Raw genomic sequence first — 72,089 nt, 5'->3', positions numbered from 1 at the left:
CGTCGCGATCTAAGCAAAATAAGATGCATAAAAGGATTAACATCACATGCAGTTCATATGTGATATGATATGGCCCTTTTGTCTTTGCGCCTTCGATCTTCATCTCCAAAGCACGGACATGATCTCCATCATCAACGAGCATGATCTCCATCATCGTCGGCGTAGCGTCAAGGTTCATGGCGCCGTCTTCATGGTTGTTCACCTCATGTATCAACTATTACAACTACTTTGAAATACTACTCAACATGAAAATTAAAGACAACCATAAGGCTCCTGCCGGTTGCCACAATACAATAATGATCATCTCATACATATTCATCATCATATTATGGCCATATCACATCACCAAACCCTGCAAAAACAAGTTAGACGTCTCTAATTTGGTTTGCATATTTTACGTGGTTAAGGGTTTTCGAGAGAGATCTAATCTACCTACGAACATGAACCACAACGTTGATACTAATGTTTTCAATAGAAGAGTAAATTGAATCTTCACTATAGTAGGAGAGACAGACACCCGCAAAGCCTCTTATGCAATACAAGTTGCATGTCGAACGAGGAACAAGTCTCATGAACGCGGTCATGTAAAGTTAGTCCGAGCCGCTTCATCCCACTATGCCACAAAGATGCAAAGTACTCAAACTAAAGATAACAAGAGCATCAACGCCCACAAAAACATTGTGTTCTACTCGTGCAACCATCTATGCATAGACACGGCTCTGATACCACTGTAGGATAACGTTGCATAGAAAACAAAAAATTTCCTACCGCGAACACGCAATCCAAGCCAAGATGCAATCTAGAAGACGGTAGCAACGAGGGGGTATCGAGTCTCACCCTTGAAAAGATTCCAAAGCCTACAAGATGAGGCTCTTGTTGCTGCGGTAGACGATCACTTGCCGCTTGCAAAAGCGCGTAGAAGATCTTGATCACGATCGGTTCCGGCGCCACAAACGGGCAGCACCTCCGTACTCGGTCACACGTTCGGTTGTTGATGAAGACGACGTCCACCTCCCCGTTCCAGCGGGCAGCGGAAGTAGTAGCTCCTCTTGAATCCGACAGCACGACGGCGTGGTGTCGGTGGTGGTGGAGAAATCCGGCGGAGCTTCGCTTAAGCGTGCGGGATGTGGTGGAGGAGAGGGGGGCGGCTAGGGTTTGGGAGGGGGTAGCCGGCCACTCAAGGGGGGCGGCCAGCTTGTGGTCTTGGGGTGGCCGGCCCCCTCCCTTGGCCCCTCATTATATAGGTGGATCCCAAGTGTTGGTGTCCAAGTCTTCGAATAAGACCCGAAACCAAAACCTTCCATAGGAGGGGGGAAACCTAGCCCAACTAGGACTCCCACCCAAAGGTGGGATTCCCACCTCCCATGTGGGGGGTGGCCGGCCCCCTATGGTGGAGTCCACTTGGGACTCCACCCCATCTAGGGCTGGCCGGCCATGGTGGTGGAGTCCCATGTGGACTCCACCTTCCTTGGTGGTTTCTTCCGGACTTTTCTAGAACCTTCTAGAACCTTCCATAGAACCTTCCGCGACATTTTATTTCACATAAAATGACATCCTATATATGAATCTTATTCTCCGGACCATTCCGGAACTCCTCGTGATGTCCGGGATCTCATCCGGGACTCCGAACAAATATTCGAACTCCATTCCATAATTCAAGTGCTACCATTTCAACATCCAACTTTAAGTGTGTCACCCTACGGTTCGAGAACTATGCGGACATGGTTGAGTACTCACTCCGACCAATAACCAATAGTGGGATCTGGAGATCCATAATGGCTCCCACATATTCAACGATGACTTTAGTGATCGAATGAACCATTCACATACATTACCAATTCCCTTTGTCTCGCGATATTTTACTTGTCCGAGGTTTGATCTTCGGTATCACTCTATACCTTGTTCAACCTCGTCTCCTGACAAGTACTCTTTACTCGTACCGTGGTATGTGGTCTCTTATGAACTCTTTCATATGCTTGCAAGACATTAGACGACATTCCACCGAGAGGGCCCAGAGTATATCTATCCGTCATCGGGATGGACAAATCCCACTGTTGATCCATATGCCTCAACTCATACTTTCCGGATACTTAATCCCACCTTTATAGCCACCCATTTACGCAGTGGTGTTTGGTGTAATCAAAGTACCTTTCCGGTATAAGTGATTTACATGATCTCATGGTCATAAGGACTAGGTAACTATGTATCAAAAGCTTATAGCAAATAACTTAATGACGAGATCTTATGCTACGCTTAATTGGGTGTGTCCATTATATCATTCACACAATGACATAACCTTGTTATTAATAACATCCAATGTTCATGATTATGAAACTAATCATCTATTAATCAACAAGCTAGTTTAAGAGGCATACTAGGGACTTCTTGTTTGTCTACATATCACACATGTACTAATGTTTCGGTTAATACAATTCTAGCATGATATATAAACATTTATCATAAACATAAAGATATAAATAATAACCACTTTATTATTGCCTCTAGGGCATATCTCCTTCAGTTGCCAACCAGACCTCAGATATAGGAGCTCGGCCACCTTGTGGAGCTTGTTTAGGAGCTCGAGGCCACCTTCTTTGGGGTACCTGGTTGAGGTGCAAGAGGAGACATGTCGTGCAAAGGTGGTTAGAGAACATAAACTTAAGGGATCAGAGGAGGAGAAGCGGAAGGAGGGAATCTGGTGACAGCTGGTGGATCCTCAGTCGCTCGTGACCTTGAAGATTAAGTTAGGAAGGAGAAGCGAACATGTTTTAATGGGTTTTTGGGTTGAAGAAAATATGGAGGTACATATGGAAGACCATGTACTATTTCTTTTTTATATACATGTGTTTTAACTTTTAAGTGCTAATTTTTGTAGGTTTGAACTGTAGGATAACGTTGCATAGAAAACAAAAATTTTCCTACCGCGAACACGCAATCCAAGCCAAGATGCAATCTAGAAGACGGTAGCAACGAGGGGGTATCGAGTCTCACCCTTGAAGAGATTCCAAAGCCTACAAGATGAGGCTCTTGTTGCTGCGGTAGACGATCACTTGCCGCTTGCAAAAGCGCGTAGAAGATCTTGATCACGATCGGTTCCGGCGCCACGAACGGGCAGCACCTCCGTACTCGGTCACACGTTCGGTTGTTGATGAAGACGACGTCCACCTCCCCGTTCCAGCGGGCAGCGGAAGTAGTAGCTCCTCTTGAATCCGACAGCACGACGGCGTGGTGTCGGTGGCGGTGTAGAAGTCCGGCGGAGCTTCGCTAAGCAAACCGGACAATATGAAGTGGAGGAGCAAAGCTAGGGTTTTGGGAGGGGGTGGCCGGCCACTCAAGGGGGGCGGCCAAGCTATGGTCTTGGGGTGGCCGGCCCCCTCCCTTGGCCCCTCATTATATAGGTGGATCCCAAGTGTTGGTGTCCAAGTCTTCGAATAAGACCCGAAACCAAAACCTTCCATAGGAGGGGGCAAACTTAGCCCAACTAGGACTCCCACCCAAAGGTGGGATTCCCACCTCCCATGTGGGGGGGTGGCCGGCCCCCTATGGTGGAGTCCACTTGGGACTCCACCCCCACTAGGGCTGGCCGGCCATGGAGGTGGAGTCCCTTGTGGACTCCACCTTCCTTGGTGGTTTCTTCCGGACTTTTCTAGAACCTTCTAGAACCTTCCATAGAACCTTCCGCGACATTTTATTTCACATAAAATGACATCCTATATATGAATCTTATTCTCCGGACCATTCCGGAACTCCTCGTGATGTCCGGGATCTCATCCGGGACTCCGAACAAATATTCGAACTTCATTCCATAATTCAAGAACTACCATTTCAACATCCAACTTTAAGTGTGTCACCCTACGGTTCGAGAACTATGCGGACATGGTTGAGTACTCACTCCGACCAATAACCAATAGCGGGATCTGGAGATCCATAATGGCTCCCACATATTCAACGATGACTTTAGTGATCGAATGAACCATACACATATATTACCAATTCCCTTTGTCTCGCGATATTTTACTTGTCCGAGGTTTGATCTTCGGTATCACTCTATACCTTGTTCAACCTCGTCTCTGACAAGTACTCTTTACTCGTACCGTGGTATGTGGTCTCGTATGACCCCATTCATATGCTTGCAAGACATTTGTCGCCATTCCACCGAGAGGGCCCGTAGTATATCTATCCGTCATCGGGATGGACAAATCCCACCGTTGATCCATATGCCTCAACTCATACTTTCCGGATACTTAATCCCACCTTTATAGCCACCCATTTACGCAGTGGTGTTTGGTGTAATCAAAGTACCTTTCCGGTATAAGTGATTTACATGATCTCATGGTCATAAGGACTAGGTAACTATGTATCGAAAGCTTATAGCAAATAACTTAATGACGAGATCTTATGCTACGCTTAATTGGGTGTGTCCATTACATCATTCACACAATGACATAACCTTGTTATTAATAACATCCAATGTTCATGATTATGAAACTAATCATCCATTAATCAACAAGCTAGTTTAAGAGGCATACTAGGGACTTCTTGTTTGTCTACATATCACACATGTACTAATGTTTCGGTTAATACAATTCTAGCATGATATATAAACATTTATCATAAACATAAAGATATAAATAATAACCACTTTATTATTGCCTCTAGGGCATATCTCCTTCAGTCTCCCACTTGCACTAGAGTCAATAATCTAGATTACATTGTAATATACCTAACACCCATGGCATTCTCGTGTTGGTCATCCTTTGCCGTAGGCAGAGCTTTAGTCAACGGATCTGGTACATTCAGATCGGTGTGTACTTTGCAAATCTTTACTTCTCCATCTTCGATGTACTCGCGAATCGAGTGGTAACGCAGCTTGATATGCTTCAGCCTCTTGTGTGACCTTGGCTCTTGTGCATTGGCGATGGCACCCATGTTATCACGATAAATGATTAATGGGTCCAATGCACTCGGAACCACACCGAAGCTCTACAATGAACCTCTTCATCCATACCGCTTCGATGAAGCCTCTGGCCGCTATGTACTCTGATTCTGTTGAAGACTTCGCCACCGTGCACCGCTTCGAGCTTGCCCGACTCATCGCAGCACCATTCAATATAAACACGTACCCAGATTGTGACTTAGAGTCATCAGGATCGGTGTTCCAACTTGCATCGGTGTAACCGTTTACAACGAGCTCTTGGTCACCTCCATAACAAAGAAACATATCCTTAGTTCTTTTCAAGTACTTCAGATATTCTTGACCGCTGTCCCGAGTGTTCCATTCCTGGATCACTTTGATATCTGCTAGTCAAACTAACGGCATGTGCTATATCCGGTCTAGTACATAGCATGGCATACATGATAGATCCTCTGCCGAGGCATAGGGGATGTTACACATCCTTTCTCTTTCTTCTGCCGTAGCCGGTCCTTGAGTTTTACTCAATACCTTGCACAGTAACATAGGTAAGAACCCTTTCTTACTTTCGTCCATTCTAAACTTCTTTAGAATCTTGTCCAGATATGTACTCTGTGATAGCCCTATTAGACGTCTTGATCTATCTCTATAAATCTTGATGCCTAATATATACGATGCTTCACCAAGGTCTTTCATTGAAAAACTATTATTCAAATAACCCTTAACACTGCTTAATAGTTCTATATCATTCCCGATCAATAATATGTCATCTACATATAATATCGGGAATGCTACGGAGCTCCCACTCACTTTCTTGTAAATACAGGCCTCTCCATGACACCGTATAAACCCGAAGTCTTTGATCACCTTATCAAAGCGTCGGTTCCAACTTCTCGATGCTTGCTTCAGTCCATAGATTGAACGCTGAAGTTTGCATACTTTGTCGGCATTTTTAGGATCGACAAAACCTTTGGGTTGTACCATATACAACTCTTCCTCAATGTCTCCATTAAGGAACGCCGTTTTGACATCCATCTGCCAAATCTCATAATCGAAAAATGCAGCTATTGCTAACAAAATCCTCACAGATTTCAGCTTCGCTACAGTGAGAAAGTCTCATCGTAGTCAACTCCTTGAATTTGTCGGAAACCCTTTGCGACAAGTCGAGCTTTATAGACAGTAATATTACCATCAGACATCTGTTTTTCTCTTGAAGATCCATTTATTTTCGACAGCCTTTCGGCTATCGTGTAAGTCTACCAAAGTCCATACTTTGTTATCATACATGGATCCTATTTCGGATTTCATGGCTTCTTGCCATTTGTTGGAATCTGGGCTCATCATCGCTTCTTCATACGTCAGGGGTCCTCATCATTGTTATCCACAATCATGACATTTAGACAAGGATCATACCAATCAGGAGTGGCACGTTCCCTTGTCGATCTGCGAGGTTCGGATAGTTTCCTCGTTCGAAGTTTCATGATCATTATCATTAGCTTCCTCTCGTTGCCGGTGTAGGCGGTACAGTACAACTTCCGATCTTGCGCTACTCGATCAACGAGTATAGATTCATCAATCTCATCGAAGTTCTACTTTTCTTCCAGTCACTTCTTTAGTGAGAAATTCTTTCTCAAGAAAGGTTCCGTTCTTAGCAACAAAGATTTTGCCTTCGGATCTGTGATAGAAAGTGTATCCTATAGTTTCCTTAGGATAACCTATGAAGACGCATTTCTCCGCTTTGGGTTCTAGCTTGTCCGGTTGTAACTTCTTTACATAGGCTTCGCAACCCCAAACTTTCAGGAACGACAGCTTAGGTTTCTTATTAAACCATAATTCATACGGTGTCGTTTCTACGGATTTTGATGGTGCTCTATTTAAAGTGAATGCGGCTGTCTCTAATGCATAACTCCAAAATGATAACGGCAAATCAGTAAGAGACATCATACTACGAACCATATCTAAGAGAGTTCGATTACGACGTTCGGACACACCGTTTCGTTGAGGTGTTCCCGGCGGTGTCAATTGTGAAAGTATTCCGCATTTCTTTAAATGCATGCCAAACTCATAACTCAGATATTCACCTCCACGATCAGATCGTAGAAATTTGATCTTCTTGTTACGTTGATTTTCTACTTCACTTTGAAATTCCTTAAACTTCTCGAAAGTTTCGGATTTATGTTTCATGAAATAGATATACCCATATCTACTCAGATCATCTGTGAAGGTTAGAACATAACGATAACCACCGCGCGATGCTACGCTCATTGGTCCACATACATCGGTATGTATGATTTCCAATAAGTCAGTAGCTCGCTCCATCATACCAGAAAATGGAGTCTTTGTCATTTTTCCCATTAGACATGCTTCGCATCTATCAAGTGACTCAAAGTCAAGTGATTCTAGTAATCCATCGGTATGGAGTTTCTTCATGCGTTTCACTCCAATATGACCAAGACGACAGTGCCACATATAAGTAGAATTATCATTTAGTTTAATTCGCTTAGCATCAATGTTATGTATATGTGTATCACTACTATCGAGATCTAACAGAAATAAGCCATTCTTTTGTGGTGCTCGACCATAAAAGATATTATTCATAAAAATAGAACAACCATTATTCTCAGACTTGAATGAATAACCGTCTTGCATTAAACAAGATCCAGATATAATGTTCATGCTCAACGCAGTACATAATAACAATTATTTAGGCTTAAAACTAATCCCGAAGGTAGATGTAGAGGAAGTGTCCCATCATGCGATCACATTGACCTTGGATCCGTTTCCAACGCGCATCGTCACTTCATCTTTCAAGCTTGTCGTTTATTCTTTAGTTCCTGTTTCGAGTTACAAATATGAGCAACCGAACCAAGATCAAATACCCGTGTACTAGAACGAGAACTAGTGAGATAAACATCTATAACATGTATATCAGATATACCTTCTTTCTTCTTCTTGACAAGGCCGCTCTTTAGATCAGCCGAGATACTTGGAGCAATTACGCTTCCAGTGTCCCTTCTCCTTGCGTAATAGCACTCAAGATCGTGCTTAGGGCCGTTCTTAGGTTTCATAGGAGGCGTGGCAGCTTTCTTGCCACCCTTCTTGAATTTTCCCTTAGACTTGCCCTGTTTCTTGAAACTGGTGGTCTTGTTGACCATCAACACTTGGTGCTCTTTCTTGATCTCAATCTCAGCAGCTTTTAGCATGCCAAAGAGTTCAGGTAACTCCTTGTTCATGTTCTGCATATTGTAGTTCATCACAAAGTTCTTGTAACTTGGTGGCAGTGATTGAAGGACACGATTAATCCCCAGTCTGTTAGGAATCACTATTCCCAAGTCATCGAAGTTTCTTCGCATGCCCGGTCATGGCGAGCATGTGCTCACTAACGGAGCTGCCTTCTTCCATCATACACCAAGAAATGTTTCGATGCTTCATAGCATTCCACTGCCGCATGAGTCTCGAATATAGCTTTCAGCTCATTCATCAACTCATGAGGATCATGGTGCTCAAAACGTTTTTGAAGATCGGATTCCGCATCGCACAGATGGCACACCGAACTTGAGAGTACCGAGTTTTCCGAGTTGCGTAAACAGCTTTTACTTCATCGGATTCATCTTCTGCAGGAGGGTCACCTAGCGGTGCATCAAGCACAAATTGCAGATTTCCGCCAGAGAGGAAGATCCTCACATGACGGAACCAGTCGGTGAAGTTGCTACCGTTTCTCTTAAGTTTCTCTTTCTCTAGGAACTGATTAAAATTGATTGAGGACGCCATCTCTACAACATATATTTGCAATAGTTTAGACTAAGTTTATGACAAATTGAGTTCAAATTTTAATTCAACATAATTAAAACCCTAGGTGAACTCCCACTCAAAACAATATCCCTCGCATTGTCTTAGTGATCACACGAACCAAATCCACCGCACCTAAACCCGATCATCACGAGAAAAGGTGTGATTTCAATGGCGAACACTCATAGTGTTCATCATATCAACCATATGATTCATGCTCTACCTTTCGGTATCACGTGTTCCGAGACCATGTCTGTACATGCTAGGCTCGTCAAGGCCACCTTAGTATCCGCATGTGCAAAACTGTCTTGCACCCGTTGTATGTACTTATCGAATCTATCACACCCGATCATCACAAGATGCTTCGAAACGATAAGACTTAATAACGGTGCTACTAAGGATGAACACTTTATTATCTTGAGATTTTAGTGAGGGATCATCTTATAATGCTACCGTCGCGATCTAAGCAAAATAAGATGCATAAAAAGGATTAACATCACATGCAGTTCATATGTGATATGATATGGCCCTTTTGTTCTTGTGCCTTTGATCTTCATCTCCAAAGCACGGATATGATCTCCATCATCTTCGGGCATGATCTCCATCATCGTCGGCGTAGCACCAAGGTCAATGGCACCGTCTTCATGTTTGTCCTCCATGTAGCAACTATTACAACTACTTTGAAATACTACTCAACATGAAATTTAAAGACAACCATAAGGCTCCTGCCGGTTGCCACAATACAATAATGATCATCTCATACATATTCATCATCATATCATGGCCATATCACATCACCAAACCCTGCAAAAACAAGTTAGACGTCTCTAATTTGGTTTGCATATTTTACGTGGTTTAGGGTTTTCGAGAGAGATCTAATCTACCTACGAACATGAACCACAACGTTGATACTAATGTTTTCAATAGAAGAGTAAATTGAATCTTTACTATAGTAGGAGAGACAGACACCCGCAAAGCCTCTTATGCAATACAAGTTGCATGTCGAACGAGGAACAAGTCTCATGAACGCGGTCATGTAAAGTTAGTCCGAGCCGCTTCATCCCACTATGCCATAAAGATGCAAAGTACTCAAACTAAAGATAACAAGAGCATCAACGCCCACAAACCATTGTGTTCTACTCGTGCAACCATCTATGCATAGACACGGCTCGATACCACTGTAGGATAACGTTGCATAGAAAACAAAAATTTTCCTACCGCGAACACGCAATCCAAGCCAAGATGCAATCTAGAAGACGGTAGCAACGAGGGGGTATCGAGTCTCACCCTTGAAGAGATTCCAAAGCCTACAAGATGAGGCTCTTGTTGCTGCGGTAGACGATCACTTGCCGCTTGCAAAAGCGCGTAGAAGATCTTGATCACGATCGGTTCCGCGCCACGAACGGGCGGCACCTCCGTACTCGGTCACACGTTCGGTTGTTGATGAAGACGATGTCCACCTCCCGTTCCAGCGGGCAGCGGAAGTAGTAGCTCCTCTTGAATCCGACAGCACGACGGCGTGGTGTCGGTGGCGGTGTAGAAGTCCGGCGGAGCTTCGCTAAGCAAACCGGACAATATGAAGTGGAGGAGCAAAGCTAGGGTTTTGGGAGGGGGTGGCCGGCCACTCAAGGGGGCGGCCAAGCTATGGTCTTGGGGTGGCCGGCCCCCTCCCTTGGCCCCTCATTATATAGGTGGATCCCAAGTGTTGGTGTCCAAGTCTTCGAATAAGACCAAACCAAAACCTTCCATAGGAGGGGCAAACTTAGCCCAACTAGGACTCCCACCCAAAGGTGGGATTCCCACCTCCCATGTGGGGGGTGGCCCCCTATGGTGGAGTCCACTTGGGACTCCACCCCCACTAGGGCTGGCCGGCCATGGAGGTGGAGTCCCTTGTGGACTCCACCTTCCTTGGTGGTTTCTTCCGGACTTTTCTAGAACCTTCTAGAACCTTCCATAGAACCTTCCGCGACATTTTATTTCACATAAAATGACATCCTATATATGAATCTTATTCTCCGGACCATTCCGGAACTCCTCGTGATGTCCGGGATCTCATCCGGGACTCCGAACAAATATTCGAACTTCATTCCATAATTCAAGAACTACCATTTCAACATCCAACTTTAAGTGTGTCACCCTACGGTTCGAGAACTATGCGGACATGGTTGAGTACTCACTCCGACCAATAACCAATAGCGGGATCTGGAGATCCATAATGGCTCCCACATATTCAACGATGACTTTAGTGATCGAATGAACCATACACATATATTACCAATTCCCTTTGTCTCGCGATATTTTACTTGTCCGAGGTTTGATCTTCGGTATCACTCTATACCTTGTTCAACCTCGTCTCCTGACAAGTACTCTTTACTCGTACCGTGGTATGTGGTCTCTTATGAACTCATTCATATGCTTGCAAGACATTAGACGACATTCCACCGAGAGGGCCCAGAGTATATCTATCCGTCATCGGGATGGACAAATCCCACTGTTGATCCATATGCCTCAACTCATACTTTCCGGATACTTAATCCCACCTTTATAGCCACCCATTTACGCAGTGGTGTTTGGTGTAATCAAAGTACCTTTCCGGTATAAGTGATTTACATGATCTCATGGTCATAAGGACTAGGTAACTATGTATCGAAAGCTTATAGCAAATAACTTAATGACGAGATCTTATGCTACGCTTAATTGGGTGTGTCCATTACATCATTCACACAATGACATAACCTTGTTATTAATAACATCCAATGTTCATGATTATGAAACTAATCATCCATTAATCAACAAGCTAGTTTAAGAGGCATACTAGGGACTTCTTGTTTGTCTACATATCACACATGTACTAATGTTTCGGTTAATACAATTCTAGCATGATATATAAACATTTATCATAAACATAAAGATATAAATAATAACCACTTTATTATTGCCTCTAGGGCATATCTCCTTCATGAACGATTAATAGCCGATCGATTAAAATAGTTAATCGCTCTGATTGATCGCTATTTCCAAGCGAATCGAGTAGTTAATAATTACCGATTTCTTTAACATTAATAAATATGTATTTAGGCTTACGTTTCTGGTGCATTTGTGCTTGCTCATGAGCAATATTCAGACATCTCCAATAACAACCCCAATTTCGGTTTGTTTGAGGGTGGCGTAAAGACATAAACAGAAAGTTGTCTTACCTATCGAAAAAAATAGGAAAAAAAAGTTCAGAAAAATATATTTGCATCTAGCCGACGGTGTGCACTAGAAAATTAACCTAAATACCTCTGTTCTTGTTTGATCAACCCGGAGTACAAGCTAGCTAGTAAAGCATGTCTGCATGCCGGGCATCAATTAAACCCAGCCGGAGGGAGTACTACCTCATCAGCTTCGTCTTTAGAGCATCCCCACTCGTTGGCGCTCCCCACGCCCAAATCCGGCGAAATTTTCGTCCGGATTGGAGGAAGATTTGGCGTGGGGAGCGCCGAAGTTCCTGCCGTCCCCCCGGCAGGAAACCCCCAACCTCGACCATTTGACATATTTCAAACAAATTTAACATAAAATTTAACAAGTTCGGCGACCAAAAGTACGAAAATTGCTGAAACAAATTCGGCGATAATCAGTACAATGTTTAACAAGTGCTGAAACAAATGAAGCACACAATTTCATAATTTTTCAAACAAATTAAGACAGACTAGTTGGCGTCGGCGTTGGCGTTGCCTCGGAGCCTCCATATGTGCTCCACCAGATCATCTTGCAGCAGCTGATGCATTGTAGAGTCTCGAATCTCCTGGCGTATAGCAAAGAAGGCGGCCCATGATGGAGGCACCTGGTGATTAGGCTGTGCAAGAGGACCCTCTCTCTCATATGGTGCTTCTTGCTCAGCCAGAGGAACCGGATGCTTTCGCTCATTTTCAATAATCATATTGTGTAGGCACACACAGCAGTTCATCACCTCCCACATCTGATCTTTCGACCAAGTCATAGCGGGGAACCGGACGACAGCAAATCTCTGCTGGAGGACACCAAATGCACGCTCGACGTCTTTTTGGCAAGCTTCTTGTTTCTTGACAAACTCGCAAAGTTTGGGGGTGCTAGGGTTGGAGATAGTCTTCACAAATGTTGCCCACTTTGGATAGATACCGTCTGCAAGGTAGTATCCTTTGTTATAGTGCCGACCATTGATCACATAGTCCACCGGGGGAGCATGACCCTCAACAAGCTTGAAAAAGACCGGGGAGCAGTTTAGGACGTTGATGTCATTGTTGGATCCAGGCATACCAAAGAAAGAGTGCCAAATCCAGAGATCATGGGTAGCCACTGCTTCAAGTATCACAGTGCAGCCTTTTTTGTGACCCTTGTAATTTCCCTGCCACGCAAACGGACAGTTCTTCCATTACCAATGCATGCGATCAATGCTACCAACCATACCTGGAAAACCCCTAGCTACATTGGTTGCAAGGATCCTCCGAGTGTCTTCGACGGTGGGTGATCTCAAGTAGTAGTCCCCGAACACTGCTATGATGGCCCCTGAGAACCGGTAGAAACAATCAAGGGCGGTGGACTCCGCCATCCGAAGATAGTCATCTCGCAGTATCACCGGGAGCTCCATACGCCGGCATCCTCATAGCCACTGTGCACTTCTGCAGTGACGAAAATCCAACCAAACCAGTGCAATCCGCCTTGCATCTGAAGTAGGGATCAAAGTCTCGGATGGCATACACAATTTGCAGAAATAGCTTTCTGCTCATCCTGAAACGACGCCGGAAAACACTCTCACCGTGCAATGGATTGTCGGCGAAGTAGTCGGCTTACAACATGCAGTAGCCCTCCATTCGCTGTCTCGGCTTGCACTTCCGGCGACCTGGTGCCGACCCACCACGTCGACCAGTTGCCAGTCCGGCATACATGCTTGCCAAGCAACCGAGGATCATCATGTGCTCGTCGTCTTGGGCGGCTGCTGCCATCTCTTCTTGCATAAGCTCGACGAACATCTGCTCCTCCTCTTCGTCCGAGTCCATGCCCGGCGAGGCAAATGGACGAACACCTGACGGGCGTGGTCGAGGCAACCCGAGCCGCGAGCGACGAGGAGCCGGCCAAAGTCGGAGAACAGGCCGGCGGAAGAGCAGCCAGATAGGCCGTCGTCGAAAGGCGGCGGAATCTGGGCAACAAGCCGGCGGGGTGGTGCCGGCGGCGAGAGAGATACGAGGGGTGGGGGAGATTTTGAGCGACGTGGCGGTGGGGTTCGTGCGTCGAGTCACTGACAGATCGGGCCCTTCCCCGCTTTTCACTCATCCGGAGTCCCCGAGCGCGCCCCGGAGGGCCGGGGATGGCGTGGGCTCGCCGGATGGATGAAGGGGCAAATCCGGACGAAAACGAGGAACCGGGGGCGCGACTGGGCCGAATTTCGCCGTCCGGATGGAAAAAACGTCGCTCGGGGGCCTCGTCGGGGGACGAGTGGAGATGCTCTTAAGCAGCCATGTTAGAAACATGATCCACCTCGCGCGCGCTCTGAAAGGAGAACATCCGTCCCATATCCCCGTATGTACCAAACGACAATAACAGCATCGGACAAGCATGTGATATTGACACACTAGCAACCATGTTGCCAGGACAGCAGGCCAATTAACATGCGGAGAGACGGTTCCTGAAAATAGCGCCTGCAACAATGGTTAAAATCTAATGTCAAGTATCACTGATTGCTGTTGTCTCTGGTTATAATAGCAGACCTTACTTCTCTACACATATCGTATCCACAAGCCAAGAATGGCCATCAGATCAGATGAAAACTTGCTGCCTGTACTATTCGTTCGTTTTCATCTCGCGTGCTCATCATCTTCAGTCATCATCCGTTCATGCGTGCCTGGTTCGCGGTTGGTGCCTGAAAAGACTTGCAAAGATTCTCTGAATGACTGGAAATCAAAGCAAGAAGGAGAGCTAAGAATAGTAGATTGGCCACCGCAGAAATGATGCGTACCAGGAGCCTTCAGTCCTTCACAATCATATAAGGGGAAGAGAGCTGTGACAAGGCCATGAGAGCATGCACTGGTATCCCAACGACGGGAAGACGGTGCCGTGCAAGAACAGTGATGTGTACTGAGTTAGTGGTTTTGTTACTAAGAGTGTCACCACTAAAAGCCACTCTATTTTGCTACAATTTGTAATCATGGATGCATTGATCAATGGTTGCCAGGGGTGTCCCTGCTGTGTGTTAAATTAGTGAATGATCACTCACATAGGCTAGCAATCGGGACCGGTGAAAGATAGATTTTTTTTTTTTGCTTAAAATGAAGAATCTTCAACCAAAGCTTAAAATGAAGAATCTTGGACCAACTCTTTTATGAAGATCTATGCGGAAATTCAATTCGGTTCCTGGGTGCGTATGCTCCCTCTACTAAAAAAATCATATTTTGAAATGTCAAAAAATTTGGACAAAAAATTCTACATATACATCTCCATAATATACGTACGTTCGTCAAGTTTCACGAAAATTTTGTGTGGTCTATATAAAAAAGAGAAAGTTTATCTTGTGAAAAACGTTATTTTTAGCACTGAATTTTGTCTTTTTTACACACGTCACATGATAAGTTGATTTTTTATGAAACGATTTTGTGAGCATGTAGCACGTAAAGATGTACGTGCGAACTTTTAGTTTAATTTTTTTAAATCTTAAAATATATGTAAGATGTATTTCGAAATATAGGGAGCATATGCACCCATATTCCAAAACACCGCTACCCTATCTATGTGCATTGTTATAATCGAGATGTACAATAAAAGAAGAACGAAAAGAAAAACACTGCAGAGGACACGAGATTTTAACGTGGAAAACCCTTGCAACACACAAGGGAAAAACCACGGGCGCTAGCCAGCAAAACTTCACTATTTCGGTGGTGTTTACAAACGCCGTGGGTGTACAATGATGCGATAAAACCCTAGCGGCGGCTTACAAGGAATATATATAGACGGTGGCAACGATCCGTACCGCGACGGGCCTCGCTCCGCTCGTCAGAAGTTAGCCTGCCTTTAGTATATGAATTTGGATCACAATATAACATGCATACTGAAAAATCTGATGGATCTTCGTACGGCCATGCTTACAAAGATCTATGAATCTTCCACCTTTATTTAGGAGAGAGCGAGTGGAATTTCTTATTCTTGGTGGTAGAGTATTTAATTTGTTTTTGGAGCATCGAGTGACTAGTGAGTACATTGTTTTGAAGCCCAAATGATGCATCGGGCTAGGTTGAATTAAAGGGCCCTGCAAGATGGGCCAAATTTATCTTTAGAAGTAATGAATGTTAGAGCCCATTATATTGCCCAGACAGACAGCGGCCAAGATAAGGGTGGTGGAGGTAATTCTCAAAACAAAACAAAAAAGGTGGTGGAGGTTTTCAGTTAAAACAAAGCTGAAGCCCATTTTAATCACGCAATTCCCCAATCATGTATAGTCTTCAGTCCCCCATGTCCGTCGGCTCCTCCCCCGGCGATGAGTTGTCCGGGGCTGCTATGGGTATGTCTGTCTCAATCTCTGCTCAGCTGACCTAACGTAGAAAAATACACCCTGTTTCAATTTCAACCCGGCGGGAGGGAGCTGTTGTTGTACAAGGATGCAGCGAATTAGCTCGGTTTATTGATTTGTAGGGAGATGCATGTTTTTTTTTCCCTCAGTTACTTTTCTTAATGCTTCGATTTTCCTTTCAAAATCCGTGTATGAGTGCAACCCGACTATGAGCATTTCCGTGTTCTATTCAGCTTTCCACTTGGTTTTCCGGATCCCTTTGGGATACGGATATAATCTTGGTAGAGTCATAGATATGTATAAATTGGATAGTTTGTTTGCTACTGTTATAAAACAAAGTTGACTGCAAGCACATATCCTAAAGTATTCAGTTACTATGGCAGCACCATACGGTTGGTCGGACCTCCCAATGGATCTCCTTCTCAGCATCCTGCAACGAGTTGAGCTCCCACAAGCCCTGGCGTTTGCAGCCGTCTGCGCGTCATGGCGCTCGGCGGCAACGGCAGCTGGCATCCCACGTTCTCGCACGCCATGGCTCGTGTCTTGGGCCGACTTCCTCGAGCAAAGGGAATTACAGCTGAAATCCAAGATGAAATGGGTCCCAGCAGCAGCAACCTGCAAGTTCCGCCATCTCCTTGACGCGGACAAGGTTTACAATGTTAATTTTCCCAAGGGTTGCTTCGTTGCATGTTGTGGAGCGTCCCACGGATGGCTGTTTCTGGTAAACGACCTCTCCAATCTTGTTCTGTTCAACCCTTTCAGGTCGTGCATGATCCCTCTCCCGCCAATCACCGATTTCTCATGTGTGAGGGCAGTTTACGACAGCGGAGGAAACTTGGAACATTATCTTTTTATGGGTGACACAGTCTATCAGGCAAATTATCTAGGAGCATGATTTTATCAGAAGGCTGTGTTGTCCTGCAGCCCGTCTAATGGTGGTGACTATGTTGCCATGATCATCCACCGAGATAGTGATTGGCTCTCTTTCGTTAGGGCAGGAGAAAGCGAGTGGCGAACTGCTTCAATGTTAGATGTGAGCAAGCATGATCAGTACACTGACTGTGCATACCACAATGGGAGGTTCTACGCTGTGACATTGCACGGAAAAGTGGATAAGTGGGATCTTAATGCACCGGATGGACCAACAAAGGAGGTGGTTATTGAGCATAGGCACTATGCGCCTGTTATTACTAGAAAGCTGGTATCTACACCGTGGGGTGATCTCTTGCAAGTCCGTGTGATTTATACAAACGCGAAGAGTAGGTACCCAGATAATGTCAAGTTCCAGATTCGCAAGGTTGATCTCGAAGGATTAAGAAATGTATCGATGAAGGACTTGGGAGATCATGCTATTTTCATTGGACTGAACCACTCAGCATGTTTACCCACAGGGAGTCTCTCTGGTATCCCTAAAGAGCACTAAGGGCATCTCCAACCGGGCGACCCAAACGGACGCGCTGGGCCGTCCATTTTGGGTCGTTTGGGTCGCCGCCAGGACACGCGGACAGCGCCCCGCGTCCGCGTGTCCGTTTGGGTCGCGCGGTGCGCCCAACGCGGCGACCCAAAGAGACGCCACGTGGTTCGTCTTCCTTGCGCGGCGCTGCGCCATGGCAGGCCTCGACGGGACAGCCATGGTGGGCGGTGGAACGCGCGGGAAAGATTCCGCGCGCACCAAGGTTCCCGCGCGCGCGAAAACGACATTGGCGCGCGCTCGCGCCCGAGCGCGCCCTAGTTTCCCGCCAGACCGCCGGCTATAAAAGACGGCGGCGGTCTCACACAGACCGCCAGACCTTCCTCTCCCACTCCACCTTCTCCGGCGGCCACTCCACCTTCTCCGTCGCCATGCCGCGCACCCTGCAGGCCACATGGGCCAAGCTCTCCCTCGCCGCCCGGGCCAGGTTCCCGCGGACGGTGGAGGAGGAGCGCGCGGACTCGCGGTGGGTCGCCGACGACGAGGCGCTCCGCATCGCTGCCGAGGCGGCGGCAAAGAAGGCCGGTGACGCGGAGATGGTGGAGGCGGCCGCGGAGGGCTAGCACGAGACCGCGGACGGCTGGTACGAGGCCGCGGAGGAGGGGACGGCCGCCGCGGAGGAGCCCGTCAACGAGGAGGACCTCGCGCTGGCGAACATCAACGCCACCATCGAGGAGCGACTCGCCGACCTCACGCGCGTGACGAAGGAGCACGAGGGCATCTGGCGGGCCGGCCGCCGCTAGGCGACCTCCTCGGCCGTAAGAACGAGCTGCTCGCTATGCGAGCAGCCCGTCACCTCATCCAGATGCCGTCCCCCGAGCGGCGCGCCCGGGAGGATGCTGAGTCGGCGGAGCGCGGCCGGCAAGAGCGCATGCGCCGGCGGCAGGAGATCCACGAGGCCCAGGCCCCCGCCTGCGTCCGCATTGAGGCGTGCGCCGCTGTGGAATGCGCCGCTCTGCAGGAGGTGGAGCTATGCGGGAAGCGAATGATTCCGCCGCAGGAGGCGGAGCGCGAGCGCGCCCGAGGTGCGCGGACGGAAAGGAGGAGGATGACGGCCTCCTTCCAAGCTGCCCAGGCCCGCGCCGCCGCCCACGCCGACGCCGACGCCCGCGCCTTCGCCGACGCGCCACCCAGCCCGTAGTGTCGGGAGTGGAATCCTCACACGTACGAGCCGCCCGCGTCGAGTGAAATCCACGGCCCGACGGCGAGCCGGCGAGAGTCGCGCGAGGCCGCCGGCCCCGTACGTATTTAGGATAGAAGTAGTAGCTAAAAAAAATGTAATGAGTTCTTTTTAATGAAAAATATTATTTATGCCTATGACACGCGGGCCAGGGGCGGACAAGGGGCGGACGCGAGCGACCAGCCTTTCGCGTCCGCGGCCACGCAAACCCGGCCAAGATTTGAGCCGGGTTTGCATCGATCCGGACGCCGCGGGCATCCGTTTTAGGGATGGGTCCGCGCGCTGGGCCGGGTTTTTGTCCGGCTGGATCCATCTGGACGCGCGGACGCGGGATGGGTCGCCCGGTTGGAGATGCCCTGAGCTCCCAGGGTTCCGAGCCTTCGTGGTTAATCGAAGCATCGCTTTCGTTGGTCCTACTTGCATGAGCGTCGCTGCCACGAACGGGCGTACGTGTCAGGCTAGATTTTCCAGAGTCGGTTCATTTGGGGTCAAACCGTCAAAGGGTGCTCATCCTAATTTTCACAAAAAAAAGGGTGCTCATCCTAATAACCAAAGAAACGTGTTGGAGTCGCTGGTTGAGAGGAGCCGCCGCACCACCGAGACATCCATATGCACTGATTCGTCCCCCAGGTTCCGCCGTGGAGATTGACGGCCGGCGGAGAGCCACGAACGGCGATATGAGTAACAATCGCATGATGCACTTCGTCTCCTCCAAACCTGCTCCATTAATTGCGCGAGGTGAAGATCGAGCGTCACCGCTCCGTCTTCGGCGCTGCCGCCGATGTCGACTTTCCGTCAAAGGCGGCAAGGAGGAGCACACGGGAAGGGGTTCAGCGATGCGCCGATCTTGGGGACGCCAGATCTGGGGGGCAACCTCACTGTTGTTGTCCGCTCTCCTTTAAGCGAGCTCATCTCCATTGATGGCCCTCTCCTGCCCTTCTTTTCTTTCCTCAAATAAGACAAAGCAGCGAGGTGTGAAGCGCAGGTTGGAGGGTGAACTATTCGTCCTCCTCTGCAAGCCTCTTCGATGATCCGGTTTCCAGGTAGTCGTCAACCACTTGGCATTGATAGATCCGGCGATCCGCTGTAACAAGCCCACGCAATACCAGTCCACCCTCTGCCCCCTAACTATTTTTCTATGCTTTTCAGGCAGATAATATCAGGTTCACTGTTCGTGTGGCGCGTGCGTCCATGCTTGGGGTGCACGATGCACGTTTTAGGATCAAGCTCTTTGGATCTGGATGTAGGTCTGTCCTGGCAGCGCCCTGTAGGCTGAGTGCTCATGCGTGTGTAATGCCTGCATTGCTCTATGTTTGTTCGGAGGTTGCGCGATTTGGTTAGAGTTTTGCTCTTAGATCCTGCCGCCTGCAGTTGAGTCTAGATTTAGGTTGAGAAGTTTGGGGTTTCTGTGTGTTGGTTGGTTCCATGGATGCCGGCCAGCCACCACGAGGCCGTTTGGGTTGGAAGCGTTTATGTATTTTATTGGTGTGTAGCCACATATTTCTTTGATTACGGATGAAGAGGTGTGGATGCTACGGAGGGCTTCATTTTCATGAGTGTTCGGGCGTGGCGGCAGGTTCGAAGGAGGATGAAGACGAGCACGAGGCGCTGCTCCTATGAAGGGGATAAGGCGCGCCAGGGCGCTGGTGGGTATATTGACAAGATGATTCAGATTACTTCTATGCACATACTGTCGTCATTAACAATAGAGATTCAGGTTACATCGATTCACATGTTGGACTGTGTGAATTGTTACAAAAGAGCAATCTAGAACAACAATACCTTCAGTGAAAATTTTAGGAGAATCTATCAAAAATATGATATTTTGTAGATATATACCATATGAAAATATATTTGCATGTCAATGATTTTTGGTAAAACTTAAGTCAAACTTGACATAGTTTGACCTTCTAAAAATAATATAGGCCTTAAGCTTTGGGATGGAGGTAGTATTACATATAGCTAAAGATAATCTAGAGTGATGGTTCTTACGTGAAATCATTAGAAACATCGAAAACGCCTCCTTGCGAGCCATACAATTATTTCAACCGTTCTGCACTTGTGAGTACCGAAATACTATGTGATCTCTACATGTGAATCTTAATTAACTTACGACATTTTATTATTATTTTACTTGTTGCTCTTTGGTATTGGAGATGTAGAAGCATTAAACACATTGGGGAGGGAGCCTATTAGAACAATACTAGATTTTGATGCGCGCCTTGGCGCGCGACCCCGTTATTCCGCATTGATGATCGTTTTGTGATACACTTGATAATAAGCACTTGATAATAAGCTGAGAAAACCGTTATATATGTGTTAGCATGAAAAAGCCATTTCTTTGAAAAGTTCAGGGTGTAAACAAATTGTGGCGCAATTTTTGAGAAGGCAAGAGGCGTCAAGAACTAAACAAATTGCAACCCTGTCACCAACAAACGTTTTGTAAAACGCTATACTAAATATGTATAAAAATCTGACGCGATTTTGAAAAGGTGGCAGGCATCAAGAACAAAACAAATTGCAACCCCGGTCTATCGGACCAACAAACGTTTTGTAAAACGCTATACTAAATATGTATGGAAATCTATTAATATAAGAAAGCAGGAAGTCAAGTGTACGCATAGATCAATCCACTTTACCAGGGAGTGGGGGTGATAATACATGGAATGTCAAAGACTTAAATAACTGGACTAATAGTACTTCACATGTCAGCTAACCATTACAGAAATAGCGCCAGATGCACGTCACCAGATGAAAAAGTAGAGAAATGCAGTGCAATTAATTAAGTTCCGAAAGAAGAAAAATATATTCTAGTAGGTTCAAGTACATAGGTATGAATTTCATGTCCCCATTTCACATGATGTAATTCCAGAAGTATGCACCATCACGAGAACCTTCAATTCCCATTCTAGCATATATTGCCTTTTAATGGTGACCTGAACAAGAGGGGTCCTGACCTGAAAATAAAGGATAAATCAATAACTGTTCCGAGAGGATATGGTTAACAGAGGGTGAAACCATGGAATGAGACAACTGATCGATGTCAATGATTGACCCATAAGAATCACTTGGCAAAATAATACCAGAGTACACTGCTAAAACAGCGGTGGCCCACACATCTAAGCTCCTATAATATCAAAACCATTTTTAACAAAGCCCTCTGTTCTTGTACCTCACAGGTGATCGAGGAATTATATATTGGCCGCTTGTATTTCTCATACTTCTGAACTTTTCAAAAGACCTAAAACACATGCAAACAATATACACAACCAAAAAAAATCCGTGCGCTAAAATTTACCTACACATAGAAAATCAAATAATAGAAATAAAGATATGAATGGAGTCGAAGACTCTCAAAGCTGATGCTAACTGTACTCGTTTTTTCTCTAGCTGATGATTTTCCTGTCTTAGCCTCAGAAGTTTATATTGTTATTTCAACAGGACATTCAATATTTATGCCGACAGATAATAAGCAAAAAAATCCCATGAGAAGAGAACGCCACCATTATGCTAACCTAGCATGTGGTAGAGTTTGAAAGCATGGACCACATGATCTAACCTACCGCGGAAAATAAAGACCAGTATTAATCATTCTGCATAGAAACAACAATTTAGCTAGTGGAAATAAACCTACATGGTCTCCTATCTCTCTTCCATCATTGGAAGAACCAGATGGATGCCAGAACTCAGACATCGCCGTGTAAAGTATTCTTAAGATTTCTAATGAAACCGGACAAAATAAGGAATCAACCAACCCAATGCATAAGATGGACCGGTGGCCATGGACTCAAAGCACGATACTCTTGGCTGTTCAGTGGGTCAAGAAGATTTAATAAGGCCCACGATACAAACAAATGACAATTTCCTGAACCGATATTTTTTTGACAGCTCAACGGTGGGGCAAAAAAAACCACCTGAAGTTGACTTTTTTATTAAACCATCAACACGTTTACATCAGAGGGAGTACATGTGGTGCAGAGAGCTAGAACAAGAAACACAAGAAAAGAAGGATGATGTACCAAATTTGAATATACATTTTTATCCGAGTGCAAGTAGAATCATGCACCTACCTGTAAGGGGCTCTAAACATTTTTTGCTCCAGCTCCAGCTTACTCCAGCTCTCAGCAAGCCATGGCAAGTTTCTATTCAGTGAACATGTACATGATGTTGGAGTTGTTCCTTCACTGAACAAAACAATAATACAAAATGAGTTGGAGAAGAAACCTAAATGAGTGGCTTCACTATGGTGCTTTTCTGAGGTATCGATCAGTAAGTTGCTCTATCCTTGCGTTCGAAGATTTTACCAGAATTAACCTCAAGAACACGTGCCCTAACAGATATAAATAGAAGAAAACATCACAAAAGTGTAGGATAACGTTGCATAGAAAACAAAAAATTTCCTACCGCGAACACGCAATCCAAGCCAAGATGCAATCTAGAAGACGGTAGCAACGAGGGGGTATCGAGTCTCACCCTTGAAGAGATTCCAAAGCCTACAAGAGGAGGCTCTTGTTGCTGCGGTAGACGATCACTTGCCGCTTGCAAAAGCGCGTAGAAGATCTTGATCACGATCGGTTCCGGCGCCACGAACGGGCAGCACCTCCGTACTCGGTCACACGTTCGGTTGTTGATGAAGACGACGTCCACCTCCCCGTTCCAGCGGGCAGCGGAAGTAGTAGCTCCTCTTGAATCCGACAGCACGACGGCGTGGTGTCGGTGGTGGTGGAGAAGTCCGGCGGAGCTTCGCTAAAGCTACGCGGGAGTTATGGAGGAGAGGGGGCGGCTAGGGTTTGGGAGGGGGTGGCCGGCCACTCAAGGGGGGGCGGCCAGCTTGTGGTCTTGGGGGTGGCCGGCCCCCTCCCTTGGCCCCTCATTATATAGGTGGATCCCCAAGTGTTGGTGTCCAAGTCTTCGAATAAGACCCGAACCAAAAACCTTCCATAAGAGGGGGAAACCTAGCCCAACTAGGACTCCCACCAAAAGGTGGGATTTCCACCTCCCATGTGGGGGGTGGCCGGCCCCCTAAGGGGGAGTCCACTTGGGACTCCTCCCCACCTAGGGCTGGCCGGCCATGGAGGTGGAGTCCCATGTGGACTCCACCTTCCTTGGTGGTTTCTTCCGGACTTTTCTAGAACCTTCTAGAACCTTCCATAGAACCTTCCGTGACATTTTAATTCACATAAAATGACATCCTATATATGAATCTTATTCTCCGGACCATTCCGGAACTCCTCGTGATGTCCGGGATCTCATCCGGGACTCCGAACAAATATTCAAACTCCATTCCATATTCAAGTACTACCATTTCAACATCCAACTTTAAGTGTGCCACCCTACGGTTCGTGAACTATGCGGACATGGTTGAGTACTCACTCCGACCAATAACCAATAGCGGGATCTGGAGATCCATAATGGCTCCCACACATTCAACGATGACTTTAGTGATCGAATGAACCATTCACATACATTACCAATTCCCTTTGTCTCGCGATATTTTACTTGTCCGAGGTTTGATCTTCGGTATCACTCTATACCTTGTTCAACCTCGTTTCCTGACAAGTACTCTTTACTCGTACCGTGGTATGTGGTCTCTTATGAACTCATTCATATGCTTGCAAGACATTAGACGACATTCCACCGAGAGGGCCCAGAGTATATCTATCCATCATCGGGATGGACAAATCCCACTGTTGATCCATATGCCTCAACTCATACTTTCCGGATACTTAATCCCACCTTTATAGCCACCCATTTACGCAGTGGTGTTTGGTGTAATCAAAGTACCTTTCCGGTATAAGTGATTTACATGATCTCATGGTCATAAGGACTAGGTAACTATGTATCGAAAGCTTATAGCAAATAACTTAATGACGAGATCTTATGCTACGCTTAATTGGGTGTGTCCATTACATCATTCATACAATGACATAACCTTGTTATTAATAACATCCAATGTTCATGATTATGAAACTAATCATCCATTAATCAACAAGCTAGTTTAAGAGGCATACTAGGGACTTCTTGTTTATCTACATATCACACATGTACTAATGTTTCGGTTAATACAATTTTAGCATGATATATAAACATTTATCATAAACATAAAGATATAAATAATAACCACTTTATTATTGCCTCTAGGGCATATCTCCTTCAGTCTCCCACTTGCACTAGAGTCAATAATCTAGATTACATTGTAATATACCTAACACCCATGGCATTCTGGTGTTGGTCATGCTTTGCCCTAGGGAGAGCTTTAGTCAACGGATCTGCTACATTCAGATCAGTGTGTACTTTGCAAATCTTTACTTCTCCATCTTCGATGTACTCGCGAATCGAGTGGTAACGCAGCTTGATATGCTTCAGCCTCTTGTGTGACCTTGGCTCTTGTGCATTGGCGATGGCACCCATGTTATCACAGTAAATGATTAATGGGTCCAATGCACTAGGAACCACACCGAGCTCTACAATGAACCTCTTCATCCATACCGCTTCTGATGAAGCCTCTGAAGCCGCTATGTACTCTGATTCTGTTGAAGACTTCGCCACCGTGCACTGCTTCGAGCTTGCCCAGCTTACTGCAGCACCATTCAATATAAACACGTACCCAGATTGTGACTTAGAGTCATCGGGATCGGTGTTCCAACTTGCATCGGTGTAACCGTTTACAACGAGCTCTTGGTCACCTCCATAACAAAGAAACATATCCTTAGTTCTTTTCAAATACTTCAGGATATTCTTGATCACTGTCCAATGTTCCATTCCTGGATCACTTTGATATCTGCTAGTCAAACTAACAGCATGTGCTATATCCGGTCTAGTACATAGCATGGCATACATGATAGATCCTACTGCCGAGGCATAGGGGATATTACTCATCCTTTCTCTTTCTTCTGCCGTAGCCGGTCCTTGAGTCTTACTCAATACCTTGCCTGGTAACATAGGTAAGAACCCTTTCTTACTTTCGTCCATTCTAAACTTCTTTAGAATCTTGTCCAGATATGTACTGTGATAGCCCTATTAGGCGTCTTGATCTATCTCTATAAATCTTGATGCCTAATATATACGATGCTTCACCAAGGTCTTTCATTGAAAAACTATTATTCAAATAACCTTTAACACTGCTTAATAGTTCTATATCATTCCCGATCAATAATATGTCATCTACATATAATATCGGAATGCTACGTAGCTCCCACTCACTTTCTTGTAAATACGAGGCCTCTCCATGACACTGTATAAACCCGAAGTCTTTGATCACCTTATCAAACCGTCGGTTCCAACTTCTTGATGCTTGCTTCAGTCCATAGATTGAACGCTGAAGTTTGCATACTTTGTCAACATTTTTAGGATCGACAAAACCTTTGGGTTGTACCATATACAACTCTTCCTCAATGTCTCCATTAAGGAACGCTGTTTTGACATCCATCTGCCAAATCTCATAATCGAAAAATGCAGCTATTGCTAACAAAATCCTCACAGATTTTAGCTTCGCTACAGGTGAGAAAGTCTCATCGTAGTCAACTCCTTGAATTTGTCGGAAACCCTTTGCGACAAGTCGAGCTTTATAGACGATAATATTACCATCAGCATCTGTTTTTCTCTTGAAGATCCATTTATTCTCGACAGCCTTTCGGCTATCAGGTAAGTCTACCAAAGTCCATACTTTGTTATCATACATGGATCTCATTTCGGATTTCATGGCTTCTTGCCATTTGTTGGAATCTGGGCTCATCATCGCTTCTTCATACGTCATAGGTCCTCATCATTGTTATCCACAATCATGACATTTAGACAAGGATCATACCAATCAGGAGTGGCACGTTCCCTTGTCGATCTGCGAGGTTCAGTAGTTTCCTCGTTCGAAGTTTCATGATCATTATCATTAGCTTCCTCTGTTGCCGGTGTAGGCGGTACAGGTACAACTTCCCAGATCGCGCTACTCTCGATCAACGAGTATAGATTCATCAATCTCATCGAGTTCTACTTTTCTTCCAGTCACTTCTTTAGTGAGAAATTCTTTCTCAAGAAAGGTTCCGTTCTTAGCAACAAAGATTTTGCCTTCGGATCTGTGATAGAAAGTGTACCCTATAGTTTCCTTAGGGTATCCTATGAAGACGCATTTCTCCGCTTTGGGTTCTAGCTTGTCCGGTTGTAACTTCTTTACATAGGCTTCGCAACCCCAAACTTTCAGGAACGACAGCTTAGGTTTCTTATTAAACCATAATTCATACGGTGTCGTTTCCACGGATTTTGATGGTGCTCTATTTAAAGTGAATGCGGCTGTCTCTAATGCATAACTCCAAAATGATAACGGCAAATCAGTAAGAGACATCATAGAATGAACCATATCTAAGAGAGTTCGATTACGACGTTTGGACACACCGTTACGTTGAGGTGTTCCCGGCGGTGTCAATTGTGAAAGTATTCCGCATTTCTTTAAATGCATGCCAAACTCATAACTCAGATATTCACCTCCACGATCAGATCGTAGAAACTTAATCTTCTTGTTACGTTGATTTTCTACTTCACTTTGAAATTCCTTAAACTTCTCGAAAGTTTCGGATTTATGTTTCATGAAATAGATATACCTATATCTACTCAGATCATCTGTGAAGGTTAGAACATAACGATAACCACCGCGCGAAGCTACACTCATTGGTCCGCACACATCGGTATGTATGATTTCCAATAAGTCAGTAGCTCGCTCCATCATACCAGAAAATGGAGTCTTTGTCATTTTTCCCATTAGACATGCTTCGCATCTATCAAGTGACTCAAAGTCAAGTGATTCAAGTAATCCATCAGTATGGAGTTTCTTCATGCGTTTCACTCCAATATGACCAAGACGACAGTGCCACATATAAGTAGAATTATCATTTAATTTAATTCGCTTAGCATCAATGTTATGTATATGCGTATCACTACTATCGAGATCTAACAGAAATAAGCCATTCTTTTGTGGTGCTCGACCATAAAAGATATTATTCATAAAAATAGAACAACCATTATTCTCAGACTTGAATGAATAACCGTCTTGCATTAAACAAGATCCAGATATAATGTTCATGCTCAACGCAGGTACATAATAACAATTATTTAGGCTTAAAACTAATCCCGAAGGTAGATGTAGAGGAAGTGTGCCGACTGCGATCACATTGACCTTGGATCCGTTTCCAACGCGCATCGTCACTTCATCTTTCAGCAGTTGTCATTTATTCTTTAGTTCCTGTTTCGAGTTACAAATATGAGCAACCGAACCAGTATCAAACACCCAGGTACTAGAACGAGAACCAGTGAAATGAACATCTATAACATGTATATCAGATATACCTTCTTTCTTCTTCTTGACAAGGCCGCTCTTCAGATCAGCCAGATACTTGGAGCAATTACGCTTCCAGTGTCCCTTCTCCTTGCAGTAATAGCACTCAGCATCAGGCTTAGGGCCGTTCTTAGGTTTCATAGGAGGCGTGGCAGATTTCCTGCCACCCTTCTTGAATTTTCCCTTAGACTTGCCCTGTTTCTTGAAACTGGTGGTCTTGTTGACCATCAACACTTGGTGCTCTTTCTTGATCTCAATCTCAGTAGCTTTTAGCATGCCAAAGAGTTCAGGTAACTCCTTGTTCATGTTCTGCATATTGTAGTTCATCACAAAGTTCTTGTAACTTGGTGGCAGTGATTGAAGGACACGATTAATCCCCAGTCTGTTAGGAATCACTATTCCCAAGTCACTGAGTTTCTTCGCATGCCCGGTCATGGCGAGCATGTGCTCACTAACGGAGCTGCCTTCTTCCATCATACAGCTGAAGAAATGTTTCGATGCTTCATAGCATTCCACGGCCGCATGAGTCTCGAATATAGCTTTCAGCTCATTCATCAACTCATGAGGATCGTGGTGCTCAAAACGTTTTTGAAGATCGGATTCCAGACTGCACAGGATGGCACACTGAACTTGAGAGTACCGAGTTTTCCGAGTTGCGTAAACAGCTTTTACTTCATCGGTTTCATCTTCTGCAGGAGGGTCACCTAGCGGTGCATCAAGCACAAATTGCAGATTTCCGCCAGAGAGGAAGATCCTCACATGACGGAACCAGTCGGTGAAGTTGCTACCGTTGCTCTTAAGTTTCTCTTTCTCTAGGAACTGATTAAAATTGATTGGGGACGCCATCTCTACAACATATATTTGCAATAGTTTAGACTAAGTTTATGACAAATTGAGTTCAAATTTTAATTCAACATAATTAAAAACCTATGTGAACTCGCACTCAAAACAATATCCCTCGCATTGTCTTAGTGATCACACGAACCAAATCCACCGCACCTAAACCCGATCATCACGAGAAAAGGTGTGATTTCAATGGCGAACACTCAAAGTGTTCATCATATCAACCATATGATTCATGCTCTACCTTTCGGTATCACGTGTTCCGAGACCATGTCTGTACATGCTAGGCTCGTCAAGGCCACCTTAGTATCCGCATGTGCAAAACTGTCTTGCACCCGTTGTATGTACTTATTGAATCTATCACACCCGATCATCACGAGGTGCTTCGAGACGACAAGACTTGGTAACGGTGCTACTAAGGATGAACACTTTATTATCTTGAGATTTTAGTGAGGGATCATCTTATAATGCTACCATCACGATCTAAGCAAAATAAGATGCATAAAAGGATTAACATCACATGCAGTTCATATGTGATATGATATGGCCCTTTTGTCTTTGCGCCTTTGATCTTCATCTCCAAAGCACGGATATGATCTCCATCATCTTCGGGCATGATCTCCATCATCGTCGGCGTAGCGTCAAGGTCAATGGCGCCGTCTTCATGATTGTTCTCCATGTAGCAACTATTACAACTACTTTGAAATACTACTCAACATGAAAATTAAAGACAACCATAAGGCTCCTGCCGGTTGCCACAATACAATAATGATCATCATACATATTCATCATCATATTATGGCCATATCACATCACCAAACCCTGCAAAAACAAGTTAGACGTCTCTAATTTGGTTTGCATATTTTACGTGGTTTAGGGTTTTCGAGAGAGATCTAATCTACCTACGAACATGAACCACAACGTTGATACTAATGTTTTCAATAGAAGAGTAAATTGAATCTTTACTATAGTAGGAGAGACAGACACCCGCAAAGCCTCTTATGCAATACAAGTTGCATGTCGAACGAGGAACAAGTCTCATGAACGCGGTCATGTAAAGTTAGTCCGAGCCGCTTCATCCCACTATGCCATAAAGATGCAAAGTACTCAAACTAAAGATAACAAGAGCATCAACGCCCACAAACCATTGTGTTCTACTCGTGCAACCATCTATGCATAGACACGGCTCTGATACCACTGTAGGATAACGTTGCATAGAAAACAAAAATTTTCCTACCGCGAACACGCAATCCAAGCCAAGATGCAATCTAGAAGACGGTAGCAACGAGGGGGTATCGAGTCTCACCCTGAGATTCCAAAGCCTACAAGAGGAGGCTCTTGTTGCTGCGGTAGACGATCACTTGCCGCTTGCAAAAGCGCGTAGAAGATCTTGATCACGATCGGTTCCGGCGCCACGAACGGGCAGCACCTCCGTACTCGGTCACACGTTCGGTTGTTGATGAAGACGACGTCCACCTCCCCGTTCCAGCGGGCAGCGGAAGTAGTAGCTCCTCTTGAATCTGACAAAGACGACGGGGTGGTGTCGGTGGTGGTGGAGATGTCCGGGGGAGCTTCGCTAACGCTCCGCGGGTGTTTTGGTGGAGTGGGGGGGGCTTGGGTTTGGGCGGGGGTGGCCGGCCACTCAGGGGGGGCGGCCAGCTTGTGGTCTTGGGGGTGGCCGGCCCCCTCCCTTGGCCCCTCATTATATAGGTGGATCCCCAAGTGTTGGTGTCCAAGTCTTCGAATAAGACCCGAACCAAAAACCTTCCATAAGAGGGGGAAACCTAGCCCAACTAAGACTCCCACCAAAAGGTGGGATTTCCACCTCCCATGTGGGGGGTGGCCGGCCCCCTAAGGGGGAGTCCACTTGGGACTCCTCCCCACCTAGGGCTGGCCGGCCATGGAGGTGGAGTCCCATGTGGACTCCACCTTCCTTGGTGGTTTCTTCCGGACTTTTCTAGAACCTTCTAGAACCTTCCATAGAACCTTCCGTGACATTTTAATTCACATAAAATGACATCCTATATATGAATCTTATTCTCCTGACCATTCCTAACTCCTCGTGATGTCCAGATCTCATCCGGACTCCGAACAAATATTCAAACTCCATTCCATATTCAAGTACTACCATTTCAACATCCAACTTTAAGTGTGTCACCCTACGGTTCGTGAACTATGCGGACATGGTTGAGTACTCACTCCGACCAATAACCAATAGCGGGATCTGGAGATCCATAATGGCTCCCACACATTCAACGATGACTTTAGTGATCGAATGAACCATTCACATACATTACCAATTCCCTTTGTCTCGCGATATTTTACTTGTCCGAGGTTTGATCTTCGGTATCACTCTATACCTTGTTCAACCTCGTCTCCTGACAAGTACTCTTTACTCATACCGTGGTATGTGGTCTCTTATGAACTCATTCATATGCTTGCAAGACATTAGACGACATTCCACCGAGAGGGCCCAGAGTATATCTATCCATCATCGGGATGGACAAATCCCACTGTTGATCCATATGCCTCAACTCATACTTTCCGGATACTTAATCCCACCTTTATAGCCACCCATTTACGCAGTGGTGTTTGGTGTAATCAAAGTACCTTTCCGGTATAAGTGATTTACATGATCTCATGGTCATAAGGACTAGGTAACTATGTATCGAAAGCTTATAGCAAATAACTTAATGACGAGATCTTATGCTACGCTTAATTGGGTGTGTCCATTACATCATTCATACAATGACATAACCTTGTTATTAATAACATCCAATGTTCATGATTATGAAACTAATCATCCATTAATCAACAAGCTAGTTTAAGAGGCATACTAGGGACTTCTTGTTTATCTACATATCACACATGTACTAATGTTTCGGTTAATACAATTTTAGCATGATATATAAACATTTATCATAAACATAAAGATATAAATAATAACCACTTTATTATTGCCTCTAGGGCATATCTCCTTCAGTCTCCCACTTGCACTAGAGTCAATAATCTAGATTACATTGTAATATACCTAACACCCATGGCATTCTGGTGTTGGTCATGCTTTGCCCTAGGGAGAGCTTTAGTCAACGGATCTGCTACATTCAGATCAGTGTGTACTTTGCAAATCTTTACTTCTCCATCTTCGATGTACTCGCGAATCGAGTGGTAACGCAGCTTGATATGCTTCAGCCTCTTGTGTGACCTTGGCTCTTGTGCATTGGCGATGGCACCCATGTTATCACAGTAAATGATTAATGGGTCCAATGCACTAGGAACCACACCGAGCTCTACAATGAACCTCTTCATCCATACCGCTTCTGATGAAGCCTCTGAAGCCGCTATGTACTCTGATTCTGCTGAAGACTTCACCACCATGCACTGCTTCGAGCTTGCCCGGCTTACTGCAGCACCATTCAATATAAACACGTACCCAGACTGTGACTTAGAGTCATCAGGATCAGTGTTCCAACTTGCATCGGTGTAACCGTTTACAACGAGCTCTTGGTCACCTCCATAACAAAGAAACATATCCTTAGTTCTTTTCAAATACTTCAGGATATTCTTGACCGCTGTCCAGTGTTCCATTCCTGGATCACTTTGATATCTGCTAGTCAAACTAACAAAGATGTGCTATATCCGGTCTAGTACATAGCATGGCATACATGATAGATCCTCTTGCCGAGGCATAGGGGATATTACTCATCCTTTCTCTTTCTTCTGCCGTAGCCGGTCCTTGAGTCTTACTCAATACCTTGCTCGGTAACATAGGTAAGAACCCTTTCTTACTTTCGTCCATTCTAAACTTCTTTAGAATCTTGTCCAGATATGTACTCTGTGATAGCCCTATTAGGCGTCTTGATCTATCTCTATAAATCTTGATGCCTAATATATACGATGCTTCACCAAGGTCTTTCATTGAAAAACTATTATTCAAATAACCTTTAACACTGCTTAATAGTTCTATATCATTCCCGATCAATAATATGTCATCTACATATAATATCAGGAATGCTACGTAGCTCCCACTCACTTTCTTGTAAATACAGGCCTCTCCATGACCTTTGTATAAACCCGAAGTCTTTGATCACCTTATCAAAACGTCGGTTCCAACTTCTTGATGCTTGCTTCAGTCCATAGATTGAACGCTGAAGTTTGCATACTTTGTCGACATTTTTAGGATCGACAAAACCTTTGGGTTGTACCATATACAACTCTTCCTCAATGTCTCCATTAAGGAACGCTGTTTTGACATCCATCTGCCAAATCTCATAATCGAAAAATGCAGCTATTGCTAACAAAATCCTCACAGATTTTAGCTTCGCTACAGGTGAGAAAGTCTCATCGTAGTCAACTCCTTGAATTTGTCGGAAACCCTTTGCGACAAGTCGAGCTTTATAGACGATAATATTACCATCGGCATCTGTTTTTCTCTTGAAGATCCATTTATTCTCGACAGCCTTTCGGCTATCGGGTAAGTCTACCAAAGTCCATACTTTGTTATCATACATGGATCTCATTTCGGATTTCATGGCTTCTTGCCATTTGTTGGAATACGGGCTCATCATCGCTTCTTCATACGTCGCAGGTCCTCATCATTGTTATCCACAATCATGACATTTAGACAAGGATCATACCAATCAGGAGTGGCACGTTCCCTTGTCGATCTGCGAGGTTCAGTAGTTTCCTCGTTCGAAGTTTCATGATCATTATCATTAGCTTCCTCTGTTGCCGGTGTAGGCGGTACAGTACAACTTCCGATACTGCGCTACTCGATCAACGAGTATAGATTCATCAATCTCATCGAGTTCTACTTTTCTTCCAAGTCACTTCTTTAGTGAGAAATTCTTTCTCAAGAAAGGTTCCGTTCTTAGCAACAAAGATTTTGCCTTCGGATCTGTGATAGAAAGTGTACCCTATAGTTTCCTTAGGGTATCCTATGAAGACGCATTTCTCCGCTTTGGGTTCTAGCTTGTCCGGTTGTAACTTCTTTACATAGGCTTCGCAACCCCAAACTTTCAGAACGACAGCTTAGGTTTCTTATTAAACCATAATTCATACGGTGTCGTTTCCACGGATTTTGATGGTGCTCTATTTAAAGTGAATGCGGCTGTCTCTAATGCATAACTCCAAAATGATAACGGCAAATCAGTAAGAGACATCATAGAACGAACCATCTCGAAGCGAGTTCGATTACGACGTTTGGACACACCGTTACGTTGAGGTGTTCCCAAGCGGTGTCAATTGTGAAAGTATTCCGCATTTCTTTAAATGCATGCCAAACTCATAACTCAGATATTCACCTCCACGATCAGATCGTAGAAACTTAATCTTCTTGTTACGTTGATTTTCTACTTCACTTTGAAATTCCTTAAACTTCTCGAAAGTTTCGGATTTATGTTTCATGAAATAGATATACCTATATCTACTCAGATCATCTGTGAAGGTTAGAACATAACGATAACCATCACATGCGACGCTACACTCATTGGTCCGCACACATCGGTATGTATGATTTCCAATAAGTCAAGAGCTCGCTCCATCATACCGAAAATGGAGTCTTTGTCATTTTTCCCATTAGACATGCTTCGCATCTATCAAGTGACTCAAAGTCAAGTGATTCAAGTAATCCATCGGTATGGAGTTTCTTCATGCGTTTCACTCCAATATGACCAAAACGACGATTGCCACATATAAGTAGAATTATCATTTAATTTAATTCGCTTAGCATCAATGTTATGTATATGCGTATCACTACTATCGAGATCTAACAAATAAGCCATTCTTTTGTGGTGCTCGACCATAAAAGATATTATTCATAAAAATAGAACAACCATTATTCTCAGATTTGAATGAATAACCGTCTTGCATTAAACAAGATCCAGATATAATGTTCATGCTCAACGCAGGTACATAATAACAATTATTTAGGCTTAAAACTAATCCCGAAGGTAGATGTAGAGGAAGTGTGCCGATCGCGATCACATTGACCTTGGATCCGTTTCCAACGCGCATCGTCACTTCATCTTTCAACAGCTTGTCATTTATTCTTTAGTTCCTGCTTTCGAGTTACAAATATGAGCAACCGAACCAAGATCAAATACCCAGTGTACTAGAACGAGAACCAAAGTGAAATGAACATCTATAACATGTATATCAGATATACCTTCTTTCTTCTTCTTGACAAGGCCGCTCTTCAGATCAGCGGATACTTGGAGCAATTACGCTTCCAGTTGTCCCTTCTCCTTGCAAAAGAATAGCACTCAGCATCGTGCTTAGGGCCGTTCTTAGGTTTCATAGGAGGCGTGGCATTTCTTGCCACCCTTCTTGAATTTTCCCTTAGACTTGCCCTGTTTCTTGAAACCGGTGGTCTTGTTGACCATCAACACTTGGTGCTCTTTCTTGATCTCAATCTCAGCAGCTTTTAGCATGCCAAAGAGTTCGTGTAACTCCTTGTTCATGTTCTCGCATATTGTAGTTCATCACAAAGTTCTTGTAACTTGGTGGCAGTGATTGAAGGACACGATTAATCCCCAGTCTATTAGGAATCACTATTCCCAAGTCACTGAGTTTCTTCGCATGCCCGGTCATGGCGAGCATGTGCTCACTAACGGAGCTGCCTTCTTCCATCATACAGCTGAAGAAATGTTTCGATGCTTCATAGCATTCCACGGCCGCATGAGTCTCGAATATAGCTTTCAGCTCATTCATCAACTCATGAGGATCGTGGTGCTCAAAACGTTTTTGAAGATCGGATTCCAGATCGCACAGATGGCACACCGAACTTGAGAGTACCGAGTTTTCCGAGTTGCGTAAACAGCTTTTACTTCATCGGTTTCATCTTACGCAGGAGGGTCACCTAGCGGTGCATCAAGCACAAATTGCAGATTTCCGCCAGAGAGGAAGATCCTCACATGACGGAACCAGTCGGTGAAGTTGCTACCGTTGCTCTTAAGTTTCTCTTTCTCTAGGAACTGATTAAAATTGATTGGGGACGCCATCTCTACAACATATATTTGCAATAGTTTAGACTAAGTTTATGACAAATTGAGTTCAAATTTTAATTCAACATAATTAAAAACCTATGTGAACTCCCACTCAAAACAATATCCCTCGCATTGTCTTAGTGATCACACGAACCAAATCCACCGCACCTAAACCCGATCATCACGAGAAAAGGTGTGATTTCAATGGCGAACACTCAAAGTGTTCATCATATCAACCATATGATTCATGCTCTACCTTTCGGTATCACGTGTTCCGAGACCATGTCTGTACATGCTAGGCTCGTCAAGGCCACCTTAGTATCCGCATGTGCAAAACTGTCTTGCACCCGTTGTATGTACTTATTGAATCTATCACACCCGATCATCACGAGGTCCTTCGAGACGACAAGACTTGGTAACGGTGCTACTAAGGATGAACACTTTATTATCTTGAGATTTTAGTGAGGGATCATCTTATAATGCTACCGTCGCGATCTAAGCAAAATAAGATGCATAAAAGGATTAACATCACATGCAGTTCATATGTGATATGATATGGCCCTTTTGTCTTTGCGCCTTTGATCTTCATCTCCAAAGCACGGATATGATCTCCATCATCTTCGGGCATGATCTCCATCATCGTCGGCGTAGCGTCAAGGTCAATGGCACCGTCTTCATGATTGTTCTCCATGTAGCAACTATTACAACTACTTTGAAATACTACTCAACATGAAAATTAAAGACAACCATAAGGCTCCTGCCGGTTGCCACAATACAATAATGATCATCATACATATTCATCATCATATTATGGCCATATCACATCACCAAACCCTGCAAAAACAAGTTAGACGTCTCTAATTTGGTTTGCATATTTTACGTGGTTTAGGGTTTTCGAGAGAGATCTAATCTACCTACGAACATGAACCACAACGTTGATACTAATGTTTTCAATAGAAGAGTAAATTGAATCTTTACTATAGTAGGAGAGACAGACACCCGCAAAGCCTCTTATGCAATACAAGTTGCATGTCGAACGAGGAACAAGTCTCATGAACGCGGTCATGTAAAGTTAGTCCGAGCCGCTTCATCCCACTATGCCATAAAGATGCAAAGTACTCAAACTAAAGATAACAAGAGCATCAACGCCCACAAACCATTGTGTTCTACTCGTGCAACCATCTATGCATAGACACGGCTCTGATACCACTGTAGGATAACGTTGCATAGAAAACAAAAATTTTCCTACCGCGAACACGCAATCCAAGCCAAGATGCAATCTAGAAGACGGTAGCAACGAGGGGGTATCGAGTCTCACCCTGAGATTCCAAAGCCTACAAGAGGAGGCTCTTGTTGCTGCGGTAGACGATCACTTGCCGCTTGCAAAAGCGCGTAGAAGATCTTGATCACGATCGGTTCCGGCGCCACGAACGGGCAGCACCTCCGTACTCGGTCACACGTTCGGTTGTTGATGAAGACGACGTCCACCTCCCCGTTCCAGCGGGCAGCGGAAGTAGTAGCTCCTCTTGAATCCGACAGCACGACGGCGTGGTGTCGGTGGTGGTGGAGAAGTCCGGCGGAGCTTCGCTAAAGCTACGCGGGAGTTATGGAGGAGAGGGGGCGGCTAGGGTTTGGGAGGGGGTGGCCGGCCACTCAAGGGGGGGCGGCCAGCTTGTGGTCTTGGGGGTGGCCGGCCCCCTCCCTTGGCCCCTCATTATATAGGTGGATCCCCAAGTGTTGGTGTCCAAGTCTTCGAATAAGACCCGAACCAAAAACCTTCCATAAGAGGGGGAAACCTAGCCCAACTAGGACTCCCACCAAAAGGTGGGATTTCCACCTCCCATGTGGGGGGTGGCCGGCCCCCTAAGGGGGAGTCCACTTGGGACTCCTCCCCACCTAGGGCTGGCCGGCCATGGAGGTGGAGTCCCATGTGGACTCCACCTTCCTTGGTGGTTTCTTCCGGACTTTTCTAGAACCTTCTAGAACCTTCCATAGAACCTTCCGTGACATTTTAATTCACATAAAATGACATCCTATATATGAATCTTATTCTCCGGACCATTCCGGAACTCCTCGTGATGTCCGGGATCTCATCCGGGACTCCGAACAAATATTCAAACTCCATTCCATATTCAAGTACTACCATTTCAACATCCAACTTTAAGTGTGTCACCCTACGGTTCGTGAACTATGCGGACATGGTTGAGTACTCACTCCGACCAATAACCAATAGCGGGATCTGGAGATCCATAATGGCTCCCACACATTCAACGATGACTTTAGTGATCGAATGAACCATTCACATACATTACCAATTCCCTTTGTCTCGCGATATTTTACTTGTCCGAGGTTTGATCTTCGGTATCACTCTATACCTTGTTCAACCTCGTCTCCTGACAAGTACTCTTTACTCGTACCGTGGTATGTGGTCTCTTATGAACTCATTCATATGCTTGCAAGATATTAGACGACATTCCACCGAGAGGGCCCAGAGTATATCTATCCGTCATCGGGATGGACAAATCCCACTGTTGATCCATATGCTTCAACTCATACTTTCCGGATACTTAATCCCACCTTTATAGCCACCCATTTACGCAGTGGTGTTTGGTGTAATCAAATTACCTTTCCGGTATAAGTGATTTACATGATCTCATGGTCATAAGGACTAGGTAACTATGTATCGAAAGCTTATAGCAAATAACTTAATGACGAGATCTTATGCTACGCTTAATTGGGTGTGTCCATTACATCATTCATACAATGACATAACCTTGTTATTAATAACATCCAATGTTCATGATTATGAAACTAATCATCCATTAATCAACAAGCTAGTTTAAGAGGCATACTAGGGACTTCTTGTTTATCTACATATCACACATGTACTAATGTTTCGGTTAATACAATTTTAGCATGATATATAAACATTTATCATAAACATAAAGATATAAATAATAACCACTTTATTATTGCCTCTAGGGTATATCTCCTTCAAAAAGCAGAGTACATAAAAAGAGATCCATTTTGAAAGAAAAGGCAGCAAACCAATACCTTAACTGCATATCAAGATGGGGAGGAGAGGCATGGAAAGCATGATGCCCGTGAATGTGAAATACATAAATACAACTTCAGATATCGGTTCCAGTGTCCAGCTTATCACAAGTACCTCTCCTTCATATGATAACTAATAATAAGTATGTGAAACTAAAATTTCAGGAGAACATTTATATCTCCTAAAAGCATATCCTAACTATATGCCGAAGAAAATCTCGATTCCATGGCCCATGTCTGCTCCTACAGTGTGCCAGCTTAGTGCACCATTGACCGCGGATGAAGACTCTAGGGAGAACAACATAAGAAATGGCATACCTAGGGTTGCTGCATAGATGTATTCTCTATATATAATAAAAGAGGGCATGTAAAGAATCAAAAAACAAAGAGAAAGAGCTACTTAAATCTTGCTATCCAGGCCTCAAGGCCATTGTATACTCTTCTTCTCGCTCGGTGGAAGACCTTATGCATCAACTCAAGGATTATCTCGCGTCTAAAGACCTGGTTGAGTTCCTCTGAATAAACAGTTATTTCTGCAGAGCCAACAATCCATGTGCTGCAGCATGTCTCTTATAATAAGTCTATCCATAAGAAAAATCCGAAAAAGTGTGTTTGAGTTGACTGCATGATTTCCATAACTGCTAAGAGACAATCTTCGAGACGAGGCCACCAAAAAGGTGTTTTTCATTCTCAGGTCCTCACTACAGGATTTGTAACAGGAAGTTTTAAATGAAGAATCTTATGATTGAATTTATAAACTGGCCTCATAAACGTAGGAACTTACTTACCGTTTTTCTTACACAAAAGAAGCTACATCAACCTGCTGCACAAGGTATGAAAGAACACTAAGATGAACATTTTCTAATTATAGAGCAGTCAATGGTACAGTAAAAACAGAATGTGTAAGAGAAAGCAGAGAAGAAACATAAGAAGAAACATAAGACAGTTTAAATTAAAACACAAATTGATTCAAGGGCTAAGCTAGAAATGTTTGAAAGACAAGGAAAATGTCTAGCATCACAGAGAGCTTACCAAATGAGGCCTTGTTCTAGTCATACTGAAAGAGGCTCATGTATTTTTCCGCTCCTGCTCCAACAATTGCAGTAAGCTATTCATAGTGAAATAAGGTGTGAGGTCCAAGATTATCATGCCAAGGAATCATTGATGGACCAATTTAAAGAACCATGAGCTAAAAAGGGAAAATGAATAATTTCCCGAGGTCAGTAATAATCATCAACACAGCATAATTGCATTAGTTAGCTGCAGTGAAATCTCAAGCATATAATAAACTACATGAGCAATTTAAATGGACCTTTAGCATATTTCCTGAAGGCAGAAAATATGCCCCATAGCCAGAGGTTAATCACTTGAAGTCAATAGCTACTATCCTACAGCTGATTAGTGTACAACTCTATGGTTCATCTTGCTGTTTATCGAGCACCTACATGAGCATGTACGGATCACCAAGATCTATAGATCTTATATAGAACAGATCGAATAGACCCTCACATATTTTTCCTCCCAGCCACAATTAGCTGTACACCTTTGCTAACAATTAGAATGGCGACACCAGTTAGAATCCTCACCAAACAAAGAAAGCCTCATAGTTAGAACACCAAAATCTAAATGCCAATGTAATATGCATATAGTGTGGACATAGGTTTCAGCATTCTATTATATGCTCCTATAATTCCTAGCAGATAGAAGGCTTGCACTTGGGGTATTGAAGAACACCATATACGTTGTCTTACAACCAACTGTACTGCTAAGCTAAATATGAAATAAGCATGTGTTTTTGTTACTCATTGCCTTTGTATAGAAATCATAAGAATTATATATGACAGTTCTTATGCTTCATTAGGGAGAAATAAAAAACTTAGAAAAAGTTGCCGCTCACCTCACATGAGGTGGACAGCGGGGTCAGCAGTGGAGTCCATCACCAATCATGCACACAAGGTGAGAAGATAGCACCGCGTCTGAGCGGCATACGAGAAGACGTAGTCCTCGACAGAGCTAAGGAGAAAGACCCGCATTAGCTTGATGCCAAAATCGCGGCTGCCACTCTTGTATTTCCTGTAACAAAAAAAAGATCACGCTCCTGTCTCCCACAGTTTTTGCCACTGAACATTGAAGAAGAAAAAGAATAAGAGAGGATGAAAATGTACACCAGCCATAGGTTTGTCCTGTATGCTTGTCCATGACCCAAGGACTTCACTTGACCCAACGGAAGACAAGCATCACCATCCGGGTGCTAGGTTGACAATAAGGATGCTTGCATCTGAGACGGTCTCCAAAAAGAGAAAATTTCCTACCTCGTGCACTTGCAAAGTATACATCCTCCTAAAACACACAGATTTCTTCTAGTTGGCAGCAAGTCAACTAAAAAAACCTGAAACCATAAGTTCACTAATAAGCATCTAACGGACTATAATTATAGTATAGCCTATGAAAACGAGGAAGAAATGGCACATAAGTTCACTAACAAGCAGCCAAATCCCTGAATCATTACACCCTGTATAACACAAAAGCATAGGTGAAGCAAGTTGAATACGAAGCCTAACTGTAAATAAATGATGGATTAATAGGAGTGGAATGTCTGAACATTTAAGTGTGCCTCTTTAGCAGCATCTATTAGTCATCGAATGCATTTCCATATTTTGGTAACAAAGGGAGCATAAAACATATTATGTATATAACAAATATCAGAAGTGTGACCATCAATCTACAAGCTAGGACACCATGTTGACACATATTGCACATCCTTGATGTCCGGAGAAAAAACATGATCCAGCTTGACATGTTCTGATGAACCAAGAGAGTGAATATGACCCCAAACCACCAAGAGTTTCTACTCAATCAGCTCGGCATCGAGAAATTAGCAGGCACCAAAAGATCAATCAAATAAACAACTTAGATTCATATCATGTAGGAAAAATTGAAGACAAAATAACAAGAATCTTGAATAACCTGGAGACTATAAAATCCAATGGAGAAGATGTCTAGGTGGCTAGGCGATTTTGGATCTTTCCCAACATCTCAATGGCTGACTCCTTGTCACCATCATGGAGCAACAACTTAACTTTGGCATGTTACTCCGTGAGCTACTGCAGCAAGAAAGTGTTCGCAGTGAATCAGAGAGAGAAATAGAGAGATGGGAGGAAAGATAGAGAACCTATAGATATGGCCAAGTTGAGGTACAGGCAGTGCGACCGGCCGGCCACCAGCCGCTCCTCCCGCGAGGTCGTGTTCCTGCAACCGCGTCAAGGCGCTGCTGGCTCCCCGCGCAGTAGCACGCCGTTGGAGACGGCCAGCGAGCAGGAGGCGGGGTGCGGCGGCGCGAGGGAAGGGCCGGCGGCTCGGGAGGGGCGGCGGCTCGGGAGAGATGAGGAGCAGGAGAGGAGGAGGGGACGGCGGCGCTAGGGCAGAGCAGGAGGCGGGGTGCGGCGACGCTGGCGCGGCGGAGCTCGGGTGGCGGCGGGGCGGGCGAGGGGAGCGAGCAGAGAGGAGGAGGAAAAGAGGCGGCGCGACGGGAGGTCCAGGAGCGACGCGCGAGGACGAGGGTTGCGTGCTCTCTCCCCGACGCTGGGCCGGGCGGGCTTTCCCTGACCCGTGGATAAAATGCGGATCTGCGGGAGGGCCTCACTGCCCTGGACGAAATCGACCGCCGAGATCGCGCCACATCAGCTCGATCTGACGGCCCAAAATCCAAACGCCTGTGAGAGCCCCTATGGGGGGCATCATATACACCTTTAGACTAGATTTAAATGTGCGCCTTGGCGCACGATCCCGTGAAACTCGTGTCAATGTAAACTCTATATAACGGACAGAGTATAGAACCATGAAATATCTTATAGTAGCAAACACTCAATGACTATGTCAAAAGCAACAGAAATAAAAAAGGAACAACAAAAGCATTATCTACAAATGGTCTTCGGAGGCTACGTCGGAGGAAAACTCTGATTGTTTTAGTTGGGTTAATACATTATCTCTCTTCTTGTGTCACTTTAATCTCTTTCTGCAACTCAACCTTGGATTTTCCAAACTGTTCGGTCAGGCCTCAAATGCTCTTCTGTAAGTCATCATTAGATTGCTATAGAAATGAAATAGTCGTACTTTGCTTTTCTACCTCTGTCTCAAGGTTCCTGGTGGAAACGTGAGACTGTTGTAAGTCTGACAGAGCTGTGTCCTTCTCTTCACGTAGTGTTACAATTTTCTCAAGCAATCTGCTCCTTGATTCCTCCCATCTCTTATTCAAGCTAGCATTGCTATTCTTGTCTTCATCAGCAAGTTTCTCCTCAATTCTAAGATTCTCAATTGAAACCACATACTGCTGCAACTCTAAGAGAGTTTTATCTTGTCTTGAAATGCTACAATTTCAGCATGTAAACTAACCATGGCCTCTTCAGATCGTTTCTTCAGGTCAGAGTTACTCTTCTGCAGATCTTCATTGGCAGGCTGTAGAATATAGTTGTTTTCTCTTTGCTGCTCTAACTCACATTCAAGGCTCTTGACTGAAGCATTTGACTTTTTTAAATAATAAAGGGCGTGTTCCTTCTATTCTTGTAACAGAATGATCTCTTGCATATTAGTCTTAGCATCTTCCAGCTGCCTATCCAAGCTAGAATTTTTCTCCTGTAGAATACTCTTAGAATGAAAATGACAAATGAAAATTAGACATGAAAAGACAGAAATGATCAATTATGTTTTTATTTCCAGCGCACCATGATGATGCCATAAAAACCGGTGCCTCACATCTTCTCTTGTTTTAGATTTGCTTCTATTGAAGGGTCGTGATTTTGTACGGTAGTAAAAACAGTTGCAGGCTATTCTGAATGAAGTCAAGGAAAAAAGAAAATGCTACTAAATGATGATTGTGTGGTTAGTGTCAAGTACAGAGAATGCATCAAAACATTGCATGGATGATGTCCAACAGGACATGGGTGGGCTTTTAAAAGAAAAAGGTCAGCCAAGAACAATGCATATGCCCGTATAGTATTATAATGTGTTATCTTTTTAGACTTCAGATTTTATGCATAATCTAAAAAACATGCATCTGAATGAAAAAGTCGATGGCACAAATATTTAAATAAATATAAGCAAAGACTCAAACTTGGAAAAGAGCAACACAGTGTCCATATAGTTATGGGTTTTACTGATATACAAAAAAGTTTATATGATGGTATCTATGGAAGGTAACTTCATTTGAAATCTCACTTATTCCCACAAATCTGATATCCCTAGATGATGATGTAAGTTCCTTTTAACATTAACAATAACAGAACCAGAAAGTAAGAAAAGCTCGACGTATTCCCAAACATTAAATATTTGAGAAAAAAAGATGCTTCTTACACAAACTATTGTACCTTGGTCAGATCAACCAGCAGAAGACATTGATACCCTTTGATCCTCGTCATCTCAGTCTTTGATAGGATGTAAGAACAACTTGCAGAAAGATAAATCCTATGCTTATGATATCCTGACAGGCTATTTCAGTCTAATACTAAAATATGTACATCATAAACTGATCTACACTGTAAGTTTTTTAAACAGAAGGCTCGAAAGCCCAGCTTTGAATTAACAAAGCCATCAACCGGCCAGGAGTTACAACAGGACACCACACCACGCACACCATGGCAAGAAAGATACAAGGGTACACACAGAACGAATTACAACACTGCACTAAGCGCGAGCGCAGAAGTGCAGACCGCCGTTGTTCGACACCAAGGACACCAGCCGGAGGCACGGCGAGGCACTGCCCGGAGCAGAATTGTAGTCTTGAATCCGAGGAGAACAGCCAGGACTCCGAGCACCAGAAGCACCAACCTGTTCTCATGCCGAAGAGGGTCCCTGCCCTCTCGCCTGGCTCGAAGGCGTCGAACCATCGAACATGAGAGAAGCTCACCCGAGAGCTGCAGAGGTGTTGGGCTCCGGACCTGACGCCACCCTGGAGAAGACTACCTTGACGAAGATCACACCATACCGGCCACACTGCTGAGCACTTGGACATCCACCAGCGACGAGAAATCCGCCGGGAGCACCTGCAGAGGACGGGGCAGACTGCCGTCGACACACGCATACGGGCTAGAGATCACCGCAGCTGCTCAAGGACCGACATTGCCCAAAGCTGCAGCCTTCAGCTCCGCCACCCTACCCAAACCTCCCCAGGCGGCGCCTCCAAGAAGGTCACGGCGCAGCAGCGCGTCGCCGCCGCCCAATCAGCGAGATTTTGGACTTTCGTCCGGGAGGTTGGGAGAAGGTGAACAGGAGCCAAGACCAGCAGCTACTACCTCAGAACCGACGTGAACCGTATATCCACGCCGCAGACGCCGCCCGCCGCCGCCTCACATCCCGAGGAGTCGAGGACGCCGGACCGAGGCACCCACCACGATGCCCGCCGCAGGACATCGGGAGACGGCTGCCAGCGCCCTCGCCGCTCGCCGGCCGACGCATCGGGGCCGCCCACCCGAGGCAGCCCAGATGAGGCCCAGACCTAGGCCCGCTGGCCCAGATCTGGGCCCGCCGCCGCCACCCATGGCTACGGGCACGTCGTCGCAGGGCCGCGCCAGCCAGCCAGGAGCCGCGCCGCCACCCCGCCGGAGTTGTGTCTTCACCACGCCGTGGTCAGGCCACCGCGCCGCCGCGCCAGACGTCGAGCTGAAATCTACACTGTAAGTCTGATAGAGTGAGGCTTAGACTGTTCTGGGTCACCTGAATCTCGGATGCATAGAGAGTATGCATGAGTTCAAATCTTAATCCTTGGCGCACGATCCCGTGGCTCTCGCACCAGTTTCTATTGTGTGAATAATTCATTTGGATCGAGGAGATTCTTTCTCATCATAATCTGATTGTGTGAGTTGTATGAGACAACATAATACATATATAGATAAACACAAAAAGGAAGAGCAATTCAATGGCATTGTGCAATGGTAGTATGAAAAACTGCATGCTATATTTAGGTAATATTGCTGCAAAGCTCATCTGCAACATTATTATAGTGAATCAATTGTTGTCAATGGAGCAGGTCACCTATGCCTATTTGTAAGATATAATATATCATAATGACACATGTTACACCATAAAACAATTTAAAATGTATTAGGGAACTAATGATGCATGGTCCGTTCATTTCCCTGCTGCAAGATCTGCAAAATAAAAGCAATGAACAGATAAACTTCAGTTACAGCTTGCATGCACGTTATAGAAATTGTCCTAACTTGCTTATATCTTGTCCTAGAAGAAAGAACACTCCTTGCAACAGAAAAAGAATATGAAGATTTCTCTATTTAGACCATCTGTGAAAGTAAAACTAATTATATGACTTGATCATGAATCAGAATAGCTAGCAAAGACGTCACAGGCATAGCTAAGGGCTAACAAAGGACAAAAATGACAACGGTCAAGTTATACTCAACACTGTAGAACCAGAAACCTTACTCCATGACAGATAAAGGTTTCAATAAGTTTGGTCCAATGAAATTCTTCCTTTTTTGGCAATACATTTTTAGTGAGTAACCATTAAATTCAATAATTTTTTGCCAATACCTCATGGCACACCGTTCGAATATGGGTCTTATTTGTGTGAACAGAGAGTAAAATTTATCAATAGGATTAATTTAATTGCCTTGATTGACAGTTACCTGACACATGGAGGTAGAACATCTATTGGTGAACGCAGTACCGGTCCTCCTTAAAACAAAAAATTCACCAGCTGTTGGGCAGTAACGGAGGGGCATAGATCCAAATGAGGCATTTTCATACTCCAAGTGTGCCACTGAAGGTATCAATTATCTTCCTTAAAAAATTTAGTTTCTACCTCCTGTAAATAGACATGGACGAAATGTCATGAAGAGCAAGTATTTGCACTTGACAAAGAAAGCATTCAAAAAAAAACGACTTGATTATGTCTTAGTGCACACAATCTGAACCTCTTCTAACCTGCAGGTGGTAACAAAGTGCATAAAGCCATAAGCCTTTGCCTTGAGTTGTTGAGATGAAGTGCTCAACCCGGAATACAAACCTTCGGACTAACACATGCATCAACTAACTCATTTTCTAGCTGCAAGTACTGGGTCTAGTTTGTATAGAGTGGAGGTGCAGATAATTTCAACAAACTAATTTTCTAATTACATCTCATTGCATCGTAAATCCTAAAAACAACGGTAAATCACTATGGATCTGGGAACTTCAATCACCGTGCATATGCATAACAAAATGGAAATAAGCATTCAAAGTATAACTTAAATCCAATAGTTTCATCGAGCTTATGGTTCTGTCTTTGTATCTCCACATCTACAGCTAGCTTATCTCCTTATCTAAGGCAAAGAGAGGGGAAAATGCTGAAATAAAGTACACTGATGTACAAGAAGGGAGAGGACTATGGGACTAAGTAGGGGTGTTGAAAAAGAGAAAATTAGTTATATCCATTAGTAATCAACCAAACACTTGTCAGGGACATAAGAAGCAAACACAATTGTACTATATACTAAGGAGAGTTGCCGCTACCTGAAGACTAAATAAAGAGGCAGTCCAATATAAATTTGTGATCCCACAAGATTAGAATTTAAGGCTAGATTAGGTAAAATTAAACACTAAATGTGTAAATCATATATCTAAAGGAGAGGAATATTGATACGACTGCATGCCAAAAGTACATAAATACATTATTTCTAATTCTTTCTACACAAAGGCAACTGCTATGATATATTTTAGAGTGGATATGTTGGAGAGATTGCAATTAGTCACAACAACGAGCTGATTTCCTACCTGGGACACACTTCACAAAGGAGGTCATTCTTGTCACTGACAATGTCCCAAATGTCAAATCAGGTCTAATATAGAACTTAGAACTGACAGAGGTGTCTCACTTTCATGGGAAAGCAAGGTGAAGCCATGACATGGGCTAATTTGAAACAACTCAATTCTGATATTTTCTTATCTCTGCTCAACCATAGATTGCTCAACCATAGATTAAAAAGACTGCAGAAAATCAAATAGATGGATAATAAGCTATATTTAAGAGGAAATCTTATTCTAACACATCTTCGAACAAGCAAAGCTGGCTTCATGTAATTAATTAAAATATCTAGGCAACTACTAAGAAAGATAGCTATCTCACTATTGACAGTCGTAGCTTGTCATATTACAGAAGCAAGGTTAAAGACTGTGATCAACGGGGGATGATTCATCTATGCTATAGTATACGGATTAGCAAACCAGGTCCTATTTCAGCATAGACATTGTTTTGACAAATCCCCTTGATCGCGGCAACCTTTGCACTAAAAAATGGGGAGCAGGTAATGTGCTTTCTTTCATAGATCAAATAGCTACATGCTTCTTTTTGCGGGAAGGACACGCACCTGATAGACTGTAGCGCCTCCCACACACCGTAAAGGAACAACTGCATTAGTGTAATACGTCAACAACCTGAAAAATAGATGTGTTGCAAGCTGTAGCCAAGCCAGAGTAAGTAGGAGAAAGAATGGTGCCCAGCACCAACAAACCTAGCCGAGAAAGGCAAATGAGATTTGTGTAACTGAAGTCGAAACCTTACCATTCTCTGTTAATCATGGATGTTGGACTGTATCCATGGATCAACAATAACCCTCTATGATATCCAGATCTCTCTTAGACTGATAATTGAGTGCACTTCATCAGGAAACAAAACCGTGTAAATAATCTTTTAGATTGCATCAACAAAAGGAGTTACAGGGCATGTCAATTAGAAGAGAGGTCCTACACTGACTTATAGCTGTTATCAGGTTCTAGAGAATGCAAAGCGCTGCGAGACAGGCAGACCAACCATCACACGCCTTTATATGGAAGAACTAAGAGGATCCATCACTTTACATGTGTGAATTCCACCACTTGAATGCAGGGCCTAACAAAGTAACAATTTGAAGCCAAAAGTTACACTCGTCAGGCCAACTATTGACCATACGCGATGAAACTCTAACTATGCAGCAGATTAATATCTTAAATTAATATTAATAAATCTCCAGGTATATTTCAATTTTCATGTCAGCATGTACATTAGCAGATCTAAACTCGGCTTGACAACGTGTAGGAAACCCCAGTCTTCATTTCCTCAAAACATCAACATACATTGTAATATTACATTGATGATATGCACATGGATAGTAAGCATTGTATTAATACCTTGTCGTTTCCAAATCCAAGGCCTGTAAGCTTCTGCATTAGTTGTTGGAGGGCATTAAGTGATGTTGTCTCGCCTGTATGCTCCTGGCATAAAATTTTAGATATGAGTATATTGCCGTGAGATGTAATTTCTAAAATATTCATTAGAAAATAAGCCCATCTGATTCATAAGAGACACAAATGCCTCAGCTCCATAAACTCAAGAAAGTGCTCAATTTTAATTATTCGACATAGCTGAAAATAACCAGATACATCCTATTCTTACCTAAGGATAATATGCGCGCAGATGTTCTAAATACACTGCTGGCCCTGCTCTTAACCAGCACAAAAGGTATTTGGAGTACCTGCTGCCACCATAATAAAATTGACTATAATTGCATATAAAGCCCCATAACCAAGCGAAAGCACAAAAATGGTGTCGTAAAGAAAGGGAGGCTATATGCCAACTATTGGTTGAAAGAAGCATACAAACAACCTTCACCAAAAAAAATGACGGGCAACCATTTCAGAAAAGAGTGGAGTACCAATTATGTGCACACAAGCAAATCAAAGGAAGTAGTCAAATAAATGGAGCAGAAGTAAGATGAGTTCCACAAAAATGCAGACCTAATAGTTCGCTGAAGCACCTTCCTATCATAATATACATAAAACTTCATCCAAGCTTTGAACTGTTATTGAAGATATGTAAAAAAACATTCCTGTTATGTGTCTCCACCATGTTATGGTCTATAAGTTCTGAAAACATTGTAGCAATTTAGAGAATATAAGAAAGAGGATGGATACCTTGCGTGCACAAAACATTTCCACAATAGTCGAAGGGGGGAAATCTCTAGAAAACAGAAGCTGCGCATCAAACAAAATAATTCGAATTAAAGAGAGGGCATAACTGCTTTGTCAGACCATCTTTACACAAAAACTCAGATAATTTCTCGCCTTTGGTCATTACATGGACATGTTTCTTTGCTCAATCATTCATATGCTCCATGCCTAGCAGAACCAAACAACAAAGAACAATACGTTGATCGGTCAGTGAAATCGGATAGAAGTAACCAACTTAAGCGCATATAAATCTCTCTCCTTAACATCATGGTACCTTAACTACAAAACTGCAACCAGCTAGATGCATCTAAGGTATTACCAACATTAGTCTTAGCTAGGATTTTCGTCAAACACTTTGCACGCGCACATAAAAAATAGATCTGGACAAACCAAGATGATATGTTCTAGGGGCTATATCTCCACTTTTAGCTCAGCCTCGAGGATAGAGAGATCCAGGAATTGAGAAAATCACGCAAAAAAACAAAATAAATAGCAGGTGACATACAACGGGCAGGACCTGCTCTCACGGATGCAAGATGATGGCCCATTGATCTACGGCCGCAGGTAGAGCGCGCGGAAGATGCAGACGACGGCGGATCTACAGGGCCCCGCGTTGACCGCTGGCTGTAGCTGCTCGACCCCGACCGCAGGCGGAGCGCGCGCAAGACGCGGACGACGGCGGATCTACAGGCCCCCGCGTTGACTGCCGGCTGCAGCTGCTCGACCCCGCGGCGATGAAGAAGCCCACCGGTGACGTGGTGTCAGAGGAGCAGGCGGTCGTCCGCGAGGTCGAGCCCCACGCAAGGCGAGGCGGTCGGCCATGGGTGGTACAGCCTGCAGCAATCGTGTGCTGCTCCAAGGCGGCCAACCGCCGCTCTCCTTCTCCGCTCCAAGGAGATCACCAGCGAGGCAGGGAGGAGCACGGGAGGATGCGAGGTGGTGGCGGCACCGATGCAGAGGAGGAGCTAGGGCAGGGAGAGGTGGCGGCGGGATGGGGGAACGCGAGGGGGGAGGAGGAAGAGGAGAGATGTGGCTGGTGGAAATGAATTGGGTTTGGCCGGTGGGCTCTGATTTTTGTCTCACGCACAACCACTCGTGGCCAATGTCTACTCTACCCCTGCTAGTGGAGATATTTCCTCCTCCCCTGACGCCACGCTCGACCGAACCAAATGCCACCTGCTGCGACTGATGAGCGGGGTCGGGCGAAGGTGGGGCCCACGAGCAGCCAGAGGTGGGTAAGAAACGACTGTTGCATGGGGATAGCTAGTGAAGGAACCAATGTGGAAACGCCCACGCACCAGGAGGGCCAATCAGCGCCTCTTTCTATGCCCAGAATGAACAGCCCAGATTCACCCATGGGAAGATCCGACGGTTCACACGCTGAAATCGCTGTGAAGCCCCCTATGGGGGGCATCGTTTATACCTTTAGATGTCTCCAAGCAGGAGATGCTTGGAGGATGGTTGAGCGATCCTTAGAGCAAATGACAAACTACGAAACCATGCATCCACAGAGGTATGGCGCCATGATGTTAGCTCTATTGTTATTCTTCTTGCAATGGGCATTTTGCGGAGCAGTTTGATTTCTGTTTCTCTGGCCACATGATAATGAGTGTTTACAAACTGTCAGGTAGGTCATGCTATCAAAAAACCTGCAACACCTAGAATGGGTTAAAGGACAAAGGAGGAAGGACTCGACAACTCTCTTGGTCAGCCTGTGCCTAGGTTGTGAAAACAAAATTTGTAGTTCTGTTGTTACCATGCTTTATTTCTACACTGGAGAGGAGTGATGCTCTATGTCCTTACAAAACTCAAATACGTTTTATAGTAGAAATACCTCAATGGTATGTGCTATTTTGCACTTAGGATTATGTGATTCTAATGTGAGTACACATATATTTCAGTAAATCTAGAGTATTGTTCAACAGGTGTTATGTTCATTGACTTATTGATTCCATCTGAAAAATCTATTAATACAGTACTTGTTTTCTGATGTACTTATAATATTGGATGTAAACTAAAAGGATCATGCAATGTAGCGAAAATTGTTTCATAGATTGCAGATTTACCACGCGTATTGTCTATCTTAATGTGGAATATGAACAGTAAGCAAAACCGATGACTATATTCCTACATAAGCCTGGTACACATGAACCTTTTTGTAGTTCACTCTTCCGTAATTGGTAAAACCCTCTGCAGTTACATCTGCTGAAATCTCTTTCTATATTTAGGTAAAGCATCTCATCCTAGATTATTATGGGCACAATTCGGTTTCTTTTTCTTTAGCGCATGCGTCCATCTGTTTGGGGCGTCAGGCATCAATCACCTCGGATAAAGCCAAGATTTTTTTTAACGAAGGACATCACACTCTCTGGTTACATCTTTGCCGGGTACCATACAATCTTATGACATATTTGTTAGAACGCACAGCGTGGCTGAAAATAAAGAGTTTATCATTTTTGTTTAGGCACCTGCTTTAGCTAACGACATAGTGTGAACATTGAACAAAGAGAAAGGCGAACAAGGACAATGCGAACTGCATGCAGAAAGTACAACAACGGCAATGAATTAGCAAAGCCACTCAAATCAAAATAGCATAAGGCATCTCCAATGACCCGATGCAAACGAATCGACGCGGTATGTTTGTGTCCATGCGGATATGTGGGAATTAAAACCTAGCCTAGTGGCCGGTGCAAACTGAATAGTTGTCCACGGTGACCCATCCACGGCTTAAATTTTGGCTGGAATTGTGTCGTCATGGACAAAATACGGTTCACGCGTGTAAGCCCCCGTCGTCTCAGGCCCGCGTGGAGACGGGTCGACGACCACTTCGCTTCCCCCCCTATGTGCATTGGTCACTACGGCGCCATCAATAGGCCGGTTTGACTTTTGGTATCCGTTTTACATCGAGCCGGTGGAGATGCCTTAAGCCACTAGAAAAAGCGCGCGCGCACACACACAGAGAGATATATCGTCACTCATCCACGACGATAGCGGCACACAACCCTGCCGCTTTGCCTCACAAAAAGCTCGGCTTACATCCATAACACATCTTCTCCCACTCGATGATTTATCCCACCCACCCCCATTACAGTCTATTAATAACATGACTGGAATTGACATACCCGCGTGACACCCATCGCCTCGACGCCTATCTACAGACGCATACAACTCCATCAAATAGCCGACCGCCAGCGCAACGACACGACCCGCGCACCTGCAGTGTCACACCGACCATCCAACCTTTAGGAGAGACGCTAAGTCCCGATGTACTGCCCTCAAAGATAAAACCAGTAGGGACGGCAACAAAGTAATGCTCACCACGACAAAACAACACCCGTGCCACAATATCTAATCGTCAATATCGGAGGACGGCGCAGCAGAGCGCGCCTGGACCATCTAGTACAACCTCATTTCATCTATTTTTCTGCTCCTTGGATGATAAGGACAATTGATTTGTTCGGCCGAATTCGTGACTGGGGAGGTGTAAGGGCCTACAACCCCAAAACAAGGACGTTCAAGCGGGTTTTCCCCTTCGGAGGTATGTGTAATTCTTTGAGCACCGTTTACCCTTCGGAGGTATGGATCACTCCGAACATGTGAAAGATAGGACCGTGTCTCCAGAATCTAAAATAGTTTGTCAAATAAAATAACTGTCTGTAGAGGTCACCCAGCACACTTCTGTGGATCGATTAAAGATTTGTAAAGACTTCGACCCGCAGATGGTGCATGCAAAATGGGGCGAAGGTGATATCACAACCGTTCCTGTTATTCATGTGTCTTGAGATTCGATCCGACATGGCTCCACATGAAAAGAGAATCTACAGCTGTCATACGTGTAAAACTAACAGTACTTCTGACACAACTGTATGTACCATCTAATAAATTTAGACGGACTCTATAAATTTAGCACGCCATATTGCAGGACTACATAGTCATGCCATAGGAACTTCATGCGCAAATAATAGAGGACTCTATAGATATAGGTCACGAAATAAATTTTAAAATATTAAATATTAGACTCATTTTGACGAGCTCGTCGCGAGGAAGTCAAATATGCAAATAAAATCTCATTTACATTTGTTCCGTGAAAGTTGTGCTCGTTTTTCAATTCGTAGTGTAGTTGGAGAAGGGAATCTTCTGGTATGAGTGGTCACATGTGCGGTCCCCACTGGTGGACATCCCAATGACATGCAATGGCTTAGATTTCACTTGCGCCCCATTTAATAAGTCACAGTGCATTTCTGGTTGTATTACAGTTCTGTGAATGAGATGGGTGGTGCGGGGGTCGGAAGAAATCCTTGTCGGCTCGTTCGATACCGGCGCGGTGGCGCCTGCGGGTGCCATATTTTCTTCTTGAAGGGCGCCGGGTGTACCCCTACCTACTCACCTCCGCGTACCGGAGGAAACCCTAGGACTAGTCCGGGCAGCAGTGGCGTCGTCATCGCTTCCTTGTTGAAGGTGTTGTTTGGTATGCGGCGTTTTAGAGTGGTAGGAGTGTGGTGGTTCTTCTCAGGAGGGCACGGCGGTTGCTGGTCGTCCTCATTTTCGTCGATTTGCCTGTGTTGGCATTATTTTCTTTTTTCTTTTCTTTGTCTTTTGCTTTGGGTTTGGTTGTGATTCGGCCCCAGAGTTGTATCGTATGGTTGGTATATTAATATAGCGGAGCGAAAGCCTATTTGAAAAAGGCCCTAGCATCGGCGGCGGGAGTCACCGAGACGCCACCTTTCCTCATCCCCGCGTTTTTCCTGCGCAGATCTTCTTTGCACTGCTATCCCCACGGCGGGAAGACGGCGGCGTGCAAGAACAGTGATGTGTACTTAGTTACACAGTTAGTGGTTTTGTTAGGGTCACCACTAAAAGGCACACCATTTTCCTACGGTTTGTAATCATGGATTCCATGGTTGCCAGGGGTGTCCCTGCCGTGTGTTGATCCAGTGAATCATCAGTCACATAGGCTAGCAGTCGGGACTGGTGAAAGATGGATTTTTTTCATTGGATCCCCTACATTACCGCATTGAAGAATCTTCAAGCAAGCTTTTAAAACAGAATCTTCAATCACCCCTTTGTGCATAGTGAAATTGCTGATGGTCTTTGTACGACCATGAGTGGAAGTCTTTCTTCAGGAGAGAGCGAGTGGAATTTCTTTTTCTTGGTGGTAGAGTGAGTTTTTTTTCTTTGACCATCGAGTGAGTACATTATTTTGAAGCCTGAATGATGCATTGGGCTCGGTTGAATTTAAGGACCCTACAAGAGGCTCGAGCCTTTATATAGTCCAGACAGACAACGGCCCATATGGTGGAGGTTTTCACTTAAAAAAGTGGAAGCCCATTTAATCGCGCGATTCCGCTAGAAAACAAAAAAAGAAAGCCCGCGTTTGGACCGAACACAGACAGAAGAAAGATGGCGCCATGGCGGGCAGCCACCGAAATAGAGAAGCCCACAAAAACCCAGAGAGAAAGCCCTAGCATCATCCACAAGTCAGCCACGCATCCTGTCTCTCCAAAAAAAAGAGTGGCAGCCACAGCAATTCCCCAATCGCGTACGGTCTTCCGCCCCCATGTCCGGCGAGCGCAGTCTCGACGACAACTCCCAGTGGCGCGATTCCGGTGACAAATCTTGTTTGCTGAAAACCTCCTTCACCTACAAGGGCGAGGCTCCCCTCCCAGCGTTCTTGTTCGTCTGTGAGATCTGATGCCACTGGCGATTTCTCCATCTCCCTCCGTCCTTCCGCGTGACCATTTTGATTCGGAGAGCAGCAATATGGGAGGCACTCCTCCTGGCGTCGATTCCTCCCCCGGTGATGAGTTATCCGCGACAGCTATGGGTATGTCAATCTCAATCTTTCGCTCAACTGGCATAACATAGAAAAATACGCATTTTTTTAACCCGGCGAGGGGTAAGTTTTTGTTGTTTGCTGTACAAAGGTGCAGATAATTAGCTGGGTCTGTTGATTTTAGGGAGATGCATATTTTCCCCCGTCAGTTCTTTCCTTAATGATTCGATTTTCCGTTCAAAATACATAAAAGATGCAGTTTTTATGTGCGTTCCCGTGTAAGCTTTGCTCTTTTCCCCACTTGGGTGTTATCACAAATCGGATCTCCAAACCTTTCTGTATTGCTTTTCTTCTAGTGAACGATTATGAGCTTGTTCATTCCGCTTTCGACTTGGTTCTCCGTTTCCTTTTGAGATACGGAGATAGTCCTGATGTATGTTGGATCGTTTGTTTGCCTTGTTATATACTCAGTAGTAATTTTAATTGCAAGCACATATAACCTGACGAAACCAATTACTATGGCACCACCATATTATGAGCTTGTTCATTCCGCTTTCGACTTGGTTTCCGTTGCCCTTTCAGATACGGAGATAGTCCTGGTATTTGTTGGATCCTGTGTTTGCCTTGTTATATAAAATTTTAATTGCAAGCACATAACCTGAAGTATTCAATTACTATGGCAGCACCATCCGGTTGGTCGGACCTCCCAATGGATCTTCTTCTCAGCATCCTGCAACGCCTTGAGCTCCCACAAGCCCTCGCATTTGCAGCCGTCTGCACATCATGGTGCTCGGCTGCCATAGCAGCCGGCATCCCATGTTCTCGCAGGCCATGGCTCGTGTCTTGGGGCAACTTCCTGGAGCAAAGGGAATTACAGCTGAAATCCAAGATGAAATGGGTCCCAGCAGCAGCAACCTGCAAGTTCCGCCATCTCCTTGACGCGGACAAGGTTTATAATGTTAATTTTCCCAAGGGTTGCTTCGTTGCATGTTGTGGAGCCTCCCATGGATGGCTGTTTCTGGTGAACGACCTCTCCAATCTTGTTCTGTACAACCCTTTCAACTCGTGCATGATCCCTCTCCCGCCAATCACCGATTTCTCGTGTGTGACGGCAGTTTACGACAGCGCAGGGAATTTGGAACATTACCTTTTTATGGGTGACACAGTCTATCAGGCAAATTATCTAGGAGCGTGGTTTTATCAGAAGGCTGTGTTGTCCTGCAGCCCGTCTAATGGTGGTGACTATGTTGCGATGATCATCCACCGAGATAGTGATTGGCTTTCTTTCGTTAGGGCAGGCGAAAGCAAGTGGCAAACTGCTTCCATGTTAGATCTGAGCAAGCTAGATCGGTACACTGACTGTGCATACCACAATGGGAGGTTCTACAGCGTGACATTGCAAGGAAAAGTGGATAAGTGGGATCTCAATGCACCGGATGGACCAACAAAGGAGGCGATTATTGAGCATAGGCACTATGCGCCTGTTATTACTAGACAGCTGGTATCTACACCGTGGGGTGATCTCTTGCAAGTCCGTGTGATTTATACAAACGCGAAGAGTAGGTACCCAGATAATGTCAAGTTCCAGATTCGCAAGGTTGATCTTGAAGGATCGAGAAATGTGTCGATCAAGGACTTCGGAGATCATGCTATTTTCATTGGACTGAACCACTCGGCATGTTTGCCCACGGAGAGGCTCCCTGGTGTGCAGCCTCGTTTCATCTATTTCTCTGCTCCTTGGATGCTACCGACAATTGATTTGTTCGGCCGAATTCGTGACTGGGGAGGTGTAAGGGCCTACAACCCCAAAACAAGGACGTTCAAGCGGGTTTTCCCCTTCGGAGGTATGTGTAATTCTTTGAGCACCGTTTACCCTTCGGAGGTATGGATCACTCCGAACATGTGAAAGATAGGACCGTGTCTCCAGAATCTAAATTAGTTTGTCAAATAAAATAACTGTCTGTAGAGGTCACCCAGCACACTTCTGTGGATTGATTAAAGATTTGTAAAGACCTGGGTTGTATTACAGTTCTGTGAATGAGATGGTTATTTTTAAAGGCTGTATGTTGTACAGTAGAAGGAACCCTGTGTTGCAGTGGGGACTCTTACATGGTTTATTCAGTATGTGTTCCATGCTTGCTTTAGACACACGGCCAAGTGCCAACGGAATCAAGTAAAAACAGCTTAGAGCATCTCCACCGACTTGCCCCAAACAGGCGACAGCAGCGTCCTATTGGGGAGAGGGTACACACCGGCGACCCTAAAACGTAGACCCCCAAGAAAATTAAGGGTTTGAATTTTCACAAATAACGTTGGATTTCATTGGAATTTATACAAAATTTGCAAAATAAATAGTACTCCCTCCGTCACGTAAAAGATGTCGGTACCCCTCCCCCCGCTAGTTCATTTTCGAATTTGCAAAAAAACCCCGAATTCATCCAAATCGATTCATATTTGGACAAATCAAACTGATATCTTTGCGATTCCCTGCGGTCCGTCGCTCGCCCCGCAAATTCCGGCGTCCGCCGCTCCAGTCGTTGTCTCCCCGCGGTCGCCTCGCGTGCCCCGCTCGCCGTTGGATGGAACCCGTGGGGTTCACCGTCGAAGGAATCGAGCAAGGCGCTCCCCGATGAAGGAATCGAGCAAGGTCGCGCCGTGGTAGGACTAGCACCGGCGCGGGGGAGGAAGGCCGCGCCACTCCCGCTCCGATCTCCTCGGCACGTTCCCGTCCGCGAAGTCGAGCTCGCCTTGCTGCCGCTCAGGAGGACAAGGACGAGGAGGCCGGCCGTGAGGAGGACGGCAGCAGCAAGGCCGCCGCCACCAAGATGACCACGACGACGCAGACGGTGGAGCTCCACATGGTGGGATTCGCCAAAGACACCGTGCTCAAGCAGCGGCGCTGGAACCGGATTGCGCAGGAGGAAGCCCTCCTTACTCGGCGAGGAGGAGCGGGCCGCCATCCTGCTCATGGCGCTCTCCTCGGGTGTCATCTAAGCCTTGTTGGATGGATCTTTGGTTGTCTGCATGGTTGGATCGATCTTTGGTTGTCTGCAGTAGTAGTAGTAGCCCTCTGACTCTGCAACGTAACAGCAATGGGGATGAATGAACTAGTGTGCAGTAAAGAGCAGAATAGCTCCAGAACAATGTGTATGTGATTTCCAAGCCTAGTCTTTCAGTATAATGAGAACTAGAGATCCTCCCACAATGTGATGATCCTATTATATATGAATGCTTATGGAAGGAAACTACTCATAGCTAAATCTGTGCATTATTCATTTCTGCAATATCTCAGGATTAATCCACAACACAAGAACTTACAGAGAAGAACAGGTGAATTGCTTGATTTGTCTTTAGAACAGGGATTCAATTGAATTAAACAGCACTATTCAGTATTTCCCTATTATACTGAAGATAGACAGCAGTATTTCCTCATCCGAGTTACTTGAAAAAGTGGCCCAGCATCACATACATGATCAAAAAATAGTCTTGATAAGCAATCTGGGAGTATATGAATTGATTAGTAGTCTAGTACTCTGTTACTCCTCGTAAAGATCAGGGAGTACTTTCTTGCATAAAATGATCACTTACTTCTCGTAAAGATCACTTACTTCTCGTAAAGATGCGCAACAGCGGCGATGTGGAGAAGTCAACTGCATCTGCGCGCTCTGGTGACCGGCTTGCAGCAGCATCGGAGACGAACCATACCGACAAATCCCACCGCCTAATTAGTCAGGCCAAGAACCATACGGCACTCAGAATCTTGCCAGGAAGAAAACAAAATCCACAATCTCGACTAATCTGCGCCTGCCACTGCGAGCGAGGAACAGGGTTCTTACCGGTGGGGATGGTGAAGGGTGAGTAGGCAGCCTTGCCCTGGCGCACGCACCTCTCGCAGGCGGACACGCAGGAGGCGAGGAGCAGCAAGATGAGGCAGGAGGAGGGGGCGGGGAGAAGAACTAGGATGGCGACCTGTCAGGAGACGGACCTCACTGACCCGGATTTTATGCGAGAGGAAGGAGAATGGCGCTCCGGCGGCGCTCGTCGACAGAAGGAGGAAGAAGGTAAACAGGAATATAGGGTTTCATATTGCATAGCGTGCCTCCCATCCACCCACCCCTGCCCTTTATATACCAGGACAGGGTCACGCTTAGTTTGATAAATGCGATTACAGACTTGCTAATGATAGTTAAGGCGGGAAAAACGGAAATTAAACACGATCGCCGTGGACCGTTGGATCTTGTCGGAATCTCTCTGAGCCAGTCGTTAACTGAAGAAGTGTCGCTTCGTCAGGTCACTGTCCTGACATTGCTCCCCCCTTGAGGCAAGACCTCAGGGCTTGAAGGCTGGGAATGTCTTGGCGACGAAGTCTGCATCTTCCCAGGTGGCTTCATCAGTTGTCATTCCTTCCCATTGGATGAGCCATTGAGGCACCGCGACATCATAGTCACCAGCACTGCGAGGGACTTGGCGTCACTGAAGAAGGGCCACAGGGTAGTACTTGACTTTACCTGCTGGTGTTACCAATGGCAGATTCTTGGAGGGAATAGCCTTGGGGCCAAGGTGCTTCTTTAGCTGGCTGACATGGAAAACATCATGCAGTAGGGTGCCTTCTGGTAACTGCAATTTGTAAGCTCTTTTTCCCACTAGCTGTATCACTTTGTAAGGTCCATACCACTTAGAGGCCAGTTTCAAAGGGTTGCATGCACCCGGTGCTGTTTCCCTTTGTGGCAACATCTTCAAGTAGACCATGTCCCCCAGATCAAAAGACCTCGGCGTCCTGTGCAAGTCAGCATACTTCTTCATAGACTTCTGGGCTTTAGCCAAGTTATGCTGCAGGGTCAAGAGCATTTCTCTTTGTCCAGTAGAGTTGCTTGTGCAGCTGGTGTCATAGAGGAGGTTGCAGGTAGTTCAGTCAATAGGGGAGGGGCATACTCATACAATGCCTCGAAAGGTGACATCTTAATTGCAGTATGATAGCTACAGTTGTACCAGAATTCAGCAGCTGGAAGATAATCAATCCATTTCTTTGGCTGCTGGAAGACCATGCATCTGAGGTATTGCTCCATACACTGATTGACTCTCTCAGTTTGCCCATCAGATTCAGGATGGTAAGCAGTAGAGAAATGCAGAGAGATTTTTAGTGCAGCAAATATTTTGTTCCACAATTTGCTTAGGAATATGGTGTCTCTATCAGAAGTGATCACTGTGGGAGGACCATGATGAGACAGAGGAAGAAAGTGGGCATATTTTGTGAGTCTGTCCACTACCACTAATATCACATTCTTCCCTTTGGACATAGGTAATCCTTCCACAAAGTCCATACTCACCTCAGACCATTTTTCTGGGGAATATTTAATGGCTCCAATAATCCAGGGTAATGGACCCTCTCTGTCTTTGAGATTTGACAAACAGGACAGACTGCAATTTGCTCCGCTACATAATTTTTCATCTTGGGCCAGTAAAAGCTATGTTTGAGTTTGTGATAAGTAACTCTTGCTCCAGAATGCCCTCCAAAGATGGAAGAGTGGAAGGAGTCAAACACCCTCTGCTTGAGATCAGTTGCCATGCCAATGTATACTCTTCCTTTGTACCTAAGGATGCCAGATTGAACAGAATAGTTAGCATGGCTGGTTGGGGCAACTGTTACCTCTTGTAGGAGTTTGGGGGCCACTTCATCATTACTATAGGAAGCAGTAATGTCATGTGTCCAGGAAGGAATAGCTATAGCTAAAGCTTGACAGTGTTCTTGTTCCACAACTATGTCTGAAGGCTGGTGTTTCCTGGAAAGAGCATCTGCAGCAGTATTTTCAGAACCTTTCTTGTATTGGATGGAGTAATCAAATTCCAGGAGTTTGAGCATCAATTTGTGTTGAATTCCCTCGAGCAGTCGTTGGCTTGCAATGTATTTGAGGCTGCACTGATCTGTCCTGATAATTAGCTTGTTTCCCAGAAAATAGTGCCTCCATTTCTTCAAGGATTCCATAATAGCAAGTGCTTCCTTCTCATAGACTGACAGAGCTGCATTTTTTGGACCCAAAGCACGGCTGAAGTATGCCAAGGGGCGTGCTTGTTGCATGAGGACAGCTCCTAAGCCAGTATCACAAGCATCAGTTTCCAAAGTGAAAGGGATAGAGAAATTTGGTAGAGCCAGTAAAGGAGGTTGGGACATGACTTGTTTGAGTTTTTCAAAAGCTAGTTGTTGTTCTTCCTCCCATGCAAAGGAATTTTTCTTCAAGGCCTTGTGAAGGGGTTGGCAGATGAGAGCATAGTGTGGTATAAATCTCCTGTAGTATCCAGCCAGCCCCAAGAATCCTCTCAATTGCTTGATTGTTTGTGGTATTTTCCAATCAATAATGTCTTGGATCTTGGAAGGGTCAGTTGCCACCCCTGTGCCAGATATGATGTGCCCCAAATATTCCACTTGTGTCTGTTCAAATCTGCACTTGGATAGTTTGGCCTTAAGCTTGTTGTCTTGAAATACTTGCATCACAATTTCCAAGTGTTTCTTGTGCTCCTCCACATTTTTGCTATACACCAGTACATCATCAAAGAAGACCAACACAAATTTCCTGAGATATGGTGCAAATATAGTGTTCATTAGCTGTTGGAAGGTAGCTGGTGCATTGCATAGTCCAAAGGGCATCACCAGATATTCATAGTGTCCCAAATGAGTAGAGAAAGCAGTTTTGTGAATATCTGCTTCATGCATTCTTATCTGGTGATATCCAGAGCGCAAATCAAATTTAGAGAACAGCTGTGCACCATGCAATTCATCCAATAAGTCCTCAATGACAGGTATGGGAAATTTGTTCTTGATAGTTTGTTCATTCAGGCCCCTGAAGTCAGTGCACAGTCTCCAGGATTTATCCTTCTTCTTCACTAGCAATATGGGTGAGGAGTAGGGGCTAGAGCTTAGCCTTATCTCTCTGTTCTGGAGCATTTCCTAGATTATCTGTTCCACAGTAGTTTTTGGGCTGTGAGACATTCTGTAAGGCCTAATGTTTGGTGGTTTCGTGCCAGGCAGCAATGGAATGTGATGATCTTGCTCACGTTGTGGAGGCAGTCCCTTTGGTAATTCAAATATATCTCTGAATTGATGTAGCAGTTGGCTGATGGCGTCAGATACTGGCATACCTTCTGCATGATTATCTTGTTGTTGTTCCATGTCAGTGTATAACAAGAAATACCCAGTAGCTCCTTGAGACAACAATTTGTTGCATGTGTCTGAAGATATTAGCAGCTTGTCTGTGGGTAGGAGGTGATCCTTGAAAGTGAGCAATTTCCCTTGTACCCCAATAGTGAGCTGTCTGCCAATGAAATCAAAGGTAACAGGATTGTGTTGCTTGAACCAATCCACTCCTAGTATGATGTCAGCCCCTTGCAATTCTAGGATTCTGAAATTTGTCATGAATGTTGTGCCTTGGACAGTAAACTTGCACTTGTATGCCATGAAGCCAGAAGCCAGAGTGCCTCCTCCTGCTACCTTGACTGTTCTTTCTTGAGTAGCTGTCAATGGTATGTTGTGTGCTTTGGCAAAAGACATGTCCATAAATGTGCTTGTACTTCCTGTGTCAGCAAGTGCCACTGCTTGTGCCTTGTGGAAGTTCAGAAGCAAAGATATGGTGGAATCACTAGGAGAGCCAGTATAAGCTGCAGCAGAAATGCACATAGCTATTTCCTCTGGTTGAGCTGGTATCTGTTGCTGCTCTGGTTGTTGCTCAGGCACTTGTTCAGGTCTCACTACCACCTGTTGTATGGCTGGTGGTGGTGGATCAATCAACAATGGTACAGGCTGATCTGCTCCTCTTCTTCTTCATAACCTTGAGCGTGGAGGAGGAGTCACAAAGGTTGGAGCTTGGCCCGTATCGGGTTGTGGCGTACCTTCAGGCTACGATAGCCGGTCGATGCTGGTCTGCATCCGTTCCATCAGCACCACCATGTTCTCCATCTGGTTCGTGAGCAGGTTGATGGAGGCCGTGGATTCTGCCTGGTAGTTGCGGAGACGCCGCCCCACAGATCGCGCGTCCCGCTCCTGGCGTTGCTGTGCTCAGAGCGCGGCGAGCTCCGCGTCCGTTGTCGACGCCGATCCGAGGATTGGAGCATCGTCGTTGCTTCGATCCCGTGACGAAGTTCGAGATCGGGATGAGTTCCTGGATCTGGCCCTGCCCGCCATGGTACGGAGGAAGTGGGTGGGAGGGTGGTAGATTTGGGAGGGAGGGAGGGCTTCGCCGTTGCTAGCCCGAGGTCCAAGAGCCGACTGCTCTGATACCACCTTGTCAGGAGACGGACCTCACTGACCCGGATTTTATGCGAGAGGAAGGAGAATGGCGCTCCGGCGGCGCTCGTCGACAGAAGGAGGAAGAAGGTAAATAGGAATATAGGGTTTCATATTGCATAGCGTGCCTCCCATCCACCCACCCCTGCCCTTTATATACCAGGACAGGGTCACGCTTAGTTTGATAAATGCGATTACAGACTTGCTAATGATAGTTAAGGCGGGAAAAACGGAAATTAAACACGATCGCCGTGGACCGTTGGATCTTGTCGGAATCTCTCTGAGCCAGTCGTTAACTGAAGAAGTGTCGCTTCGTCAGGTCACTGTCCTGACACGACCTGGAGCTTCTCGAAGATCTAGAAAGGCGGCGTAGGTGGAGCAAGGCGACGGCGGTGTATCGGACAAAAAATGCCAACGTTGGCCGGCGGTGTCTTCCCCGCCGGCAGCAGCACGGCAGAGCTAGAAGGCGGAGAGGGGCAGCGCGGGGGATCTAGACAGAGAACCGGCAAAAACGCTGGCGAGCTCAACGGCGGCGCTAGACGGCAAGAGCGCTGGCGAGCTCAACGGCAGCGTGCGAGCGGAGCGAGCGGGGGGCAAGAGCGGCGTCCGAGCGGAGCGCATGAGGAAGAGGGAGGCTGAGGGAGAAGATCTTGTGGACTTCGCGTCGTGTCGGGATTTCCCCAAGGGGTGTTTTGCAAAATAACCCGTCCGACATCTTTTACGTGACGGAGGGAGTATCAGATTTAAAATGCGCCAGACACTAGTATTTTTTGCGTAGACATGCTTGGAAAATTTGAGATCAGTTTCCGCCGAAAAAATTTGACGGGTATCAGTTTCCGCCATTTGTGCTGCCCTGTGAATTGGTGCTGGGAAGGAAAAGAAATTCCGAGCCTCCCCGCCGCCCGCACTCGATTCAGAGCTGGCCCCTAGGAATCGCTTGGAAGTTGGAAGCTCATCCGCGTGCATCTCGACAAACAGAGAACAGAGGGAGCCTCTCCCCGACGCGAGCGATGCCTCTCTCCCGTCGACGGCAGCGAGCAGAGACCTGGAGGCCATGGTCTTCCTCCCGTCTCCCATCCATGTTCTCTATTCCCCCTGGCCGCGCCCCTCCCAGCTCAGGCCTAGTCCCCCCTTGCCGCCAACCACCACCGCCTCCTGCCCCTGCAACCGCTGCCAAGGCTCCCATCCAGCCAACTCGCCAGTAGGAGATCCGGCCCCTCCATCCCGCCGCGGCCGCCGCCTGGACGGTATTCCACCGGCCTCGAGGGGAACCGGTCGATCCCGGACACAACCGGCCACCGCCGGCTCCCTCACGAGCCATTGCGGGAGGGTCAAACTCAAGCACGCCGGGGGCGAGCGCCTCTTCGAGGTTCGTCGTCGTCAAAATTCACGCCCCTGCACTTTCTCTCTATTCGTTCTGTTGGCAGGAAAGAGATCCAGCATGCAGCCGCCGCCTCCCGGAATTGCGCGGCTGCGCCTAGTTTCCCCTTGCCCCATTCTGGATTCACCCTCCCCACACCGCCGGGGGGTGCCTCCACCGCTGCCCGTCACCAGCAGCAAGGTAAGTGCTTCCGCTCTTCTTTCTCCCGTCTCGCTTGCTGCGCTGATATGAAACCTTGCTAATGCCTGATAAATGGTTTAAGGGCAATAACTAACTTCGAGTGCCGTAACTGCTTAGCTATGCAAGCTAACTCACGATGACATGCGGAAATTCTCGGCAACTTTATATATACTTATATAGACAATGCACCAGCTTCAGTTAACTTGATATTATGATATACAGTATATAGGATGCTATATGCAGATCTAAAAGAAATGATATACTCCTACTTCTCTTGGCATGATTCGAAGTGATTATACTGCAAACACACATACAATTAAAAGGATGGCTAGATGTAAAAAAAAACTAAATGGGATGACCAAATATCATACATACAAATCAATTTACTAAATGGGATGACCAGATATATCTCACATACCTTAAGACATAGCTACATCTAGAGCAAACGACCGAAACCATTAAAGCATTTTACTGGCTTGAAAGACAGCCTGAAAGAAAAAAATACACGTGGTAGTGTGTTAGTACATTAATTTTGCACCGGGAAAACTTCTGAAATAGCACGAATCTTGGATATATATGCATCAGTTTTAGGAAAAGAATGGAAGTTGGCAGTAATATATTCGGAGTACTTAGACTTTCATGAAACCTATGGATCAAAGCTTTTATGAACAAAATCAGCTACTGCATTGACGATGAATTGTACCAGTATTGATCGTTCAGTCCAAATCTCCGATGGATACTGGTTCAAAATCATGCAGAAATTTGATCAATAATTAAAGTGGCCTTCAAACTTGATAAATAAAAGGGGCCACAAATCAGTGTATTAAGATAAACTATGAATTTTGGATCATATTTATCTCCCTGACAGGAATATATAGGTAAAGGATACATGACTACTGTTCATTGCTTTTGTTTATCAGATATTAAGCCTTCATATTGCTAAACAAAGATTATGAAGATAGCTTATGTCAACGCTATCAAGAAGATAAATGTGAATCCAGAAGACAAATATGAATCTTAAACTTACTGAACTTTGTATTTTTTACGAATCTTACCTGAAGAATGCAGACATGATAATACTATGTATGACATGGATACTAGAAAGAAAATTTATTGGAAGTTTTATTCTCTGGTGTTGCTTTCTTTTAAGCATTTCAAATCCAATACTAGTGGAAAAAAATGGTTTAGTGTTACCATGTGAACACACCATGTCGAGATAAGCAATACTTTTTTGGATAGTTAATAATCTCCGAGTTAATTGACTCTCTCTTAAGAGTTTACTATGTCGCACGCAATAACATATCCATGCATAGTTTTTTGTGGTTTCATATATTATCAAGCTACTACAGTATGATTTTCATTCTCTTCTACAATGTTGATTAAAAAGTACTGTTTGTTTCAGCTGTGGCTCTACCGCAGACATTTCTTTGTCGGTGGGCATTTGTACTATATTTGCTTGGCGGTTCTGCTGCAGGTATGCCATTGTCGTTGGGACTCTACTGTATTAATATGATGTATATGATTTCAGAGGATACTTAGCTCCCTTACTACATACTGGAAGAAAGAACTTCATTACATGATAGAACATGGCACATGGTTTTGGCTCAGGACAATGGACTTGACGCACGTTCTCGTTTGTCTTAGATTAACATATTACAAAATTTCTTACACTTTTCTGTTCCATTGCATCATCTGGCCTCGCTTATGACAAATATTTGTTGCATAAACCAAGCATACTGATTTGGTTGCTAACAAAATCATCTATTGCTAAATATGTTCCTCTAGATTAGATACTATGTATTAATACTGAAAATTATAAATTTTCTAGCACTCTGCACATCTGTTCATGAGTTAAAAGAAATTGTCATTACATAAATCAAGTGGATTGATTGATTAGCAAAATCATCTTTTACTATACATATTCCTCTAGATTAGGTACCACATAGTATTATGAAGGACTGTAGTTTTTTCTTTATCATTGTGCAGATCTGCACTGGTCTTAATCCCCCCGGAACATTTTTTTGATTATTATCCAAGTATTTCACTATTTTTGTATGCTCATTTCCTTGTATGTATCAGGTTAAGCACGTCATTAGTGTCCTACGCCATTGAGGTCCATACAAGGAAGATGTAGTGAAAGAATTTGCACCTCAACAAGATGGAAATGTAGAACAATGAAAGGAACTTGCAGCTATGACCGTAATACATGTACTGTGGTTGTGTTGTTAGATTGCAAGTTCTTATGGCAGTGTATTAGTTGTGCAAATATTATGTCATATTTGGTGATGTGAACGTATTTTTTGTACAACATCTTATTGTGCTATCTGAAATATTTGTGGAAAATGCATATTTTAACATCTTGTTGGGCTATCTAGAATATTCGTTGAAAGTGCATTATTTATTAGCGAAATTCACACCAGTAACGGCCAGGATAATGGGCAAAAGCCCACAGGGTTGCCGTATTTGATTGCAACTGGTGACATGCAATTCTTTTGCCTGTCACTAGCATACGCATACTAGTGACGGGCAAAGTGCCTGTCCAGGGACGGAGCCAGCAATGAAAGATGGGGGGGGGGGGGGAGAGTTTAAGTACAAAAAAATTGTCTCACAACACAGTAAAATTTAATAGGTGTACATAATAAAAATATGCGTTTTTCCTGGAATATAAATGAAGTTACATATCTATCAATTTGAACTCGGCTTTACGAGCACAAAGATCAAAAGTCTCAATAATTTCTTCAACACTAAACTTTTCTGCTATTTCCCTCTCTATGTAGACTATGAGACAATAGCGAAGAAAATCATCTCTATGTAGAAGTCGTGTTGGAAGCCTATTTATCAAGAAACAGGCCGTGGAAAAAGCATCACTCCAAAACCGAAACGGAACGGAGGCATGAGCTAGTAAGGTAAGGCCAGTCTCTACAAGGTGGCGATGTTTACGTTCAGCGGTGCCATTCTGCTGATGTGTATGAGGACAAGAAACACGGTGCAAGATCCCAAGCTTATTACAGAACGAGTTGAGGTTGTGATATTCACCCCCCAAGTCGGACTGAACATGAAGAATTTTATGCTTAAGGAGACGCTCAACATGTGCTTGAAACTGAATAAAAACATCGAACACATCAGATTTACGCTTAATAAGATAAAGCCAGGTGAACCGACTGTAAGCATCAATAAAACTGACATAGTAATTATGGTCACTACCAGACGTTTGGGCATGACCCCATACATCAGAAAACACAATCTCAAGAGGATGTTTAACCACACGACTCGACTCTGAAAAAGGAAGCTGATGACTCTTACCTTGCTGACAGGCATCACAGATAGTTTCCACAATTTTATTGGACACAACTGGAAGTTCATGACGGTGCAGAACATGGCGAAATATGGGAGCAGCGGGATGACCAAGGCGCGCATGCCAGTGTGTAGATGACACACGCACGCCACTGAACACCTGGGGAGCATGCGGCGCAGGTGGCGCATCAAGCGCATATAAGCCATGGCGAAGGTGACCTCTAAGCAGAACGGCTCTCGTGTCCCGATCCTTGATGAAAAAATAAAAACGATGAAAATCAGCAAGGACATTATTATCACGAGTAAGTTGAGGAATAGACAACAGACTACGTGTGGCGGAAGGAACACGAAGAACATTACGAAGATGCAAATTGCGAGAATTGTGTGCAAGAAGGGAAGCCTGACTAACATGTGAGATGCGCATACCTGCTCCATTGGCGGTGCGAACCTGATCATGACCCTGATATGGCTCCTGGGTGGAGAGCTTACTCATCTCACTCGTCAGGTGATTAGTAGCTCCCGTGTCCATGTACCATGACGAGTCAATAGGATAGGACAGAGTGTATCCATGCTCGTGACCCGTCACAGCAGCAGCAGCCTGCTTGTCATTGCCCTTGCCATTGTTGCCGATGCCGAGGAAGTCTTGTTTGAAGCGTCGGTGACAGCGAGAGGCGATGTCGTTGTCAAGACCACACAGCTGGCACGCTTGCTGAGCACCGCACGAAGGGCAGCATGCACGCGGGCGACTCCCGCCCGTGACGGGCGACGCGGCGGACCGCTGGGGTTGCGGAGGCCCAGACGCCGGCTTGCCACCAGCCGGTGGCGGCTTCTGTGGCTTACCACGAGCAGCGGCGTTGGCGGAGGAGAAGCTCGGGGAGGCATGGCGCACCTTGACGCGCTGTTCACGACCGAGGAGGCGCAAGTAGAGCTCACGGCGCGGCAATGGGTCATCGCGACCACTGATGTTCACGATGAGATTAGCATAGTCCTCATCAAGCCCATTCAGAACATAGGTGGTGAAGTCCTCGGAACGAAGATGCTGTCCAATGGAGGCGAGTGTGTCGGCGAGGCCGGCCATCTTGTTGAAGTAGTCCGTGATGCTGTTGTCACGGAGCTTGGTCTCACCCAGTTCGGTATGAATAGCATGAGCACGCGCCTGAGACTGTGAGGCGAAACTGGTGTGAAGCGCCGTCCACGCGTCCCGCGACGTAGAGGCGAAGAGGACCAGCAACGAAACGCTCGGCGTGAGCGACGACTGGATGGCAGAAAGGATGGCCTGATCTTGGGCCACCCATGTGTGATGCGCCGGGTGATACGGCGGCGGGCATGGGATCGAGCCATCGACGTACCCCTCCAAGTAGCAGCTTCGAAGGAGCGGGAGCACTTGTGCACGCCACGACAAGTAATTGTCCGGCGTGAGCTTCACCGGGAGAAGGTGCGAGAAGTAGAAGGGCGACGGCGCCGCAGGGTCCGTATGTGCCGGCGATGGTGGCGCGTAGAAGCCCACCGGCGGTGCCATCTCCAAGGATGGGGCGGGGGCAGTGAGCGCCGAGGAGGCTCCATAGGTAGGCGCAGTGCCATCATATGACGACGACTGATGAGCGCCGTAGGGGGCGATCGGGGCAGCAGGAGCCCCGTAGGGCGTCGTAGGGGCGGCCCCATAGGGCAGCGCCGGCCAGCCAGATGGTGGCGACGGAGCACCGTAGTGCGGTGCAGGTGGAGCGCCATACGCCGGCGCAGGTTGAGCGCCGTAGATCGACGCATATTGGGCGCCGTAGGTCGACGGGGGCGGATGACCGCCATACGGCGGAATGGGCGCGTTGATCGAGGAAGACGATCCACCGTTGACGATCGGCGGCGACGGATCACCCTCGGCACTAGGGCCGACGTCGGCGGGGTGAAGGGGTCGACCCAGCTAGGGCACCCGGAGGTGCGACGCCAGGGGCTGGCCACCACATAGCTAGCGGCCGGGAGGCGAGGAAGGGTGAGGCAGGAGCAGCGGCCGGGGCAGCCACCGCGACGGCGGCGGAGGGAGCCGATGCGACCGGCACGGCGGCGGGGGGAGGGGGGCAGCGGAAGACATCGTAACCTAATCTGGTACCATGTAAAACAAAGAGTTTGGGAACTGCTCGACGCCCAATATGGGTGCGGCTATCTCATATATATATGGATACCAAAGAGGTACAATACAAGATATATACAACGCTACGTATATCTATACCTATACCTAATAATAAAGGAGCTAAGGGCATCTCCAACCGAGCGACCCAAACGGACGCGCTGGGCCGTCCGTTTTGGGCCGTTTGCGTGCCCGAGCGGACGCGCGGACGGAGCCCCGCGTCCGCGCGTCCGTTTGGGTCGCACGCTGCGCCCAACGCAGCGGCCACCCATTTGGCCATTTGGCCATTTGGCCTATTTCTTTGGAAAATAGGTCCTCTGGCCACAGATCCTTAAACAATGTCTAACAAATATAGAATAATATCTCGTAAACATAGAATAATATATAATAAACATAAAATATTATCAAATACCATAAAATATTATCAAATGTACCATGATAAATCAAATAAAACGTGCCATAGTTTGAGAAAAATATAAAAATGACAATTGAGATTGTCTAACTCAATTTGGGCGCTCGAGGATCTCCTTCTGTCTCTTCTCGAACCAAGCTCTCTTCGCCTCGCTCATGTTGGTCAAGTCGGCGTTCATGATGAGGTTGTCCTCGGCTTGGCGTTTGAGCTCAACTTCCTTCGCCTTCAGCTCCACCTCTTTAGCCCTTGCCATTGCTATGAGCTCAAGTTCTCTCTCTTTGAGCTCAAGTTTTTTAGCTTTGGTCTTGGCCTTGACCTCTTCAATCTCAAGCTTCTTCTGCTGGACATCAAAGAATTTCTTCATGTCCTCTTCTTTCTCCCGGCGCCTCCTCTCATCCCTCTTGTCCGTGGACACCTCTCTGTCCGCATGCATCTCCTTCAAAGTGCCATACAATAGCATGGACGAAGCATCACGCTTCATGTCGGCTTTGGTTGACTTGTGGCCGCGTGGACGACTTGCACGAGAAGCGGAGCTACCGCAAGGCTGCCCACCATCAAGGTCAATGACCGTGGCATCTTTGGCGGGATTGTTGCTAGTCAAGGTC

The 72,089-nt window shown here is 45.4% G+C and overlaps 1 protein-coding gene and 4 long non-coding RNA genes across 24 annotated transcripts; 2 read left to right on the top strand and 3 right to left on the bottom strand.

Moving 5' to 3' along the window:
• Positions 1 to 21,484: 21,484 nt before the first annotated feature.
• LOC139836161 (uncharacterized) lies at positions 21,485 to 39,901 on the bottom strand. 3 transcript variants are annotated; one of them, XR_011752616.1, is made up of 5 exons: positions 39,865 to 39,901; positions 39,077 to 39,777; positions 23,096 to 23,201; positions 22,942 to 23,013; positions 21,485 to 21,828 (listed from the first exon to the last, which is right to left on the bottom strand). It is a non-coding gene; the product is annotated as an uncharacterized lncRNA (long non-coding RNA). The 3 variants fall into 3 exon arrangements; XR_011752617.1 differs by having other exon boundaries at positions 39,077 to 39,196; XR_011752615.1 differs by lacking the exon at positions 39,865 to 39,901 and having other exon boundaries at positions 39,077 to 39,852.
• Positions 39,902 to 40,108: 207 nt separating this feature from the next.
• On the bottom strand, positions 40,109 to 42,871 carry LOC127335936 (uncharacterized). 3 transcript variants are annotated; one of them, XR_007873091.2, is made up of 4 exons: positions 42,044 to 42,871; positions 41,244 to 41,924; positions 40,974 to 41,149; positions 40,109 to 40,184 (listed from the first exon to the last, which is right to left on the bottom strand). It is a non-coding gene; the product is annotated as an uncharacterized lncRNA (long non-coding RNA). The 3 variants fall into 3 exon arrangements; XR_007873090.2 differs by having other exon boundaries at positions 41,244 to 41,465; positions 42,044 to 42,870; XR_007873089.2 differs by having other exon boundaries at positions 41,244 to 42,866.
• A 3,137-nt stretch (positions 42,872 to 46,008) lies between these two features.
• On the bottom strand, positions 46,009 to 51,117 carry LOC127335935 (uncharacterized). 16 transcript variants are annotated; one of them, XR_011752604.1, is made up of 11 exons: positions 50,568 to 51,117; positions 50,165 to 50,218; positions 50,015 to 50,074; positions 49,497 to 49,575; positions 49,232 to 49,315; positions 48,813 to 48,953; positions 48,627 to 48,721; positions 48,433 to 48,499; positions 47,012 to 48,052; positions 46,714 to 46,892; positions 46,009 to 46,218 (listed from the first exon to the last, which is right to left on the bottom strand). It is a non-coding gene; the product is annotated as an uncharacterized lncRNA (long non-coding RNA). The 16 variants fall into 16 exon arrangements; XR_011752611.1 differs by having other exon boundaries at positions 48,433 to 48,473; XR_011752602.1 differs by having other exon boundaries at positions 48,433 to 48,721.
• Positions 51,118 to 55,506: 4,389 nt separating this feature from the next.
• LOC127335938 (putative F-box protein At4g17565) lies at positions 55,507 to 57,880 on the top strand. Its single transcript, XM_051362672.2, has 2 exons — positions 55,507 to 55,874; positions 56,507 to 57,880. The coding sequence occupies exons 1-2, from the start codon at positions 55,742 to 55,744 to the stop codon at positions 57,727 to 57,729; spliced, it is 1,356 nt and encodes a 451-aa protein (XP_051218632.1). The 5' UTR covers positions 55,507 to 55,741; the 3' UTR covers positions 57,730 to 57,880.
• A 7,103-nt stretch (positions 57,881 to 64,983) lies between these two features.
• LOC127335939 (uncharacterized) lies at positions 64,984 to 68,018 on the top strand. Its single transcript, XR_011752597.1, has 3 exons — positions 64,984 to 65,659; positions 67,062 to 67,133; positions 67,739 to 68,018. It is a non-coding gene; the product is annotated as an uncharacterized lncRNA (long non-coding RNA).
• Positions 68,019 to 72,089: the final 4,071 nt, after the last annotated feature.

The sequence above is a fragment of the Lolium perenne genome, chromosome 2, assembly GCF_019359855.2.
Source record: "Lolium perenne isolate Kyuss_39 chromosome 2, Kyuss_2.0, whole genome shotgun sequence".
Classification (NCBI taxonomy): domain Eukaryota; kingdom Viridiplantae; phylum Streptophyta; class Magnoliopsida; order Poales; family Poaceae; genus Lolium; species Lolium perenne.
This window is presented reverse-complemented; position numbering and strand designations above follow the sequence as displayed.

Bases quoted from the DNA above. Each gene is read 5' to 3' on its own strand.
- LOC127335938 (XM_051362672.2), top strand. From the start codon at position 55,742: ATGCCACTGGCGATTTCTCCATCTCCCTCCGTCCTTCCGCGTGACCAT. The intron at 55,875-56,506 runs GTATGTCAATCT...TTACTATGGCAG, and splicing joins GTTATCCGCGACAGCTATGG to CACCATCCGGTTGGTCGGAC.